The sequence below is a fragment of the Zingiber officinale genome, chromosome 3A (assembly GCF_018446385.1).
Source record: "Zingiber officinale cultivar Zhangliang chromosome 3A, Zo_v1.1, whole genome shotgun sequence".
NCBI lineage: Eukaryota > Viridiplantae > Streptophyta > Magnoliopsida > Zingiberales > Zingiberaceae > Zingiber > Zingiber officinale.
In genome coordinates, this window is record NC_055990.1 from 37,506,826 (window position 1) to 37,578,914 (window position 72,089).

The 72,089-nt window shown below is 38.3% G+C and overlaps 2 long non-coding RNA genes across 2 annotated transcripts; both read right to left on the minus strand.

Moving 5' to 3' along the window:
* Nucleotides 1-52,218: 52,218 nt before the first annotated feature.
* On the minus strand, nt 52,219-53,616 carry LOC122053673. The gene is made up of 4 exons (XR_006132294.1): nt 53,268-53,616; nt 53,037-53,173; nt 52,829-52,940; nt 52,219-52,281 (listed from the first exon to the last, which is right to left on the minus strand). It is a non-coding gene; the product is annotated as an uncharacterized LOC122053673 (long non-coding RNA).
* A 5,677-nt stretch (nt 53,617-59,293) lies between these two features.
* LOC122053674 lies at nt 59,294-60,691 on the minus strand. The gene is made up of 4 exons (XR_006132295.1): nt 60,343-60,691; nt 60,112-60,248; nt 59,904-60,015; nt 59,294-59,356 (listed from the first exon to the last, which is right to left on the minus strand). It is a non-coding gene; the product is annotated as an uncharacterized LOC122053674 (long non-coding RNA).
* Nucleotides 60,692-72,089: the final 11,398 nt, after the last annotated feature.

A 72,089-nucleotide genomic window follows, 5' to 3' on the forward strand; every position in this document is an offset into this window, starting at 1 on the left:
ATTAGTTTTGGTTAACTTAGTCTAAATTTGATACAATGGTATGCATATTTGTTTGGTACAATCTTGTTGATGGTGTTAAAGGGGGAGAAATGAGAAAATTTAAGTTAGAAACTTAATTCTCCATATTCGTGCAAAACTTGAAAATTAAGTGTTAGAGCATATGTTAAGAGGGAGCTTGGATTTATGCTTCAATATTTACATTTTGCTTTCAATTTTTTTAAGTATTATTTATGTCTAACTTAAACATATTATCACACATCAAAAAGGGTGAGATTGTAGGTGCAATGAGTTTGATCAGGTACGATCATGATTTTGATGTGTGTGTCAAAGAGTTTAAGTTAGACTTTCATATTGGTTTGATATGTGTGTTTGAGTCTTACAAGACTTGGTGAAACACACATGATCGGTGTGGTCAAGCTTGGGAAGCTCATCCTATGGCTCGAGCCCTTGAGATGGTGAAGGATGATGTGGAAGGCATCCGAGGGACCGCCGGAAGAGGAGCAATAGAGTGGAGTCAAGGAAAGTTGACTTCAAGGAAATTCGAAGGATGCATGGAGAGGAGCCGCTGGCTCGATTACATTTGAGGGACGAAGGCCAAGGAAAAGGGCATCAAGGGCGACTCTGGGGAGGATGAATGTGAGTGTGTAACTGGGACCAGTCGACTGATGTAAGTGGCAGTCCAGTCGACTAAGCAGTTGACTGGTCCAGTCACTGAACAGTCGACTGGGTGAACAGAAACATTCTGTTCGCTCACCCAATAGCTAGCAGTCGACGAGTACTTTTACTAGTCGACTGGTAAGTGGTCGTTGGTGACCGTTGGCATTCTGCGAAGTAGCCGTTGGCTACATCCAACGGTAGCACTAGTCGACTGATGGAAATGTCAGTCGACTGGTGCGCAAGAAATGAGTTGATGTGTGATCAACTCTTTCTTCTCAATATATAGGGAGCTTGGGGCATTGAAGGAGGTTACTGATCTTATTGCATACTCCTAGTCTTGGCCTCCAAGTTTTCAAAGCCTACACTCTTCTTCCTACTAATTCACAATCTTGTAAGGGAGAAGAGTTTCTTTGTGCGAGGTTTTGCTCCACCGAGAAGGAGCTCATTTAGCCGGAGATTGTCAATGACTAATCCACCAAAGGATTGAGGGTTTGTTCACCTCAAGGACAAACCGTGGAGTAAGAGTAAGTAATCCCCAAACCATGTTACATCGATCGTGTTAGGGTTTATTTTCTTATTTGCTTTTATTGTTTTAATTATATTCCTCTTGCGCAACTAATATTGTAGAAAGAAGAATGATTTGGGTTGTAAGTTATTTAACCACTTTCTAGCCGACTACTGATCTCCAAGAGTGTTTTGATCTTATTACCTCCAGTAGCACGTAACTTAATGTGTGAAGCAGCCCCTGGGGCTATGGTGCAATGGTAGGACATTCAGGTTGTCACCCAGGCACCCGTGGTTCGAGCTCCAACTATGGTAAATTTGTAAGAATTTTTCCTCCAAATGGGGCACACAACTAAAGGATGTTGGGCTTCTGAGCTATCCGCTACGAACACTTCCCGATTTATCCTGATGGTTAGTGGGAAACTTTTGTGGAGCCGGGCCGATCACTTTACGCTCGATGTTACCTAACCTGATTAATCATTTTTTTTAATGGGTAAATCAGCAATCCCAAGTTCCTACAACAACTAGAGAGAAGAAAAAAAAATACAGTAAAAATGTAAAATAAGCATATCTAATATAGAGAACTGCTAAATGTCAGACCTTGCATCTTTGTGCAGCATCCTGTGCTGCAAGCATGGCAGCATTGGAGATGACTCATCTTGGTCAGCCTTGAACTTTATACTACCTACATAAATGAAATATCAAAATCTTACAAAATTATTCAATAAAAAATTAACTATATAAATAAAGGGATACAGTCGATAAAATTTAGATGAACAAGATAAGAGAATAATTCAGTTGAATTTTGTAAATTGCTAATCCACTAATTATTCAAATTGGCAATGCTTATCAAATATCGATGACCAAATCAATTACTATTTACTATTGACCAAACAATTACATGAGTAAAAAAAATCCTATGGGCTAACTTTGAAACTACAACATCCATATTTTCTAGTACTGGTTCAAAGGATATGCACATGTAAATGTCAATTTAAGGATATGAAGAAAGTATAATTAATATATTAACATAAATAATTCAATGCTTCAACTGTTACACAATCTCTTTACCCGAGTATCAAACACAAGAAACTATTATCATCACTTCATAACATTCTAATACAATACGAGAACTCTAGAGAGAAAGAATAAAATTCTAGTAGCATATTAGACAAATAATCCAATGCCAATATGAATGTATCAGACACGCAAGCTCTGGCAACTAAAGTAGCAAGAAATAAAATGGATATTTGGTAAATTTTCATGTTAGAGTTGCAGTACCAGCGTGAACCATCTATAAGACCAGAGTGATCTGATTGACAACTAAGTTGAGTTTGTAGAGGTCGATTCTTGTAGGCCCCGGCCATAGTGAGAATATATGCATACAACCAAACAATAGCAACCACAATAAGCAGCGTGAAGAAAATACACGTCTCCTCGGAGCGGTGCGATGGTTAAGACATGGGGTGTTGTCACATGAGGTCTTGGGGTCAAAACTCGGCGTTACCGGGCATAACCTTCCTTATGTCTTAGCCATTTGCACTAATGGTTAGTAGTCACCCGTGATTTACCTCCTCCGTGTTGGCCTAGGGACGGGTTGGCGGGAATGCTGGGGGCGAGCGAATCGCCTTTTTGCCACGTGAAGAAAATACACGATCTAATTCAGTTTGGGGAAGAACATACACCATACTGCAATGAAAATTCAGTCATATATATGCAAAATTACCAGCGCGAAGAACACTAGGAGAATAATTGGTAGCCTGATAGAACTGAAAGGAAAAGCTAAGAACAAGCAAAGTATTATGATACATAAAACACAAACTCAAGCAAAAGGACAGCAAATGGAAAGTACTCACGGTGGGAAATCCAAAGTAGAGAAGGCCGAGAGCCAATAGGGTTACAATAGGAACCGCAAAAAGAAGACTTAGAAATTTAACTAATGAAGAGTAAGCATTTTAGATTTGACGATCCAATTCCAACCAATGTCTGAAAGAGTAAGCATGAATTTCCTTACAGCGAGAAGAGAGCTGCAAACCTGAAATCGTCAACAATACACTTGCAATAGCTACAACATTTGGTTTCGACCGCGCATTCACTAATTCCAGGATGATTGCCTTATGAAAGAGATTATATCCAGAAAGGGAAGACACCATTCCATTGTAAGTGATGACGTCGAGATCACATCTAGAATGCTTCATGTTCTTGAGAAGTTGCATGCTTTAATTTCAGCGAATCATCATTATCCAAAAGTAAAATATATTAAGCAGAATTGTTTATGCACAAAATTGACAAGTAAATGGAACCATATGCTTGTAAATAATTTTAATCTAATATATATTTACAACTACAACAAGTTTGATACCCCAACTATCTAGGAAAAGCTACATGGACTTTCCAACAATTTAATTTTTATAATACTGCATTAATAATAACGTGGTCATTTATTTCATCATAAACTATGCAATCTTTTTGTCTGCAATTACTCTACTATGTAGTTCTATTTTGGTCTTTATTTAACCTACATTTGTTTGATTTTAATTAATTTGGCTTATATAACTACAAAATATTGGTCTTTACTGAACATATGTTCATGCTATCTAAACTTAATTTCCTAGCTATGCACAAATATATATATATATATATATATATATATATACCCATCTGTGAAAGCAAACTCAAGATATATATATATATATATATATATATATATATATATATATAAAATCCATCATTTCACATATTGGAGAAGAAACATTATTCCATCAACCATAGCAAAGAGGTATACAATAGTTTTAAGAATGCTGCACGCAGCGCACCTTACAGCTAATTCTGGATCACATCGTTGAATTATCTTGCTCGATCCATGTTCTGGATCTACAATGTCTTTGATAGTGAACTGGTAAACCTGAAACATCCAATTAAAGAAGGAAATGCATCACCATAGTACATTAACGAATGGAAGAGATACGTTTACATTAAATCCCTACAAATTATCAAGCAGAAAAGACTACACAGCAAGCTCACTAAGCGTTCCACACCTGCAAGAGTCTCCATCAACTCTACAAATTGCTACCACACCTGCAAGAGTCTCCATCAACTCTACAAATTGCTCTAGCCTTTCGTCGTTCAGTAGCCGGCGACATTCTAATCTCAAAGCTTCCAGTGCCAATTCATGAAAGAGTGAGGCAGGGCAAAGCCCAAATCTTCTCACTTCACTAGCTAACTCAACAACCTCAGCAAGACAGTTGTAACGAAGGAGAGAAACAATCCCTTTTAAAAAGATAAAATCATCCGAATTGATCGGATCATCTCATTAAATCAAATCAAATCAAATTAAGATTCGAATTATTTTAATAATTCTGTTATAATTATTAGAATAATTTTTAAAATAATCCTATTATTAATTAATTAATTAATTAATCAAATATTTTTTAAATATTATATATTGTATTATGCTTAGGCCAAATAAAATAAATATTAATGAACAAATTATTTTGAGAATTATTATAATAATTATAATAGAATTATTAGAAAATTTTAATATTAATTTGATTTGATGATACTAATTTGATTTGATGGTTTAATTGGGTGGATGATTATCTGTTTTATCTATTTTATCCTTCTTTAGCCTTCGAAAGTCATCCTTGGATCGATGCGAGCGACAAATTGGACGAATCCAGCGGTAATGACGCTTTTACCCTTCTTTACCATTCGTAAGACATCCTTGGATTGATGCGAGCGACGAATTGGGTGAATCCAGCGGCAATGATGCCTTCAGCGATCATCGGGAAATCCTGCTCTTGGCCAACTTCGAGGTGAGGAGAGCATGGTGCTTGAGGAGGTGACAATCAAGGGCATTGGAGCCATTGTTGTGGCAATGGGTGGCGAGGCGGATGTCGGTGAGGAGGGGCTTCATGGAGGGGCGGTGCGGTGCCTTGCTGCTGCGAGGAAGGGAGGGCTTCTTGTTGGAAGTGACCGACGTGGGAGAGAGGACGGCGGCAAGTGAGGCCATCATCGTCGTAGTCGGCGGCAAGTGTAGCCTCCTCGACGCGATGTCGAGTGATGGCACGCCAGCTGCGTCCGGGCACCCGTACCAAGATAAGTTTATCCTTTCGGAACTGTTTTTAGCGTGGATAAAGTTTTATCCACATCTAGGTGCTAGAACCTGATCCACACGCCCAGAGCCACCATGTCAGTAAATGGTCAGATTCGACCAACGGACTATAAATAAAGCTCTGGTCTTAGTACTTTAGAACAACACTTGGAAACGAGTTCTATACTTCAATTTCTAGTTCTGTTCTTTACTGTTTTGAGCTTTCAACGTTGTAAGAGGCTACTCCGCATTTAGAAGAAGGAGATTTTAGTGAGCTACATTACCTTGGATTAACAATGCTCTGATTGCAAACTAAGTAAATATTCTTTCCTCTTTCTTTACTTTTATGCATTTAACTTTTTGCTTCTTAACAAATGTTTGCCTAACTTAGTCCAAAGATCGAGAAAGGGTATTCTTTTAATTTTTGACAATTCACCCCCCTCTTGCCGGCCGCCCGAGGATCTACAATTGGTATCAGAGCAAAGACGCTTCAAAAGAACTAACCGCCGACTGAAGTAAAGAAATCAATGGTTGGACCAAGCCTTAACCCGCCAAAATTCGAGGAAAAGTTCGCACACTGAAAACACCTAATGGAGGTATTCCTATAAACTGATTTGGAATTCTTTTAGTAATAAAGCATGGTTTTGTAATTCCTAAGGATCAACAAGGAGCAGAGAGAAAAAAATCCATGGAAAAAGAAGGAATAGAGTGATTTCATAGTAAATAGTAGAGTCAAATACCACTTGCTAAGTGTACTACCGCATCAAGAAGTCAACCTCATCGAAAGCTACTCCTCAACCAATGGACTCTGGGAAAATTTCCTGGAGCTCCATGAAGGCACATCCTAAGCGAAGCTTGCACGATGAGACATTCTTTAGAATTAACTAACAAACATCCGTCTAGAAAAAGGTGAGAAGGTAGCCCAACTACACACGAAGATCTAGGAGCTGATCACCGGACTGGTCAACCTCGGTAAAACAGTAACCAATTGAGACTTGGTCCACTACATGCTCAATGCCTTTCCCATAACCCTGGAATGGACTTCGATCATCACACCTACTACATCTTTAAGAACATGGAGGTAAGTACCTTAGAAGAACTTTTTTTGACTTTAGAATTGTAACGACCCAAATTTCCTCCTTTTGAGCCCCAAAAATAATTCAAAAATATTTAAAATGCTATAGAAAAATTCTAGAGATTTTTAGAAATTTTTAGAATATTTTTATATAATTTTTGGAGTTCGTTTGGTATTTTTACCAAGAGGAAGAAGTTTAAAAAAAAATGAAAAAAAAAATGTTGAAGCCAGGTTTTGAACCCAAGACCTCGGACTTAGCCCGAGTCTTAACCGAATCCAACTAGCCAACTGGTCTGCGACCTGTTTGTGAACATATATGGGATGAAATATATATAAGCAGTATTTAGGAACGTTTAAATAAATTGGAAATAAAAGTGCGCGGCTGAGGAATCAAAGCCGCGACCTGGGATTTGGTTAAAGTCGGGCTGACCAAGTGTGCTAGTGATCGTTTGTTATTAAAGAAGGAGAAAAATTCCATTTAAGCTATAGTTGGAAACGAAAATAACCTTGAGTATAAGATTTAAATCCTTTTCCTAAAACCTAAAAATTTCTCTCAAAATTCCACCTCTCGCGACGGCGCGCGGCGTTTCAGTTCGGGCGAAAACGAAGACGACGAAGCCGCAACTAGGGCTCGTCTCCGGCGGCCGACCAAGGACCTAATCCGAGAGGGTTCTCTACCATCGTGATCACCTTGTCGAGGAGAACAAGTGGAGGTGAAGGAGTTGTCGAGAGCTTGAGTCCTCCGCAAGCCCTAGAAGTATTGGAAGCCACCTTTTCAGGCTGCAAGTCCAAGAACACGAGGGGTAAGTTGCTACTCACCTGCAGTAGGATAGCTCTGAATCTCTTTGTCCCTCTTTTGTTTCCGATGCATGCATGAACTCTAGAAGTCTCTAAGAGTTTGTTAGGAGTTTCCTTAAATCGTTAGGGGAATTTATGGATTGATTCTTTTGTTGTAGCTAGAATCGTTCCTTCTCGTTATTGCTGGAGTTGTTTCTTCTTGATTCGGTTCTGTTCCTTACCGTTAGTGCTATGCAAGTGAATGAATTTGATCCTTCTCCTTGATCCGAACCCTAGCTTTTAGTTGGGGATTAGTTCCTTTTTATTTAGCTTCAGTTTTAGTTAGTTTTTAGTGCTACTCTAATATGTGTTCTAGATTCCTTGATTTAGCATTCCAATTTCGCCTTTAGTTTGATTGCAGTTTTATTGGTTGCTGTAAGATTGGGGGTTTTGTGTTCTTGCTGCTGTGAATTTCATTAAAGAATGAAAGGGGAATTGTTAGGTTTGATTTGTAGTTGTTCCTTGCTATTAGTTTCTTTATACATGAGGTTTTGATCTTACCGTATGGATTATAGTATCCCTGCTATAGGTTTTTCTGTTAAACCTGGACAAGAACAGTCATGAGGTGCTTAGTAGTTATAGATCTTGTGTTGGGTTATTTAATGAGCATGTACAGCTTTTATTTGTTATTAGTGAGCATGATTAGTCCTCTTTACCATTAGAATGACTTGAACAACATGTGTTTAAGTGGTTCATTTCATGTTAGCTTTGCAGATTTTAGTTCGTATGCAATTAATTGGACAAGAACAACCCTTAATCTAATTACAAAGTGATAGTTTCTTTGCTATTTAATAAATAGGATCAGCCCTGTTACAATAGCATTGCAATTTCAGCCCCTTCGTTATTTTGTAAGCATGATATTCTGTTGGGTATGTGCAGCATTGATTCCGTAATTCCTAGGTTTCTTTTGCTGTTAGATATACCTGAGCAGAATTTCTAGTTTCCTATTTGCCATTGGAATTACATGAACAGTTTTCCTTGTTTTCCTAGTAGACTTTATTCATGCACTGTAGTTGTAGAATTGAATAAGCATTTTATTGAGCTTAAGTGCAGATTTTTATAAGTTATAAGAAAGAGAGACCAAGGTCTTAAATTGATCCTAAATTCCAGAAGTTTAGGATTAAAAGCACACTAAGTGTTTGAATAAATGCCAAGGCATTTTGTTATAAGATAATTAAAGAATAACAAGTATAAGGAAGTTCTAGTTAAAAAGAAAATAAGTATTTTACTTTTTAATGGCATGTACCGGACACAAGATCCATTGGGTGGGCTCCTAGATCGCTCCTAGGCACAAGATCGCCTAGATGTACCTTAGTAGTTTCGGGATTAGCTACCTCGACTCACACTAAGGATGCGCGCAAATTGGTACAATGTCGGGCCTAAGAGAAGTTGATTATTATTTTGAAGTATATAAGTATAAGTTTTGAACAAATGAAATAAGTTTCATATAGTTCTAAAAATCAGCAAGTTTAGTTCTTTATTCTACCATGTTTATCTAGTAGATGAGTAGTTTTTCATGTTTACCTATTGGATGAGCAGCTTTCACATGTTTAGCTTTATTCCTAGCATGCAGTTTTATTCTTGTATAGCATGATTAGCTATTACAATTACATGAGTAGATTCCTTAGCTTTTCTTTGCTATTAGTTTGACATGAGCAGATATATTTATGCTTTACTTTCTTTTAGAGCATATAGTTTCTAGTTCATTCTGTATACATGCATATTCGTGTTTTTATGAGTTAGATAGCTCTTACTAAGCAAATTTTGCTTATAGACTGCACTTCCTCTTACTTCCTCTTACTGCATATTCGTGTGTGATGCGTGGACTGTGGGAGAGATCAGGGGAATTGAGTCACACTTTATGTTTTATGTCAATAGAGATTGATAAAGAGTTGTTTCTATTTTTCTGATGTTGCTATTGAGTCTATTCCGCATTGTTTGTTTGGTTGTTTCCACTGTTGGAGTTTTATTCATTTATCATTGCTAGATTATTTTTATTTAAGTTGTTGTGTCTTATTACTGCGTGGTTGTGATTAGTTTTTGTCACTTATTAAACTGCGTGGGTCTTTGATATATTTCCAGCCACCTGTGGGTATGTATACTATGAATGTATTGATGTTCATGGTCATCAGTACAGGGGAGATTCTGTCGAAATTTTTCGGTAGGGATTCCTCGTGATTTCGATCACACCGGTTAAGTAGAGTTAATAGTTAAGTAATAGCCACCTTAGAGAGTAGTAGAGTTGTAAGAAGGGTGGTCGTTACAGTTGGTATCAGAGCCAGGTTTCGATCCTGGGACTTGTGGGTTATGAGCCAGCTATGTGTAAATCTGGTAGTCCTCGCCATGCAGGATTTCGATATCATTTTGGGTATGGATTTCCTCAGCAAGTACAGTGCTTCAGTGGACTGCCGTAGAAGGAAAGTGATCTTTAGTCCAGAAGGTGAACCATCCTTTGAGTTCACAGGGGTGCCGAAGAGGAAGACCCAGAAGTTCCTTTCTTCTCTCACAGCTCACCAAATGTTAGCTAAAGGGTGTGCTGGTTTTCTTGCGCACATTGTGAGTACAGAAGAACAAGAAGGACCCAAGCAGGAGGAAGTTCGGGTAGTCTGTGAGTATCCAGAGATATTCCCAGAAGAGCTACCTGGACTACCTCCCAATAGAAAAGTAGAGTTTGAGATTGAACTGGTTCCTGGTACCGGTCCAATTTCAAAAGCTCCATACCGCATGTCTCCAGCAGAGCTAAAAGAGTTACAAGAGCAACTTCAGGAACTACTTGACAAAGGCTTCATCCGCCCTAGTCACTCACCTTGAGGAGCTCCTGTGTTGTTTGTCAAGAAGAAGGATGGATCTATGCAGATGTGCATAGATTATAGGGCTCTGAATCAAGTGACCATCAAGAACAAGTATCCACTGCCTAGAATCGACGACTTATTTGATCAGTTGAGAGGGGGAACAATGTTCTCCAAGATAGACCTGCGCTCTGGGTATCATTAGTTGAAAGTGAAGAAAAGTGACATACCCAGAATAGCTTTCAGGACTAGATACGGACACTACGAGTTCGTAGTCATGCCTTTTGGTGTGACTAATGCACCTGCAGTTTTCATGGACCTGATGAACAGAGTGTTCAGAGAATACCTTGACAAATTTGTCATTGTATTCATCGACGACATTCTAATCTACTCCAGAACCCCAGAGGAGCATGACACGCACTTGAGGATAGTACTGCAGACTCTTCAGCAAAAGTAGCTTTACGCTAAATTCTCAAAGTGCGAGTTCTTGTTAGATCAGGTGGCATTTCTAGGTCACATAATTTCTGAAGAAGGCATCCAAGTGGATCCAGCCAAAATAGAAGCGGTCAACAACTGGAGCAGACCCAAGAACGCCAGGTAGGTCAGAAGCTTCCTTGGTTTAGCTGGGTACTACAGGAAATTTGTGGAGGACTTTTCCAGGATAGCCTCTCCACTAACAGCCCTCACCAGAAAGAACAGGAAGTTTGAATAGTTAGATAAATGTGAGCAGAGTTTCCAAGAGCTCAAGAAGAGACTGACCAGTGCTCCTATTCTGACAGTTCCAGAAAGTGACAGGAGTTTTGACATCTACAGTGATACTTCCAAGATGGACTTAGGAGTTGTACTCATGCAGGAAGGAAAGGTGATAGCTTATGCTTCCAGACAACTCAAAGATTATGAAAAGAACTACCCCACTCATGATCTTGAGCTTGCAGCTATGGTCTTTGCACTGAAACTCTGGCGACATCATTTGTATGGAGTTCAATGTAGAATCTTCACAGACCATCAAAGTATTAAGTACTTCTTCACTCAGAAGGACTTAAACATAAGACAGCATAGGTGGCTAGAGTTGGTCAAAGATTATGACTGTGAAATCCTCTACCACCCAGGCAAAGCTAACAAAGTGGCAGATGCACTAAGCAAAAAATCCAGTGCATCCCTGATGTCTTTGTCATCATTAGCCCTACCACTGCAGAAGGAGTTGTCAGATTTTGGAATGAAAATTATTTATGGGTAACTCTCTGCATTGACCTTAGAGTCAACCCTGCTTGAGGATATACAGAGAAAGTAAAGTGAAGATCCAGATATCCAAAAGATCAAGCAAGGGATACAAGAAGAAGGAAATTCAGAGTTTCGAGTATCAGATAGTGGAATTCTTTATCAGGGGAGTCGCCTTTGTGTCCCCAATGATGAAGAGCTGAGAAAGAAAATTTTAGAAGAAGCTCATAGTACACCTTACTCCATGCATCCTGGTTCTACCAAGATGTATCAAGACGTAAAACAGAGATTCTGGTGGTCTGGCCTCAAAAGAGATGTAGCTAAATATGTCAGTACCTGCCTGACATGTCAGAGGGTCAAAGCAGAACACCAAAGACCAGGAGGAGTTCTACAGCCTCTTCCTATACCAGAGTGGAAGTGGGAAGACATATCCATGGACTTCATAACAGGTCTCCCAAGAACCACAAATGGATATGATGCGATATGGGTGATAGTGGACAGATTGACCAAATCTACTCATTTTCTAGCCATCAAGGTGTCCCACTCTATAGAGCAGTTGGCACAGCTGTATGTTAAAGAGGTGATCAGACTTCATAGAGTTCCTAAATCTATTATTTCTGATAGAGATGGACGCTTCACCTCTCACTTCTGGGAATGTGTTCAGACTGCACTAGGCACCAAACTCAAGTTCAGCACAGCCTTCCATCCTCAGACTGATGGACAGACAGAGCGAGTAAATCAGATTCTAAAAGATATGCTCAGAGCTTGTGCACTAGATTTCAAGGGAAGTTGGTGCAAGTATCTATGCTTAGCTGAGTTTGCCTATAACAATAGCTATCAGGCCACCATCAAGATGACACCTTATGAGGTGTTGTATGGTAGGAAGTGCAGATCACCCATTTGCTGGCAAGAAGCAGGTAAAAGAAGAGAAATGGAAGTAGAGCTGGGCATTTAGACTGAGATGATAGAAGAAACCACTCAGGCTATCCAGAAGATCAGACAGAGGATTGAGACTGCTCAGAGTAGACAAAAGAGTTATGCTGACACGCGCCATAGGCCACTTAAATTCCAAGTAGGGGATTTAGTCTTTCTCAAGATTGCTCCTATGAAGGGAGTGTTGTTATTTGGCAAGAAGGGCAAATTAAGTCCTCGCTATGTAGGACCTTGCCTGATGACAGAAAGGATTGGGAAAGTAGCTTACAAGCTGGACTTACCACAGGACATGTCGGCAATACATAATGTATTTCATGTCTCCATACTAAAGAAGTGTCTCCACGACCCTAGCCAAGTGATTCAGCCTCAGTCAGTGCAGATCCAAGAAGATCTTAGCTACGAGAGCAGACCTACACAGATAGTGGACAGAGCAGTCAAGAGACTAAAAAACAAAGAAGTGCCACTAGTGAAGGTCATCTGGCAGAACCAGAAGCACGAGGATGTCACTTGGGAGCGTGAGGACAGTATGAGACAGAAATATCCAGAACTATTCTAAGTTCGAGGACGAACTTTTTATAAGGTATGGGGAATTGTAACAACCCAATTTTCCCTATTTCAAGTTCTAAATATTCTTAAAAATATTTGGAAATGCTTTTAAAATATTCTAGAGATTTTTAGGAATTTTTAGAGTATTTTTATGCAATTTTTGGAGGTCGTTTGGTATTTTTACTAAACGAAGGAAGTTTCGACAAAAAAATGTTCAAGTCGAGTTTTGAACCGTGAACCTCAGGTTAAGCAGAGATTCGCTTAACCAACAGACCAGTCGCGAGTTTCTTAGTAAAACCCGAACCAAATAGTATTTAAGCTCTAGTTGGAACATTTAAAATAAATTGGAAAAAGGGGGCGTGATGGAGGCATCGAAGCCCAAACCTTTGATTCGGTTAAAAGCCGGCTGACCAACTAGACTAACGGTCGGTGCTAATTAAATAGGCAGCGACAAATATATAAGCAGTAGTTAGGAATGTTTAAAATAGATCGAAATAAAAGTGTGCGGCTAAGGGATCGAAGCCGAGACCTTTGACCCGAGCAAAACCTGCTTGACCAGCTGTGCTGGCGGGCGGTGTTAATTAAGGAAAGAGCGAATAATATTTAAGGTATAGTAATTAATAAAAATCTTAGTTATAAGAAAAGGTTTAAGTTTTTCCCGAACCCTAAAACTTTTCCTCACACGCGACACCGTTCTTCTCTCGGGCGAAAATCGCAACACGCACCTAAGCGACTCCGGCGGCCGACGAGCTCCCTCCTCCGCGGATTCTTCACAAGTCCGAGCTTCTCTCGGTAAGGAGAGCGCGCGGGTACAAGAAGAGGCCGAGAGTTGCAAGTTTCCAAACCCTAGAACCTTTTTCCTCCTTCAGTTGGGGGCTCATCCGAGCCCTAGGCCTTCCTCCAGTTGTAAGTTCTAAAAGCAAGGGTAATTTGCTACTCACCTGCAGTAGGATAGCTCCGAATCTCTTTGTCCCTCTTTTGTTCCGATGCATGCATGAACCCTAGAAGTCTCTAAGAGTTTGTTAGGAGTTTCCTTAAATCGTTAGGGGAATTTATGGATTGATTCTTTTGTTGTAGCTAGAATCGTTCCTTCTCGTTATTGCTGGAGTTGTTTCTTCTTGATTCGGTTCTGTTCCTTACCGTTAGTGCTATGCAAGTGAATGAATTTGATCCTTCTCCTTGATCCGAATCATAGCTTTTAGTTGGGGATTAGTTCCTTTTTGTTTAGCTTCAGTTTTAGTTAGTTTTTAGTGCTACTCTAATATGTGTTCCAGATTCCTTGATTTAGCATTCCAGTTTCGCCTTTAGTTTGATTGCAGTTTTATTGGTTGCTGTAAGATTGGGGTTTTGTGTTCTTGCTGCTGTGAATTTCATTAAAGAATGAAAGGGGAATTGTTAGGTTTGATTTGTAGTTATTCCCTGCTATTAGTTTCTTTATACATCAGGTTTTGATCTTACCGTATGGATTATAGTATCCCTGCTATAGGTTTTTCTGTTAAACCTGGACAAGAACAGTCATGAGGTGCTTAGTAGTTATAGATCTTGTCTTGGGTTATTTAATGAGCATGTACAACTATTATTTGTTATTAGTGAGCATGATTAGTCCTCTTTACCATTAGAATGACTTGAACAGCATGTGTTTAAGTGGTTCATTTCATGTTAGCTTTGCAGATTTTAGTTCGTATGCAATTAATTGGACAAGAACAACCCTTAATCTAATTACAAAGTGATAGTTTCTTTGCTATTTAATAAATAGGATCAACCCTGTTACAATAGCATTGCAATTTCAGCCCCTTCGTTATTTTGTAAGCATGATATTCTGTTGGGTATGTGCAGCATTGATTCCATTATTCCTAGGTTTCTTTTGCTGTTAGATATACCTGAGCAGACTTTCTAGTTTCCTATTTGCCATTGGAATTACATGAACAATTTTCCTTGTTTTTCTATTAGACTTTATTCATGCACTGTAGTTGTAGAATTGAATAAGCATTTTATTGAGCTTAAGTGCAGATTTTTATAAGTAAGTTATAAGAAAGAGAGACCAAGGTCTTAAATTGATCCTAAATTCCAAAAGTTTAGGATTAAAAGCACACTAAGTGTTTGAATAAATGCCAAGGCATTTTGTTATAAGAGAATTAAAGAATAACAAGTATAAGGAAGTTCTAGTTAAAAAGAAAATAAGTATTTTACTTTTTAATGGCATGTACCGGACACAAGGTCCATTGGGTGGGCTCCTAGATCGCCCCTAGGCACAAGATCGCCTAGAAGTACCTTAGTAGTTTCGGGATTAGCTACCTCGACTCATACTAAGGATGCGCGTAAATTGGTACAATGCCGGGCCCAAGAGAAGTTGATTATTATTTTGAAGTATATAAGTATAAGTTTTGAACAAATGAAATAAGTTTCATATAGTTCTAAAAATCAGCAAGTTTAGTTCTTTATTCTACCATGTTTATCTAGTAGATGAGTAGTTTTTCATGTTTACCTATTGGATGAGCAGCTTTCACATGTTTAGCTTTATTCCTAGCATGCAGTTTTATTCTTGTATAGCATGATTAGCTATTACAATTACATGAGTAGATTCCTTAGCTTTTCTTTTTTATTAGTTTGACATGAGCAGATATATTTATGCTTTACTTTCTTTTAGAGCATATAGTTTCTAGTTCATTCTGTATACATGCATATTCGTGTTTTTGTGAGTTAGATAGCGCTTACTAAGTAAATTTTGCTTATAGACTGCACTTCCTCTTACTGCAGATAAAGGAAAGGAAAAGATTTAGCAAGGAAGGCGACAAGGTGGTGCGGAGGGTGTGTGATGCGTGGACTGTGGGAGAGATCAGGGGAATTGAGTCACACTTTATGTTTTATGTCAATAGAGATTGATAAAGAGTTGTTTCTATTTTTCTGATGTTGCTATTGAGTCTATTCCGCATTGTTTGTTTGGTTGTTTCCACTGTTGGAGTTTTATTCATTTATCATTGCTAGATTAGTTTTATTTTAAGTTGTTGTGTCTTATTACTGCGTGGTTGTGATTAGTTTTTGTCACTTATTAAACTGCGTGGGTCTTTGATATATTTCCAGCCGTCTGTGGCTGTGTATACTGTGAATGTATTGATGTTCATGGTCCCCGGTACAAGGGAGACTTTGCCGAAATTTTTCGGTAGGGATTCCTCGTGGTTTCGATCACACCGGTTAAGTAGAGTTAATAGTTAAGTAATGGTCACCTTAGAGAGTAGTAGAGTTGTAAGAAGGGTGGTCGTTACAAGAATTGCATGAACCAAGATGTTTTGGGACAAGTAAATGTTGGATCGAGACCGCGCTAGAGGGGGGGGGGGTGAATAGCGCTCGCGGAAATTTCGTTCGTATCGGAATCGTAAAAAGCGTAAGAGTGAATGCAGCGGAAAAAAAACAGACACACAACGACGCAAGAGATTTTTACTTCGTTCGGAGGCTAAGGCGACTCCTACTCGAAGGCCCGCGATCCTTGATCGCTTCCGGTGGGCAACAACTATAAGCTCGACTATTACAAACTAAGTATTACAAGAAATGCGATAAAAGAAATCTATACTGACGACGAAAAGAGAAATCTTGGAGCTCTGGGTCGTCGGAGACTTGTAGCAGCACTTCCGGGAGTCTTTCGGAGCAGCACGTTGAAGAAAGAAGACTTGGAATTCGTTGGTTTGAGCTGCTGGTCGAACCCCCTTTATAAACAGTGTCCAAGGCGCCTTAAACAAGCTCCAAGGCGCCTTAAACGAGAGTTTTATCCCGATCTGCTCGCTGTGATAACCCTTTGACTGCCGCGACCTGAAGGCGCCTTCAACCTCTTCAAGGCACCTCCAATCTGTCTAAGGCGCCTTCAACCCATCCAAGGCGCCTTAAGCCCGCTCCTCGCGCCAGCTCAGGATTTTGAACCCGAGGCGCCTCCAAGCCCCATGGAGGCGCCTCGGACACTGTTCATCCGAGGCAAATCTTCGTTATTTTGTACCTGCAAGACATGTTTGTCCCAAACAACATCCTGCAACACAAAGTTAGCACAAAATAACAGTATGGATAATAAAGAATGTTTAAGACAGTCTCTGGACTATCCGGGTCTGACTTCGGATTTCTGACCGGAAACCCTAGGTCGACCCGACGCCTACTGTTCCCTCTACGGGGAACGCGTCCTCACCTACTCCACTCAGGAGATTTACCTGTTGCCAGTGTGATCCTCCAGATTGACTGGACTTTTGCTCAGCACTCGATACTTCCGGACTTTCTGCTGGACATCCGCTTCCCGGGTAGTCCAGTCTTTCACCTGGTTCGCGACACCAAGACTTTCCACCTAGGGTTACCACCCATAGGACTTTTTGCCTGAAGTCATCGACCTACCAAGACTTTCCGCATAGGGTTACCACCCCCTAGGGTTTATCCCTTTGCCTAACTGCGGCTAGGACTTTCCTGAAATCCTCAAGTAGACTTGTTAGAATACAAAACATCTTAACTTTGAATTCTATGTCATTATCAAAACACGAGTTCGATCGTCGGATGCTTCCCGCACCAACAATCTCCCCCTTTTTGATTATGGCAACTCAAATTCAAAGTTAAGTAAACAAACGAATAGATAACCATTTAACACAGGCAAATTTGCTAATTATAGGTGAACACATTAACCAAAGCAAATTTGCTAAACTATATGCTCCCCCTTAACTATTGCTCCCCTTAACTGATGCTCCCCTTTAATATTAATTTAAATTTGATTTGAATTTTGCTACTCTCCCCCTTTGCCATATATAAAAAAAAACAATAATAGACTTTTGAATAACTAGATACTTAACATTCATTTCTTATTTATAGCTAAGATGTATCTTTTTGATAGATTTTAAAGGCTAGGAGAAAAGTAATCTTTGATGGTAAAAAGAACTCTGCAGGAATTTACAATGTTGGATTTCAAAGTTAGCTAGGCTCAGCAAGGATTTGAACATTAAGATTGTAACTTATCTTAGATCTTTTAGACGTATTGAATTTGAAGACTTAGGTTAATAGTAAACTTAAGTTTGAACAACATTTAAATTTGGTTTAGGTTATTTATTCAAATTCAGTTGGTCTTTAAGTCCAAGCATGAGTTATAATCAGTAGATTAACTTACTAGGTATCAGAGCCCTAAAGATCAAAACTTGCTTAAGCAGAAAACTGAGTGTCCTTTTACCAGCTGTCTAACCTTTAGCTACTTGCTGACTGCCTATAGGGCAACAGCTTTCACATGGTTAGTCAAGTCAAGTTGATTTGGTCCAGTTAGGTTTGACTAGAGCTGGAAGACTCAACTTGATTAATGTATGTTGCGTATTTAACGCCCAGACTCATATCGATGCACAGATATAAGCATTCTTGAGTCCAGGCTGTACCCTATGCATCTCACGCCGTTTTATGTCTTTCAAACACAATCAAGGTAAACCTAGGTGTTTGTGAGATGCTCTGGCTTAATTCTAGGGGAACATGATTTCTAGGGAAAATTTAGGCTAATTCCAGAATTTTGAAAAATCTAGGAAATTGGGAATTTTATGATAGTAGAGTTCATATGGTGTTTTATTGTGAGATTTGTTAATTAAAATTCTGTTTTGAATATAATTTGCAGTATTTATCGCTTCAGCCCAAAATTGATGATTTAAGTGATATTCGTTTAACATAGTCCTGGCGGCTTCTTGTAATGTTCTATTTTTACGTTCCACTAGACCATTTTGTTGGGGGGTTCTAGGACATGAAAATTCATGTTGGTATCCATTTATTTTACAAAATTGGGTAAACCTATGATTTTCAAATTCCCCTCCGTGATCACTTCTTATTCTTTTAATTTTAATATCTTTTTCATTTTCCGTTAAATTGCAAAAATTACTAAATATTTCATAGGTTTTATCTTTTGTTTTTAGAAATTTTACCCATGTGTACCTAGAGTAGTCATCAATTATTACTAAGCAATATTGGTTCTTACTTAGTGATTTGGCTCCATGTGAATCAAATAGATCAAGGTGAAGGAGCTCAAGTATGGTGTTAGTTCTTTCTAGGTTGGTTGACTTGTGGGTTGACTTGGTTTGTTTTCCTTTTTGGCATGCATCACAGATTGAATTTTCAAAAAATTTTAATTTGGGCAAACCTCTAACTAGACCATTTTGACTCATTTTTGAAATGAGTCTAGTGTGAGTGTGACCCAGCCTTCTGTGCCACAGTTGGGTTTCCTCTTGTTGTGTCAGGAGATACTTTATTGAGGATATTGATAAGTCAATTGTGTAGATGTTATTCTTTCTAAGTCCTTTAAGTTTAATTTCCGGGTTTTCAATATTTTTAACTAAACATCCAGATTTATCAAAATTGACTAGGTATTCGCTGTCACACAATTGACTTATACTTAGTAAATTAAAGTTAAAATTTTCAACCAATAAAACATTTCGAATAATGAAATCGGAACTAAGTTCAATATTACCTTTTTCGATTACTTTCAGTTTACTGTCGTTGCCGAATGCAACTGATCCTAGACTCTTGTACTTGAGTTTGGTAAACTTCAACTTATCTCCAGTCATATGTCTGGAGCATCCACTATCCAACATCCATTAATCCAATTCCTACACATGAAGTAGTTGAATTGGTTTCTTTTTAATGGATTTAAAGATAGCGTGATTGAAGTAGACTCCTTAGATTTTCTATTTTACTCTATTGTATTCAAGGTAATTTAGCAAACACTTAAGCCTATGGTTATTAACATTTTGAAATTTAGTTTTTAAAATAATTTTTTAAAATTATTTTTGAAATAATTTTTGAAATTTAGTTTTTAAAATAATTTTTAAATTTAAGTTTAAAATAATTTTGAAAGTTAAGTTTTTAAAATAATTTTGAAAGTTAAGTTTTAAAAACCAATTTGAAATTTAAGTTTTTAAAATAATTTTGAAAGTTAAGTTTTTTAAAATAATTTTGAAATTTAAGTTTTTAAAATAATTTTTGAAATTTTAGTTTTTAAAATAATTTTGAAATTTAAGTTTTTTTTTAAATAATTTTAAAATTTAAGTTTTTAAAATAATTTTGCAATTTAAGTTTTTAAAATAATTTTTGAAATTTAGTTTTTAAAATAATTTTGAAATTTAAGTTTTTAAAATAATTTTTGAAATTTAAGTTTTTAAAATAATTTTTGAAATTTAGTTTTTAAAATAATTTTGAAATTTAAGTTTTTAAAATAATTTTGAAATTTAAGTTTTTAAAATAATTTTGAAATTTAAGTTTTTAAAATAATTTTGAAATTAAAGTTTTAAAATAATTTTTGAAATTTAAGTTTTTAAAATAATTTTGAAATTTAAGTTTTTAAAATAATTTTTGATATTTAAGTTTTTAAAATAATTTTTGAAATTTTAGTTTTTAAAATAATTTTGAAATTTAAGTTCTTAAAATAATTTTTGAAATTTAAGTTTAATTTTTGAAAAAATAATTTTGAAATTTAAGTTTTTTTTAAAAAATAATTTTGAAAGTTAAAATAATTGTTAATTAATTTAATTTTAATTTCTTAGTCATCTCACCCGATCTAGATTGTCAATCAGGGAATCCTATAATTGTTGTGAGATGAATTATTGTTAAATTTAAGGGTCTGGTTTAACTTTGTGTTAGATTCAGGTTTAGTTTTGGTTTCAACAAGTAAGCATTCTTTGGATAAACTTCTGGGCTATGGTGAGTCACACGGAGCTCATTAAAGTAACCATGCCTTCGAGGTTTTCCAAATAGTCCTACCCATTGAACTTAATACTAATCCTTAGTCTAACTAATTAGGATCCATTTAAGGGTAGCTTCGGTCAGTTCCACTTGGCCAAATGCACCAGGTCGAAGCCATATCTTCCTAGACATGCGATGCCCAAGTTTCCCTAACGTACTATCATCCAAAAATTTCACCGGTACTGTAGTTCAAGTTAAACTTAGCCCGTTTAAATTAGCCTTAATTACCCTGTCGAGTAATCTACTCTTGTTTTACCCATTTCGGGTAAATTAGGTTCAGTTACCCTGTCGGGTAGTTCAGTTGGAGGTGCCAGCTAGTTTGGATCCACCATCTATTTTTGAATTTTGAATTTATAATTTAATTTCGAATTTTTTTTAATTTAATTTTGAATTTGAATTTTGAATTTATAATTTATAATTTAATTTCAAATTTTTAATTTTGATTTTGGATTTATAATTTAATTTTGATTTTTGAATTTAGAATTTATAATTTAATTTCGAATTTTTAATTTTGATTTTGAATTTATAATTTAATTTCAAATTTTTAATTTTGATTTTGAATTTATAATTTAATTTTAAATTTTAAAGATCATCTTCCTTTTAGCTTTCCTTGGATCATAGCCTCGATCTGGTCTATCGAGGTAGTGTATTTGATCCTTCGGAACCCAGTATTGGCCAAGTCCAACTTGATTGATCAATTTAGACTTGGGGACCCATGCTTGGACTAATTTACTACTTTGTTTGTTTATTAAGGATAAATAAGATCTATATTTCTTTTTACTTTTATATCCCATCCCAGTTTTGTTGTAGACGACTCTTTGTGTCCCAAGAATTAGGTCCAAATTCTTGGATCCCAGAGAAAACCGCTCTAAAATATTTTTTAAATCTTTTACCTGATTTTTCAAACTAGAATTTTCTTCCTCAAGTTTTTGAACTTGAGTAGAATTTCCAGTTTGAACTTGATCAAGTAAAGAATTAGTGTTTGTCACTTCTTTAAGGACGGCTACTTCCTTTAGAAGTGATTTAATCCTAAGGTTTGATTTAGCTAGTTTGCGAAGTAGGTAATTAACTAAATTATTAAGCCTTGGAATACTTACAGTGGAGTCTGGCCCTTCTGAAACAGATGCGGATCCGTGGCTTTGCTCGGACTCGGCTTCTGACTCGCTCTCGATGATCTGGTCCCGGGCCATCAGTGCGAGTAGACTTATTTGATCAAGTTCATCGTCGTCGTCCTCCGAAGAAGATTCGTCCCAGGTTGCTTTCAGGGCCTTCTTTCTTCTTTGCTTTTTGGCCTCCTTTTGGTTGGGACAGTTAGCTTTGATATGCCCCGTAACAAGTGACTTCGAACTTTACCTTTGAGTTCAGTTGGGCCTCCCTGGATTGAATTGCCTTCTTCAGATCTTTCTTGTTGAAGCCCTTCTTCTTCTTGTAGAGCTTCTTCACAAGATTCACGAGTTCGCTGGTCAGTTCATCCTCTGAATCTTCTGAGTCGGGTTCATCTTCTGATTCCGATTCAATTTTTCACCGTACTCTTGGTTCCCGTGTTCGACTCGTACCTGCAACTAAAGCAATACCCTTCTCAGATGGCTGTGCATTAATTTGTTCATGAAGTTCAAATTCAGAAAATAACTCGTCTAGCTTTAAAGAAGATAAGTCTTTGGAGACCTTGTAGGCATCTACCATTGATGCCCACAATGTACTCCTTGGAAACGAATTTAATGCGTACCTTATGACATCCCGGTTTTCGACTCTCTGTCCAATTGCATGAAGAGAGTTGAGAATATCCTGGATGCGCGCGTGAAGCTGGCTCGCCGTCTCACCTTCCTGCATTTTTAAATTATACAATTTATTAAATAATAAATCTCTTTTACTTACTTTTGTGTCTGTGGTGCCCTCGTGGAGTTCAATCAGCTTTTCCCAGAGTTCCTTTGCGGTTGAAAAGAGACCGACTCTGTTGAGCTCCTCCTTGGTAAGACCGCACTGGATGATGCAGGTATCTTTGACGTCGGCTTCCACCTTTTTGATAAAGGCTGGCTCCCAGTTCTCACAGGATGTAGGCTTACCGTCTGTATCAGTTGGAAGTTGAAGTCCTGTCTTGACTATCATCCAGGTGTCGAACTGGATCTTCAGATATATCTCCATTCGCCCCTTCCAATATCTGAAGTCTTCTCCGGAAAATAGTGGGGGACGAACAGTGCTATATCCTTCTTGTTGAGTCATTTTAGACCTAAACAAACAAAAACAAAAAGATCTATTCCAAGACTGAGTCTTGGATTAGTGGTGCGGGAGGAAGAAGAAAAATAACGAGCTCAAGTGGTATTGACCAACTTTGAGCAACACTGATTAGAAAAGAATTTAGAACTTTAGCTAGTTAGCTAATTTCTAATTGACTCCGCAACAAAATACCTCGAAAAAAACTGCTTTGAATGGTGGTTGCACCAGTTCAAAACAATCCCGCTCTGATACCAATTGTTGGATCGAGACCGCGCTAGAGGGGGGGGGGGTGAATAGCGCTCGCGAAAATTTCGTTCGTATCGGAATCGTAAAAAGCGTAAGAGTTAATGCAGCGGAAAAAAAATAGACACACAACGACGCAAGAGATTTTTACTTCGTTCGGAGCCTAAGGCGACTCCTACTCGAAGGCCCGCAATCCTTGATCGCTTCCGGTGGGCAACAACTATAAGCTCGACTATTACAAACTAAGTATTACAAGAAATGCGATAAAAGAAATCTATACCGATGACGAAAAGAGAAATCTTGGAGCTCTGGGTCGTCGGAGACTTGTAGCAGCACTTCCGGGAGTCTTTCGGAGCAGCACGTTGAAGAAAGAAGACTTGGAATTCGTTGGTTTGAGCTGCTGGTCGAACCCCCTTTATAAACAGTGTCCAAGGCGCCTTAAACAAGCTCCAAGGCGCCTTAAACGAGAGTTTTATCCCGATCTGCTCGCTGTGATAACCCTTTGACTGCCGCGACCTGAAGGCGCCTTCAACCTCTTCAAGGCACCTCCAATCTGTCTAAGGCGCCTTCAACCCATCCAAGGCGCCTTAAGCCCGCTCCTCGCGCCAGCTCAGGATTTTGAACCCGAGGCGCCTCCAAGCCCCATGGAGGCGCCTCGGATACTGTTCATCCGAGGCAAATCTTCGTTATTTTGTACCTGCAAGACATGTTAGTCCCAAACAGCATCCTGCAACACAAAGTTAGCACAAAATAAGAGTATGGATAATAAAGAATGTTTAAGACAGTCTCCGGACTGTCCGGGTCTGACTTCGGATTTCCGACCGGAAACCCTAGGTCGACCCGACGCCTACTGTTCCCTCTACGGGGAACGCGTCCTCACCTACTTCACTCAGGAGATTTACCTGTTGCCAGTGCGATCCTCCAGATCGACTGGACTTTTTCTCAGCACTCGATACTTCCGGACTTTCTGCTGGACATCCGCTTCCCAGCTAGTCCAGTCTTTCATCTGGTTCGCGACACCAGGACTTTCCACCTAGGGTTACCACCCCCTAGGACTTTTTTCCTGAAGTCATCGACCTGCCAAGACTTTCCGCATAGGGTTACCACCCCCTATGACCTAGGGTTACCACCCCCTAGGGTTTATCCCTTTGCCTAACCGCGGCTAGGACTTTCCTGAAATTCTCAAGTAGACTTGTTAGAATACAAAACATCTTAACTTTGAATTCTCTGTCATTATCAAAACATGAGTTCGATCGTCGGATGCTTCCCGCACCAACAGTAAAGAGTCAAGCCAGAACCTGACACTAAGAGCCACCAAGAAGAACGAACCCAAGTCAGACTCAGATATTGATGTAGACCAAGAAACTTATATGTTAAGGAAATTTAAAAAGTTTTTTAAACCTAACAAATTTAGAGAAATGCAGACCAAAAAAAATCCAAGAAATAAGAGAAAGGTCCGATGCTACCATTGCTAAAAAGAAGGACATATAAAGGAAGGCTATCCAGAGCTCAAGAAGGAGAAAAACAAAGGGCCAAAGTTAAACGAGTATAAAAATCTCAAGGCCCCTTGGGATGAAAGTTCATCATCTGAGTCTGAAATAAAAGCATATGCTAGACTAGTACTGATGGTTAGTCACGAAGAACCAAACAACTCAGAAGCTAGCATCGATGAAGGGGGAGCGACAACAGTGCAATGCAGGGGGAGAATCTAACTTCAGATCCGACATAGTAATTGACGTATATCTCTTACCTCCTAATCAATTATATTTTGATATAAAACCTTGTCTAAGTCAATATGTAAATTAGAAACCAAAAATTAAAAATTAAAAAGGAGAATTTGGAAATAAAAATAATCTTAGTAAAATCATGTTTAATAGAGGATTTTGATAAATTAAAAATTGAAAATGATAATTTGAAATAATAAATAGAAAATTTCAAAAAATTTAAATGTTCTACTTCAAATTTTAGAAAACTTAATTGGTATTTCAAATATCAAAAAGGACAAATTAGAAAATTGTCAAGAAAATATATCCCTAGAAAGTACTTGATCAATCTAGTATGAATGAACCTATATTAGGTTCCGAAATCATACTTAGATTGAATTCTTTATACATGTTTCTAATTTTAATTTGTTTTAATATATTTTTTTGCATGTTTGAATTTGTCAAAAATTTTAAATAAATTGTTTTGTATGCGTTCTAATTGAAATTAATTCTTAATTTTTTTTCATGGAAAATGATGTTATTATCTATCTATAAGAAAATTTTTCAAATTTTTGACCGATGTATTATTTTATTAATAAATTTTTAAATAAAATTCATATCTTTAAATTTAAAATTTTGTTATAGAGTTATTTTTGAAAAAAAATTTTATGATAAAAAATCATGTTCTTTGTCCAAAGAAATTTTGCCAAAAAGATTTTGACCGTTATTTGATTTTCTATGAAGTATTTATCCAAATACTAATTTTTAATATTAAAAATTCTCAAACATTTATGTTTCAAAAATTTATTTTTTCTACAAAAATACTTGCTATTTTACATTCCTGGAAAATTTTTAAAGATTTTTCAAGCTTAGAAACTATTTTTTTAAAAAAAATTAATATATCTCTTTCTATAGAAAATAATTTACTGTTGCTTATATTAATTTCATATTTTTGTGAAAATTTTATCACTATTTTGGATTACAAAAATTTTTTAATTTTTTTAACAATTAAAAATAATTTTAAAATTATTTCTTCCAAAATTGATTTATAAATCACAAAAATTCAGATTTCTCAAATTTTTTCTAAGTGTTAGTAAAACATTTTGTAACCCTTAGTATTTTTTTATATACCCCCTATTTTTAATATGATCAAAATAAGAGAATTTTAGATTAAGTCTAGGGAGAGGTATATTTTAATTTATATATTTAATGCTTTAATTTGTAAATTCATTTACTTTAATGTTTTACTTTACCCTAACTTAACTTGAGTTGATCTACATCAAAAAGGGAGAGATTGCGAGTACCCCGTGATGATTTTGATGCGATCAACTAATTCAAGTTAGGTCCTATGTATATTTAATGCCTTTTGTCTAAGTGTGGAAAAACTTAAGAGCACAAGAAATCAAGCTAAAGATGCAGCTAGCGAGAAGGATCACACAGGAGAGAGTCGACGTGCTCGGTGCGTCCGAGGGACGAGGTGCTGCAGAAGAGTACGCTGGCAGACAAGAAGGAAGCACGCGGAATTTCTGAGGGACGAGAAACCAGGGCGGAATATTGCTCGAAGAGAAGGCTGGAAGATGGGTTCGGGTGAGTCCAATTCTGGATGGCTGAAATCACCCAAGTGAATGGAGCCGGAATGGAGGAGAAATCGGATAGTCAACTTGATGTTGACTATCCAAGCGCCTAGACCAAGTCCGAGCGCCCCGACTGTCCGGGCGCCCAAACCCCCTAGGCACCCCCAGGGGCGCCTCCTAGACGCAATGCTCACCGAGGGCACGTTAGCTGCGTCCGGACACCCGAACCAGAATAAGTTTATCCTTTGCAAACCGTTGTCAGTGTGGATAAAGTTTTATCCACGTCCAAGTACCCATACCTAATTCAGGAGCCCGGAGCTGCCACATCAACAAACGGTCAGATTTGACCAACAAACTATAAATAGAGCAATCAACAAACGGTCAGATTTGAACAACACATGGAAACGAATTCTATACTTTAATTTCTAGTTCTGTTCTTTACTGTTTTGAGCTTTCAACGTTGTAAGAGGCTACTCCACCTTTGAAAGAAAGAGATTTTAGTAAGCTACATTTGCCTTTGATTAGAATCCTCTGATTGTAAATCAAGTAAATATTCTTACATCTTTCTTTATTTTTATGCATTTAACTTTCTATTTCTTAACAAGTGTTTGTCTAACTTAGTCCAAAGATTGAGAAAGGGTATTCTTTTAATTTTAGGTAATTCACCCCTCTCTTGCCAGCCGCTCGGAGACCTACAGGTCGTGCCTCTGATTCTACTATGGAAATATGGCATGGCCACGCCAAATGGCACAACTGGATCATGATTATGCTCTGGAAGGTGGTACGACCATGTGTTTTCACACGGCTACCCCTTGTTGACTGCTGATGGAAGGCACAGTGGTGACTCAAGGCACAACCTACCCCTACTTTGCCACGAGAGAGGTCACACGACCATGCCATGGGGCACAACCATGTTGCTAGATTTTCACAATTTGCTTCAATGTGTGCGGTTGCTAGCATCTTGTCAATCAAAACATGCAAAGAGTATATCTTTGAACAAAAAGAATGGAAGTAACATATAATAATGAAATAGGTGCAATAAACATAGATTATATTCATGAAATACAAGTAGGTGTGCGTCAAAAAATGTATAAAAATGTATATAATCTACGTACATCAGAATGACAAGCTTATCGCTGATAATATTCATTTAGACCAAAAAGTTTTCAGAAGATATAGTAGGAAGAGAATATCAGCCAAATGCATCATGAAGATTGACCTCTAGAAGGCATTCAATTCTATGAACTAGGACCTTTTGTGGGATTCTTTGATGGGGTTGAATTTTCCATTACAGTTTGTGTCATAGATCATGGAGTGTATGACTACAACCTCATTCTCATTATCTATCAATGAAGGGACCTTTGGACACTTCAGAGGTATTAGAGGACTAAGGCAGGGAGATCCATTATCACCTTATCTTTTTAACGTATGTATTGAGATCTTTGGGAGGAAACTAAAGAGGTATACAACAAGAGCGAAATTCAATTATCATCCTCACTATGGTCATCTCAGACTAGCCCATCTTACCTATGTAGATGACCTTCTATTTAGCGAAGGTGATGTAGCTTTTATTGGTAGCTTGAAGGATTGTGTACTAGATTTTAGTGCAATGGCAGAACTTTAGGTTAACAGGCTAAAGTCAAATATCTTCTTGGCTAGAGTTGTAGACTTGAGATGTCAACAACTACTTACCATCATGAATTTTTAGGAGGAGGTCATGTCTTTTAGATATCCGAGAATTCCATTGGTGACAACATGAGTTCAACTCTCTAAATACATCCCACTACTTGACTCCCCCACTACTTGACTCCCTAGCTCGACAGATTAATGCTTGACCACAAAAGACTTTGTCTTACGCTGACAAGACACAAATGATCATGTTTGTTCTACAACGGGTTGAGTGCTTTTGGTTTTTGATTCTTCCTATCCTTATGGGCATTATTGATCTCATTTACAACATCTACAAGTCTTTTATGTGGGCATCAAAACACACACTAGTGTCATGGGAGGATACGTGCAACCTAAAGATGAGGGTAGATTAGGATTCTAGGACTTACGAGCTTGAAACCTTGCCCTTCTGGATAAGATGCTTTGGTGGATAAAGGCCAAGGAGGATGCCCTTTGGATCAAGTGGGTGCATGAAACCTATTTAAGGAGATTAGATGTATGGAATTGATAGACTCAGATTCCCTATTGGTCAAGTAGCTACTACAGATCTGAGATCTCATCCTTTCGCCTGTTGGGTCATCGGTGGATGCTACTTAAAGGATGACAGATTGTCTTGAGCAGGATGGTGGAGTGGTCTATTAGGACAGGTTGAGCTAGAGGGGACGTGAATAGCTCGCTTCAATTTCTTGATCTTCTTGGTTGTGTAGCGGAAACTTAGAAGTAATGTTAACTCCCTGTATTTACTTGGTATCCACCTTCTTGAGGTGACTAATCCAAGGATCCACACCACGGTCACAACATCCACTATGAAACTTCTCCTTCTCGGAATAGTGCCGGAGGTGGAGAAACCTTACACAATTTACAACTCTCTCTCTCAAATGAAATAGATCACAAGGAAGAAGAAGAGAAAAGATTACAGATTAGGTATAGCTTCTCCTTCTTTAAGTAGCTTGAGGATGTAGCAAGGATGAGAGCTTGAGCAGTTGAACTTGAGCACTTGTGAGTAATGGAATAGTTGTAAAATATGTCCTCAATCTTGTTTGAAGCCTTCTTCAACCCTTTGGAAATGACCCATTTTTCTTGTTATTTTGTGACTGGTAATTGTTGGTCCCGGTAGGTCGGCTAGAGGGGATGAATAGCCCTAAAACCAAAGTTAGAATTTTCTCTTTCTTGAATTTAGCAAGGAGACAAGTTAGTTAAGTATAAACAATTAGCATTAAAAGAAGTAACAACTTAAAGAAATAAGTAAGAGACACCAGAGATTACTTGGTTACAACTTAGGTGGTTATTAATCCAAGGCAAATGAAAGTACTAGAAAAATCTCCTTCATTGAAGGCCGAGAAGCTTCTTACACACTTTGAAAAGTTCAAAAAATAGCTAAAAATTGAATACAGAAGATTTTGTTCAAGTTGTGAATAATTCCTAGTTCCAAAGGGCCTTTTATAGCCTCTTGGGATCAGTTATCGTTGGTGGGAGGTGCCTCCAAGAGGGTCTAGGGTGCCTCCAAGTGGATTATTTACCGTCGGTATACTCTTCCACAACTTATCGTGCCTTAGATGTATCTAGCCCGTCGACTCACTTTTCCGTGCCATTCTTCTCATCCACTATGTCTTCCACTCGACTTTTTATGTTCCTAACCTCCTGCACACTTAGACACAAGGATTAAACACAACCAGACTTAACTTGACTTGGTTGACCATATTAAAGCTAATCTGGAGTACTTACAATCTCTCCCTTTTTGACGTGCATCAACCCAAGTTAAGTTAGGAAAAAAAATAAATAAAAAATGTATGAACATTTACTTGAAATAAAACCATTTAAGAACATTTATTTGAAATGTATTACAAGTAAGAAATTTGCAATAAACACACAAAAATAATGCAATTGTAACTTCCCCTTAACTTATCCCCCCCTCCCCCCCCAATAAAAAACTAGGGGTAGTAAGTGAAAAAAAAATTGGCAAAAATTTTCTAAAGTAGAATTAACTAGTGAACAAGTTAGAATAGTTTTCAGATTTTTTTTTTAAAATATTCAAATTTCGGGGGTTAAAACACCTAGTTTTGTCAAAAAATACTTTGAAAGTTAATTTTAAATGTCAAAAAATACTGAAAATTTTTCTTATGGTCGAGTAGAATAAATCAAATCATAGAAAAAAAATCATGAGGAATATATTTTTATTTTGATCAAAATAAATATTTTAAAACAGAAATGATTATTTTCAAATTTAAATGTTTAAAAATGGAGGTTTAATTAAAAAGCTCTTAATTATTTTTTTAATATTTAAAATACAACAGTAATCTGTAAAAAAATCAAAATTTCTAAATTTAATCACTGAAATAATTTTAAAATTAATTTTTTTGTTTTGAAAAATTCATAAAAAATTGGATAATCACTAAAAAATCTTGAAAAAAAATTTAATCTAACATAAAATGAATTTCATTATCACAAAAAATATTTGAGTAGAAATTATTAACAGTAGATATATGAAATAATTATTTTCCTAAACAATAACTAGAGTAAACTAATTTAGCATGTTTAAATATTAATTAAATCAAATTAAACATGATTTGGATACCCAATATAAGTTTCTACCCACTAGATTAACAAGATAAATTTTTGGAATAAATTTTTGAGTCACTTTTCTAATTTGTCCCATATGAAATCTAAAATACAAGTTTAGCCCTCTATTATTTCTGAATTTTGAAGTTGATAAAAAAATTCAAGTGTGCATCATTCTTTTTCAGTAATTCTATTCGCTCTTTTAATTTATCATTTTCAATTTTTAGTTTATCAAAATTCTCAAAAGGACATGATTTTGCTAGAGCAACTCTTAATTCTAAATTCTCCCTTTTTAATTTGATATTTTTAGTTTTAAGCTTACATAAGGATTTAGACATTAACTTAATACCTTCATATAATTGGCGAGGAGGTAGAAGACATACCTCACTTACTGTGTCGGATTCAAAGTTGGATGCTTCCCCTTCGCTGCTACTTTCCTCTGAAGTAACTCCCCCTTCATCGATGCTTTCCTCTTGGTAGTTGGTTGTAAGTGTGATTCCAACATAGGCCTTGACTTCAGATTTGAATGATGATGATTCACCCCACGTCACCTTAAGATTTGTTGGGTGGCAGCAGAGTGAGGAGCGAAGAGAGGGTGGGAGGCTAGGTTTGTTGGGTCACTTTGGAGCTAGAGGGGTGAATAGATTGTCACGCTTGTTCGCTTGCTTCATAGATGTTGATTTGTAGCGGATAGAATCGAAGCTAAACTCTCCAATACTAACACGTAGATATACTTAGGGGCTGCTTGTTTGGAGGGTTTGGAATGGGAATGGAATGAAACTTGGTGCTTGGTTTGGGGAAATGATAGTGGGCCCCACGGATTCATTCCTTAAAATATGGGGACGAGCCATTAATGAGTAATATGGGGAGTATGGGAATCATTCTCATTTCATTATTATATACAATCATTCCTATTACCTATCCCGTTCCCTTATCCGAAACAAGCAGCCCCTTAGTATTCACCTCAAGAAGAGATGACTAATTCAAGGATCCACACACCGAGCGCACTCTCCACTAAGAAAATAACTCCTTCTCAGAACAACCAAATGTGGAGAAACCTCGTACAAGACTCTCAATACAAACAAGAAGAAATACAAGAAAAACCTTACAAGATTTACAACAATGATGCTCTCTTCTTGTTTGGAAATGCCTCTTGATACTTGGAAATGCAGCAGCACTTTGCTCCAAGAACCTTCAAGAACCGGTGGTGAGACTTGGAGAGGAGAGTTGTTGCCTTTAAACCTTGCCATTGCTTTTACATTTGTGCTTCTAGAGCTCCTAATCGATTGGACATCCTCCCAATTGATTACCACGTCAGATCTGAGCGATCTCAGCCGTCCAAACCCTGCATCCTGCATAACAGTCATATCCTAATTGATTGACCAATCGATTGGGTGTAGCTAGATCGATCAGCTGATTGATCCAAAAGCTTCTGTGCTTTCATAAAAAGCCCCATAATTGATTGGCCAATCAATTCTTGCTTTTCCTTATGTCACTGCAAGAAATCAAGCTCTAATCGATCGACCGATCGATTGGAGTAGCCCGATCGATCGGCTGATCGATTGGGGAGCACACTGCTCTCCTACGCAATGACCTTCAATCGATCGACTAATCGATTAGCGTAGCCCCAATTGATCGGCTGATCGATTGGCATAGCCCCAATCGATCAGCAGATCGATTGGGCTCTGGTTCACTCGATTGGTTGATCAATTAACCAACCCTAACTTGACTAACATAAGTCTAGGGTCCCAAATCCAACATCCGGTCAACCGTGACCTGTTAGGACTCACCCGTGCCTAGTATCTGGTCAACCTTGACCTGCTGGGACTTTGTCACCAAGTGTCCGGTCAATCCTTTGACCCACTTGGACTTTTCTCTACATGCTGAGTGTCCGGTCAACCTTGACCCACTTGGACTTACCATCTCATGCCAAGTGTCTAGTCCTCCATGACCCACTTGGACTTCCAAACACTAAGTGTGCGGTCACCTTGGACCCACTTGGATTTCTACGTGCCTAGCTTCACTCACCAGGAGTTCTTTACTGCCTAGCTTCACTCACTAAGGCTTTCACCTGGCTTCATTCACCAAGATTTCTATCTGCCTAGCTTCACTCACTAGGTCTTTCACCTGGCTTCACTCATGAGGATTTCCATCTACCTAGCTTCACTCACTAGATCTTTCACATGTTTTCACTCACCAGGATTTTCCATCTTACTAACTTCACTCATTAGGACTTTCAATTTACCTGGCTTCACTCACCAAGACTTTTTAATTGCCTGACTTCAGTCACCAAGACTTTCCCACCAAGTGTCTAGTCAACACTGACCCACTTAGATTTTCATCTTCTGTCAACCTTCCCATTGAACTTCCCTTTCCTTACCTCCAATTAGGACTTCCCAGTCAAGTATCCGGTCAACCTTGACCTACTTGACTCTTCTTCACATTAAACTGGTCAACCTTGACCAATATCTCCAAATGGACGATTGCTCCTGTAATCTTCATACATTGTCAAAATAATCTTCATATATTGTCAAATATCGAAACCCAAACATCAAGACTCAATCTTAAGCCAACTCAAGCTTAGTCAACCTGGTCAACCTTGACCTAGGAAATTACACCAACAAGGTTTTCTAAAACCCTAAACTAATGAATAATGAAATTTTCTTATAAATATTTCCCTACTATATCGAATATAGGTTCTCTTGATGAGTTGGATTAAAAATTCCCATTCCGACCCAAATTTCTTAACCAAAATTTGGTCCAATAATCTCTTGGTTTGGTTCACAAACAAACCAATTTGGTTTAAACTAAACCAATTTGGTAAATTAATAAACCAAATAGGGTTTAACTCTTCCATAAGAGATGTGGCTCATCCGTAATTCTATTCAAACAAAATATCTTCCATATTTTCCCTTCGTCTAGTCTAACCAAACATCTTATCTCTTGATATAAAAATTGAATTCTCAAAATTATTTTATATCTTTTAGATACTCATAGTGTGTGTGACCCAATAGGATTCCAATTTATCTTGGTCATCCATAATTAACTATTTAATTATTGATTGATCATGAGTGACACCTAGTAGTACATCATGATCCCCAATTAATTCAAAAATCACTGTTGATTCCAGAACTAGTTTTGAACCCTTCAGCAGCTATAATGAGTCATATCTTATTCATTTCACTCATCTTATATCCACTTAGTTCACGAAATGGTCTATATATTTGTTGATGTGCATAGCTTATATATGTTTCTAGGCATTTTGTAATGCACATCTACTTATATTTCATGAATATAATTTATGTTTATTACACCCTATTTAATTATTATGTCATACTTTCATCCTATTTGTTCAGAGATCTACTCTTTACATGTTTTAATTGACAGGATGTCATTTAGAGTGAAAATGGAGTAAAAACGCACATTAAAGGAAATTATGAAAATACAACAACTTTGTCATGCCCTTTGGCATAGTTGTGTGCTCTCTCCCGAGATAAAATTAGAGCCGGCTGTGCTTGAAGGCACGGCCATGCCTCCCACCAGTAGCCAACAAGGGGTGGCTGTGTGAAAATATAAGGTCGTGTCCCCCTTCCATGGTCGAACCATGTTCTAGTCGTGCCAAATGAGAACTTCAGAGGTCAGCCGCACCGAATGGCACAGTCGTACCTCTCTACCCAAGGGGATCCATGTCACGGTCATTCCTCCAGGCACGGCAATGTGACGGAGAACATGAGGTGGCCGTGTGGAGTGGAGTTGGGGTCATATTGCACAAAAACAGGGTTGTGTTGAATCTGAGTAGATTTATTTTGAAACGGCTATAATTTTGTGTTCGTTTAGAGTTACGGGTTGTTCTTTATATCAAAATGTAGATAACTTTAAGATTTACAACTTTGCTTCAGGGTATAATTGAGAATAATTTTGTATAGCCATGCTAAAAGGCAGGGTCGTACCTCCCAGCCACAACCACGTCACATCCATCCACCCAAACTGCAAGCTAAACTTTATACCACCGTAACTTTCGATTTGATTAGATTTATGTGTTGTTATTTATATAAAAATATAGATAATTTTAAGGGCTACAACTTTGGTTTAGGGAATATGAGAAAACCATGTTTAAAGGGTGAAAAATCTATTTTGTCAGAGCCCTCAGATCTGGACAATTTTGAGGAGATATAAAAGAATCAAGAAACTCAATCTCTAAATCATCTAGGGTTTGGGACTTCATCCCTCTCCTTAGGGAAGGGTTCTACCCTTAGGAGGAAATTCTAGAGTTTTTATCTTCATCGATTCACATGATCCATCCACCTCCGGAGCAAGAAGTCCAACCTAGAAGACTAACGACGCATTGTTAAGCATTTCTCCTCTCCTGTCTTTATGATTTGAGTTGTAGAATGTTATTCTTCATGTCTCTAGTTTATTTCTTCCTTGCTATAGAATAGATTTCCAATTCTTAGGATGGAGGGAGTATTTGTGATGTGATGTTGTTGTATGAACTATGTATATATCATTTTCTTGTTCAATGAAGTGTTTATGTCATGTTCTATGTGTATTATGTCTTCTATGTATTTGATAAAATGTGTGAATGGTGTAAATATGTATATGTATATTGATTATTCATCCCATAGAGAAGATAATCTAGATTGTATGACCGGGGGCCCTAGTCACAAGGGTATCTCTTTAACCGGACATCTAGAGTATCACCTTGAAAGGAAAGACAATTCTCCATAAGGAAGCATCTAATTAGGCTTAATGGGTTATTTCTAATTTTATGTTAATAAGTGTCTTGTTTAATCTAGCGTTTATATGACTGGGGGACCTAATAACAATCCCTTTAATCGGACTTGCTAGGTTACCTCTTCTACTTAATGACATCAGATACCAATAAAGATAACACTCCGACATGACCGTCGTGGGGTAGTGTCAGTATTTAATTAGACTTCCTACATGTGCATCAGGATGGAGATAAAGAGATGAACAATGCATAAAAACATTAACTAGCATCATAATGAAACTGAACTCTTTGAATCATTCCCTCAATCACTCTTTCCCTCTCTCTACTCTCTCTTCCCTCTCTCTCTTCCCACTCTCTCTCTCTACCAACTCTCTCTCTTAATCTCTTGCCTTCAAGCTCTTAACTAACATTCGATTATCTAGATAATTCACTGTGCAAAGTTAACTAGTGCTTAATCAACAATTCTTGTGGGATTGATATTTTTATTACTTGATGACAACCGTCCACTTGCAGATTGTACAACATTTATCCCCACTAGATTGACTATGTCATACCTGGTCTAAATAATACTTTCTCATCCTGTGGATTCAAAGTACTTCTATATGTGTCTAAGAGTCTTATACTCTTAACATGTGACGTTTTGCAAAGACTTTAAGTAATAATCCTGAAAAGTGACCATAGGATACACATCTCCTCGCAAGGAGCAGTGAATCCTCTGTGGATTATCCAAACACCTTCGAGCACTTCGACTTATACTCAATCACCCTAGGTTCACATTTTCCAAGGAGATGCTTTGCTTAAGATGTCAAAGTATAAGCCTCCATGACCAAAGTGACTTAAATACCTCAAGTTGAAGGAAACTTGCACTTGAGCTACAGTAAATACTTCATAGACATATCCATATATGTAGAGAACCATATGAAGCCCTACAGAAAGTCACTCCAATGAACTAGTTACCATAACTAGTATCTACGTTTAACTCTCGATATCTCAATGTCTCCAGCTAGTGAGTAACAGCTGCTTGGTTAGACTAAGGAGTATAACCTATGTCAGCCTCACAGAATTGATGATGTCCGAATATATCAATTCATTGACAAGGGAATGTTTCAATACTTTCATAATTACACATATAGAGACTCTCACTAGTTGTCCACAAATACTCTCATGCTATGAATTGTATTGTGAATATCAGTAAATAAGTTTAAGATCATTCAAACTCATAAGTAAAGTATACTCAAATAGCGAATCTATATTTATCGAAATAAATAGAATAATCCATAAGGCGATTGCCTCAGGACATATCTCAAACATAACATGGCGGGCGCGAGGCGCACAGGTAGAGTTGAGCCGTGCACAATAGCGCATGGGCCGCAATCGCGATCAGATTTCAGCTAGATTCTAGCCGCGATTTGGCCGAGGTCTGGCAGGGCTCTAGCTGGGGGCGATCCACCGACGACTAGTGATGATTGACGACGAGCGAACGACGGTAATGTCAAGAGGAAAACCAAAAAGAAAATAAAAAACCATGAAAAAAAGTTGAAGATAAAAGAAAAAAAAATGTTGATTTAGGATTGCCATTGTGGCAATCACGAATATATATATGCAGACTCATCCGGACTAGACTCGGGGCGCCTGGACATAATCCAGGTGCCCATGTGTGAACTTGTCCAAGCGCCTGGAATGAATCCAGGTGGCTGGATTCTTCGGTGTATTTTTTTTTTATTTTGGGTATATTGTATATATTTAAGGTTTAAAATTTTAGGATTTAGAAGTTGGGTTATAATAGATTTAAACCAATAAGATTTTTCCTCTAGGGTTCATGCTTTACTTTTGGATTATAGTCTTTAAAATTAAAAATTTAATATACTCACGGGGTATATTATATGTATTTAAGATTTAAGATTTCAGGATTTAGGGGTTGTGTTATAATGGGTGTAACCTAATAAGATTTTTTTTTTGTAGGGTTAAGGCTTTCTTATTGGGTTATAGTATTTAAGATAAAAAAATCTAAGTATTCACATGATATAATATATGTATTTATAAGATTTTAATTTAAAATTTAAAGAATTTTTTATTTTTTAAAAAATAAAAATAGAAGAATCAAAGTACTGGGATAAATTTAGACACCTCGATCAAAAATAAATAAAAAAATGCATAACGTCTGGATTATTCCTAGACGCCTCAACTGATTTATTATGGACCATTCTGAAGGAGAACGGTCCACTCAATGTCATATTATTGTATTTTCTACACTTAACACACCTTTCTTCACCTACCATTATTTTAGTAATTAAACTTCCTTAATAACTAATTAGCTCAGCAAAGCCCACGGAGTGGCTCGGGTGGTCATGCCCGTGTCTTTATCCTGATTCATTTTTGGATCGGGATAAAAGGATTAATGAAAGATAATGATCATCATCTGTTAATAAATAAGGATAGGGATCCATTGTCCCCTACCAAATATAATAATGATTGGACCACGAATTAATCTAATTTTTATGGACAAAAAGATCCGCCCTCTTAAATAGAGCAGTTGCCCCATAGCGAATATTCTTGATTTTTTCTGACACATGCATTCACTTACACATTGAATCATCCACCTCACAAAATTAAAGTATGAAAGACAAAATTTTACATCATATATATATATATATATATATATATATATATATATATATATATATATATATATATATATATATATATATATTTATTTATTTATTTATTTATTTATTTATTCCTATTAAATTTTTAAAAACACAAATAAAGTGTCCGATTCGTTTTCATTAAAAGAAAAACATATTAATGACAGCGTGCATGGCACAGTCGTCGTGATCCAAACTAATCTCCCTCAATCTAAAAAAAAACTATTAAAATCTTCGATTTCAGTCAAATAAACAGAGACGAATGCAGCTCAATTTATCATGAGAAATCCAAATGTTGAGTCGAAATTCACCGGAAAAAGAGCGAAAATGCTAAGCTGAGAACCGTTTTACTTTGGGAAACAAAAAAAATTAATATGTTAATTCACTTATATATATATATATATAACACATGAGGTACTCTCAATTTGAGGTTTGAAGTTCAAATCTCAAGATACTTTAATGATAGAGATATTGGAGGTGAGTGTAGTTGTCTTTTGTCAACTTATATAAGCAGCGGTTGGCGTGGGCTATCTAACGCATCCAAAATCGTTTTTTTTTTAATCTCTCTCATCAGGATGTACAATAACTCTCTTCTCTCCTATATGTAAAATGATATTAATTCCTATAAACTAGCATAAAGGTAGTGCTAATTTATACAGACCGGTACCAAGGTGATGCTGGACCTTAGTGCTTGTTACAAACCAATACCAAATGGTGCACCAAGGCTATAAACCAACACCAAAGTAATGTTGATTTCTATAAATCAACGTCAATATGGTATTTATTTCTACAAATCAGCACCAAGTAATGTACCAAGGCTTCAAACCAACCAATGGAGAAATGAAGAATTATAAACTGTTGGTGTAATTGACCTCTAGGGTTTCGATATTTGACAATATACCTAAGTTTGGTCAATTTGACCAAGGGTTGATCCAAACAGGACTTGATGTTTGGAAGAGAGAAGTCTAGTCAGGACTAGATGACTAGCAAAGGTAAGTTCTACCCAAAGGATAGGCATGTGAGAAGTCGACTGAGTGACTAGTCCTAATTGGAAGTTAGGCAAAGTGGAAGTCCTGGTGAGTGAAGTTGGGTCCTAGTGAGTGAAGTTAGGTGATGGAAGTCTTGGTGAGTGAAGTCCGACCCTAGTGAGTGAAGCTAGGTGGTGAAAGTCCTGGTGAGTGTAGCCAGGCCTTAGTGAGTGAAACTAGGTGGTAGAAGTCCTGGTAAGTGAAGTCAGGCCTTAGTGAGTGAAGCTAGGTAGTGAAAGTCCTAGTGAGTGAATCCAGACCCTAGTGAGTAAAGTTAGGTGGTGGAAGTCCTGGTAAGTGAAACCAGACAATGAAAGTCCTAGTGAGTGAAGTTGGGCAACCCTAGGGGAGGTAACCCTAGGTTATATGTGACCGACTGGTTTCCGGTCGACCGGACCAACGAATCTTAAAATCTGTTAATACTGTCTTACTTTTCAGTTTTATATATTGTGCTAACTCAGTATTGCAAGAAAGTCTAGCTAGGATAACGGGCTGATCGGATAGCTGGCACGAAGTCTAGACTGATCAACGAGTTGATTGGATGTCTGGAAAAAGGTAAGTCACAGGAGGAGAGTGACTGTGAGGACGTGTCTCAGTTGAGGGATAGTAGGTGTTAGTCCAATTTAGGTTCATTTGGGATCCCTAAACTGAGACCTTGACTAGATTCTGGTCTCGATGAGACAGAGTCTAATTACTACTATTTATTATTTATGCTAACACTTTTCTTGCAGGATATTTGGACTAACACATTTTGCGTAGGGCAAGCAAGAAAGCAAGTCTGTCTTTGGGTGAACAGCGCCCGAAGGTGCCCTCCATGGCTATGGAAGACGCCTCAGTATTATTCATAGAAGGCACCTTCCATGGCTATGGAAGGCGCCCTCCGCAAGATGATTTTTGGAATCGATCGCAAATAAGTACCGATTTTCTCGAGATAGGATTTGCCTTATTGGAGGCGCCTTCCATGCTTATGGGAGACACCTTCCAAGCCCTTTATAAGGCAGTCTTGAGTAGGCACTTACACATCAAGTATATATGAGCTACTACACGTGCATTGAAACTTCTGATTGCTTCCGGTTCCTGCTGCGACTCTACTGTGAAGCTACCAAGCTCGACGATTGCTCCAAGGAATTCTGATCGCGCCTGGCATACAGACATCAACACAAAGTGCCTCATTTCAATTCTTAAAAAGTGTTGGTAATATCTAGTTTTATACTTAATTATTATAAAAGGACAAGTGCAGTGTGTTGCACTTGACCTAACTTCTCTTATACTCAATTCTCTCTTCTGGGGGTACCGAAAGAGGTTTTTAGTGGATTGTACATCGATAGGTCTACGGGACCTGGGCCTTGGAGTAGGAGTCGCCGAAGACTCCGAACCAAGTAAAAAACCACTTGTGTTCTTCTCGTGTTTTTTATCTTTTATTTCTTATTTTTCGCTGCGTACTCGTGTTTTCAAAAATTGAAAAAGAAGCATTTTGCAAATCACGTGATTCATCCCCCTTCACGATCCAACGTAAACTACCCAAAGTATATATATATATTTTTGATTGCTAATGCATTTTGTGAAGAAAGTTTAATTTCGTCGCTAAATTTAGCGATGAAATTTAATATCTATCACTTAGCGACGAAATTTAATATCAGTATCTAAATTTAGCAATGAAATTCAATATCTGTCACTAAATCTAGCGACATAATTAAATTTCCATTGTTAAATTTCTTAATATTTTAAAAAATAAATATTCAAAAAAACCCTGTAATAATATCACACAAAAATATTTTAGAAAATATTTTTTATAAGACAAATAGAACAACTATAAACTTATATCTTTTACTTCAACCCAAATTCATAAACTAACTCATTTTTCAAACAAGTAAATAGAGAAATGATAGGTATTAAAAATATATTAGAATGCAAATTATCAAAGGATACAAGTTGATGAGTAGAATCACATAACTTATGAGATTAAACAAGCACATCAAATAGATAGCTAAACTCTGAGTTGAAATCACATTAAATTCTAGACAAAAGGTAACCATGAAAGCAAGTTTAATGGTAACTCTAGAGTTAATCCTTAGGTTGTTGTGGATAACGATATTGTGAACTACATCAACAACAATGACCTCGAAGTATTTGTAGGTTGAACCCTATAAAACACTAGAGCACTAGTCAATTTGTTAGCAGTATAAAGTTTAATAACATAAAATGGAAAACAAATATCACCTCATTAATCCAAAATATTAGAGTGTAGCAAACACAAATAAATAACAAGTCTTGAAAGGTTGAGTGGCCAAAGTCAAGTTATGCAAATCCATTTGATATTTCTTCTTGAGTTTTGCAAAAGAAAATTATATTTGAAACAGATAGAAAATCAAAATCTAACAAAACACAAATATAGTATTAGGAACAAATAATTAGTCGATGCTCAGAGGTCTTCATGGTCGTTGATTGCTAGATAAAATGAAGCATATGGTATGCTAATTTTTCATAGTGTTTTGTGATTATGTGCCAAAAAGAGAAATGAAAGGAAATCAATGTGCAACTATAATATACAGAGTATATATTAAAATTTTGAATTTTTTTTTTAAAAAAAGAAATTAAAGGCATGGGAGAAGTGTGCCTTAAAGGCTCAGGAGCAAAACGAACGCACAGGGTTGCTCGGGCGACCGGATAGAAGGAGGCAGTCGCTTCTATGGGGGGAGCAGAATGTGAATGACCCCTCCCTCCTATCCAGTATTATACGTCCTCAACGTTGTATTTCCATATCACTCAAGGGGAGAAACCTGATCAGGGACGCCTGAGCCAAGGTGTTGGCTGCAAGAAGAGCACCAAAATCAGAATATGAAAACAAAGGTCAGTCAAAGTAGGTCAAGTCGTACCTAAGGAACATGATAGCTCTAAGGGGGTGCGACTCAGCCTGAATAGAAATAGTACACCCTCTGATAGTAGTTTGAGCAGGTTAAAGCGCCAGCATCCCAGTTATGTGAAGGCCTCTGTATCTGTTTGAAAATCCCCTAGAGATGGTGCTGGAGGTTAAGCCGAGAGCCACTGTGTAGGCCATTCTACAACTAGGGGAAAACTCAAAAAGAAATATTTTTCTTTCCACTCCGAGTCTAAGGATGGAAGAGAAACAAAAAATGTGGTTCAGGTGCGAGCCTAGAGATGAAAAAGGCCCTCATTGTGACGGTGATGGGTGAAGAACCAGTGGAATAAGCAGGGAGTCCAAGGTATGTCGCACACTTCATAGAGGAGGATGAACCCAGACAAGATCCTCATGGAATTAGGGGTAAGTTGGCCGAGAGGGATCCGTATGTAACAACTCACTTGGGAAACGAAAGGGTGAATGAGGAAGCGGAGGTCGGCAACAACTTGCTCCTTGAAAAAGGTTGTGTACCCTATTGGGGGTGAAGAAACCCGGTGGATCTCAGAAGGAATAATGATGTGAATGGACATAGGAATTTCATAGGTGAAGCAAAGATCGTCCAAGTCCACACCAGTAAAGTTCGAAACTCTAGGAACGTAGCTAGGTGCAGGGGAATCTATGGGATGATGCAAACATAAAACATAAGGGGCAGAGCACAGTCAGCACTGGAAATAAGAGGAAGGCTTACTCTTAAGGCAAAAGTTCAGTAAAGCTGAGGGGAAAGGATATTTATAGCTACCAAGGGGGGCATGGAGGGTCTCGTCATCAACACCCATCAAATGATTTGTATTCAAAGTAGCTGGCGTCGACCATACATATAAGAGCAATGCCAGCCATAGGATCATTCTAGAAAGCTGGGCCACGGGGGAATGTTCGAGAAAGCGAGGATGATAGACATGCTGGGGATAGAGGCTTGTTATGACCTCAGGAATAGGCGACACTATAGTGACTTCTTCTCGGGACTCTCAAGTACCTTGGCTCGCGACCAGGCGAATAGCTTGATTGGCAGAACTTGGTCGCGCGCCCTACAGTAGACTGGCCCGACAAAGTGACTGGTCGGCTCACCCAGTGACCGAATTTGGTTGAGATGTTAAACAAACTAGTCAGGTTGGATGCTCAGTCGAGTAACAAAAACCCGATCGGTCGCAGCCTCGACGCATACATGGAGGCTAAGTCAGCAAAACCACTACAAAAGGGATAAGCACTTAACAAATCATGCAGACATATCTAGTGAGAAATAGCATAGACTATAAGAAAAAACGCTAAACAAACTGTACAATTAGGCATTACAAAAATAGTCTGCCCACACACTGGTCCTAGACAAGGCTCAGATCAAAGGTAAAAGATAGGAAGTGCATATTAATCATCAAAAGATGGGAAGGCATCGTCAGGAAGCTCTCGTAGAAGGCGACCTCTATCCAAGAAATCCTCAAGAGGGGCTAACCGGAGGTATCCTTTCTCATGAAGCAGCAGCAGGGCTCCCACACCTCTGTAGCAGGCCATCCGATCGATGAGACTGCCTATCTTCACTCTAAATACACTAGAAGCAAGATAGGCGGCCTTATAAGCTTCCAAACGAGCAGCCTCACTGGCTTGATAATCTTTTAGCTCGTCCTTGGCCTTATCCGCATCAACTCAGACCAAGGCCAACTCTTGGTGTGTGGTGGCAGCTGTTGGCGCAGCGGCAGGGCTGGTGAGAGGTTACAACGTCTGAAAACTAAAATAAAACCTTTCTGTTCTTTCCAACCAAGATTAGTAGCAATATCATAATTAAAATAAACTGAAATGAACAACTAATTAAAAAGAAAAGAGACAAATGGATTTGACTTGGTTACAACCTAGGTGGTTGTTAATCCAAGGTGGTTGCAAAGCTCTACTAGAAATATCTCCTTCTCTGTAGGTGGAGAAGTCTCTTACACTCTTTTAAATGCTCAAAAACTCTCTAGGAAATTATTACAGTAGTTGTTCTCAAGTTGTTGTATCTTTCCTAAGTCCAGGGGTCCTTTTATAGCTCCTGGAAAATCTTATCTATTGCTTGAGCATGCCTCCAAGAGGCTTGGAAGGCGCCTCCAGCAAGGAAGCGGATAAAGCTTTATCTGCTGCCAAACGGTTACAAAGACTGGGTCAAGGGCGCCCTCAATAAGCATGGAGGGCGCCCTCTATACATCATGGAGGGCGCCCTCTATACATCATGGAGGGCGCCCTCTATATCATGGAGGGTGCCCTCTATACATCATGGAGGGCGCCCTCTATATCATGGAGGGCGCCCTCTATATCATGGAGGGCGCCCTCTACCTGCAGCGTATAAATAGCTCCATCTTTCCTTTGGATCTTTCGCTGCTCCGTTTGCTTGGGTGATTGCGGCCAACTAAAATAGGGTCCACACGAACCCAATTTCCGGCCTTCTCCTCGAGTAAGCTTCCGCTCTGGCTTCTCATCCCTCGAATGTCATGGAGGGCACCCTCTACCTACAGCGTATAAATAGTTCCAGCATTCCTTTATATTTTCCGCTGCTCTATTTGCTTGGGTGATTGCGGCCAACCAAAATAGGGCTCACCCGAACTCAATTTCCGGCCTTCTCCTCGAGCAAGCTTCCACTATGGCTTCTCATCCCTTGAACGTCGCGTATGTTCTTCTCATCCACCGGTGTACTCTTCCGCAGCCCTTTCGTCCCTCAGATGCACCGAGCTCGTCGGCTCCCTTCCCGTGCCATCCTTCTCGCTAGCTGTGTCTTTCACTCGACTTCCTGTGCTCCTAAGCTCCTGCACACTTAGGCATAGGGATCAAAAACCAAGCAGGACTTAACCCAACTTGGTTGATCACATCAAAACAACCACGGGATCAAACAATCTCTCCTTTTTTTATGTGCATCAACCCAAGTTCAAGTTAGGGTAATAATAGACAAGTAGTAATTGCAAGTAAAACATTTTAAGTATAAAGTTTGCAATAAAAGAAATTGCAACACTAATTATGATTTATCAAAGTTCATACCTATAAGATAGAGTTAGAAAAAAAAATCATCAAAATTCATATTTTTAATAAAAAAAAAACCTAACTCCTCCTACTTCCCCTAAACTTGTACCTATTTCTCCCCCTTTGATCACATCAAAAAATAAGGTAAAAATATGAGAATTTAATTTTTTTTTTAAAAAAAACTTTTAAAAAAAACAAGTAAATGAAATTTTAAAATAATTTATAGTTTATGGAGTTTTCCAAAATTTGACAAATATTGACAGTAATTATCTTAATTAATTTCACAAGCTTATCAGTTTGTCAATTAAATATCTAATTCAATAATCGGCTTTCAGGCTTTGGCGAGATACTAGACCTTCTTGATTATTGGATCATCAACCACTTCTAGACAAAGGCTTTTAAAGAATTTAAACATTTAATTTTTTCTGAAAGCCTTAGAAAAGTGTTTTAATCTAAGTAAGACTTTGGAACCCAATATAGGTTCTTTCATATTGGGTTAACTAAGAATTTGGGGGTTGCATATTCTCTGAAAATTTTTCTAAGTTGACCTTGGCAATGTCTAATATACCAATTTAATTTACCATAAATTCTAAGTTTTGATTTTTGAAAGTTATTTAAGCATGCATGGTCATTTTTTAATTTTCTGATTTCTATTTTTAATTTTTATTTTCTAATTTTAGATTATCATACAATTGTAGAGGACATGTTTTTGCTAAATTTAATTTCAATTCAGCATTTTCCTTTTCTAGTTTAACTAGATCTTTAGTAATACTTTTAATAAATTTAAAGGATTGCTTGGGAGATAGAGAATGTACCTCTCTTACCTCAATTTCTGATGCTCCCCCTTCATCGCTGATTTCTTCTAATGATCCTCTCCCTTCATCTATTCTCATCTCTGAGCTAGTCTCATCTTCTTCTTGATGGATTACTGTTAGGGCTAGTCCAGCGTATGCTTCAATTTCATATTCGGTGGATGACGAATCGACCCACGTGGCTTTGAGATTATGTTTGGATTAAGCTGGCTTTTTATTCTTTTCTTTGCCTTTATTCTTCAGTTTCGGACAGTCATCTTTGATGTGCCCTTCTTCGTTGCAATTGTAACATCGGATCTTCCTTTTGTTTTGGCAATCCCTCTTTGTCTGCGATTTAAATTTATTAGACTTAATAAATTTATTGAATTTTCTTACCATTAGGGATGCTTCATGATTCTTTGGAGTCTGAATCGTTGGTTCTTGCTTTTAGGGCAACGTTCTGACTTGGTTCTTTCCTTTGTCCTGCGCACCAAGATTCGTGTAATTCAAAAGTAGAGAAAAGACTTTCTAAAGTACTTACCTCGAGATCCTTGGATATATAGTAGGAGTCTACTATAGTTGTCCATTCAGGTGTTCTTGGGAGCGCATTTAAGGCATACCTTTGTGTGTCCCGATTTGTTACCGTTTCTTCGAGGGTTGTTAGTCTGATGATTAGCTCCTTGATTCTTCCGTGTAGTTGTTCTACTGACTCTCCTTCTTCCATCTGGAGGTTTGTTGGTTGATTCCAGAGCACGTCCCGTCTTGTAAACTTTGTTTCGGAAATTCCTTCATGCAGTTCCAGGAACTTCTCCTAAAGTTCCTTTGCTGAGTCATAGCTGCCGATTCGATTGACTTCCAGGGGCGGAAGAACGTTGAGTAGATGAAATTATTCTTTACCATTCGCCACGAAGTCAACTTGATCCTTCTTCGTCTACTGATATTCTTCTTTGTCTTTTGAAACTGTAAAACCATATTTCATTGTTAAAAGAATTTTGAAATCTGTTTTGAAGAATAACTCCATTCGGTGTTTCCATTGTGCGAAGTCTCCCTCGAGCTTTGGTGGATGAATGCTTGTACCAACCATCATCTTGATCTTGATGCTTCAATCGGCGGTTAGTCCTTCTGAGGCAGTTGGGCTCTGATACCACTTGTTGGCGCAGCGACGGGGCCGGTGAGAGGGTGCAGCGTCTGAAAATAAAAATAAAACCTTTCCATTCTTTCCAACCAAGATTAGTAGCAATATCACAATTAAAATAAACTGAAATGAACAACTAATTAAAAAGAAAAGAGACAAATAAATTTGACTTGGTTACAACCTAGATGGTTGTTAATCCAAGGCGGTTACAAAGCTTTAGTAGAAATATCTCCTTCTCTATAGGCGGAGAAGCCTCTTACACTCTTTGAAAAGCTTAGAAAATCTCTAGGAAATGATTACGGTAGTTTTTCTTAAGTTGTTGTATCATTCCTAGGTTCAGGGTGTTGGGGCAATTTCCCTAGGTCAAGGTTGACCAGTTTGATTAAGCTTGAGTTGAGTCAAGCTTGAGTCAGGATTTGAGTTTTGATGTTTGACAATATAAGGAGATTGCTGGAGCAATCATCCGGTTATGGAGATGGTCAAAGGGTTGACCAGGTTGATGAGAATACAAGTCAAGCAGGTCAGGGTTGACAGGAGACTTGACTGGGAAAGTCCTAGTTGGATGTTAGGCATTTGAAAAGTCCTGGTGAGGAGCCAGGTAACGGGAAAGTCCTAGTGAGGAGCTAGGCAAGGGAAAGTCCTGGTGAGGAGCCAGTCAACGGGAAAGTCCTAGTGAGGAGCTAGGCAAGAGAAAGTCCTAGTGAGGATCCAGGCAAGTGGATGTTGGTGCGGTTAGCACTAACGGTCTAACTCAGGTTTTGATGAATGACAAATCAGGTTAAGTTAGGTTTGTTGTTGTCTGAGACTTTTATCAAGTGTGCAGGAAAAGTCCAGCTAGGTCGACGGGCTGACCGGATAGCTGGCGAGAAGTCCAAGCGGGTCGACGGGCTGACCGGACGCTTGGCGAGAAGTCCAGCTAGGTCGACGGGCTGACCGGATAGCTGGCGAGAAGTCCAGCTAGGTCGACGGGCTGACCGGATAGCTGGCGAGAAGTCCAAGCGGGTCGACGGGCTGACCGGACGCTTGGCGAGAAGTCCAGACGGGTCGACGGGCTGACCGGACGTCTGGCAGGTAAGTGAGGTAAGTCACTGGAGGGGAGTGACTGTGAGGACGCGTTCCCGGGAAGGGGACATTAGGCGTCGATCCGGCTTAGATCCATTTCGGATATCTAAGTCGAGATCGTGACTAGATTCCGGTCTCGGAAAGACGGAATCTAAGTCATACTTTTTCTCATCTATAAAACTGTGCTAACATTCTTTTGCTGCAGGGTACATTTGCCTCGGACTAACCTTTTCTTGCAGGAGAAGGACTTTCCGGAGAAGAGGGGTCCGGGCGCCCGGAGGGGATCCGGGCGCCCGGAGGTCCGGGCGCCCGGAAGGGATCCGGGCGCCCGGAAGGCAAATTTCATCCAGCCGAGTCGTCGCCACGTGGAGCATCATGGTTTGTGCAGCTACGTCACATTCCAGGCGCCCGGAAGGGATCCAGGCGCCCGGGACAGCATATAAAAGAAGCCTCAGGCAGAAGCTTCAGGATCAATCATCTACTGAGAACTTTCGACTGCTGGTCCCGCTGCTCTACGTTCCTGCGACGCTAACAAAGCTCCGACAAAGTGCTTCTTCGTTTTTGGTTAATTTTCTTGTCGGTATTACTTTGTTTCATTAAGCATTTCCTGTATTCATTTTGTAATTATTATCGAATTGCTAGTGATTGCCCAACGAAAGTGGTCAAGGACCACGGGCCTTCGAGTAGGAGTCGTCACAGTCTCGAACGAGTAAAAACAACCGTGTCTACTTTACTTTTCCGCTGCGCTAATACTCTATATTTTGAATCGATATTCACCCCCTCTATCGAACCTATCGGTCTTACAAGTGGTATCAGAGTAGTCGCCTCGATTTGGTGCAACCACCAATCGAGCAGGGTGAAATATTTTCTAACTCCAAACTGATATTATTATCGTTTTGGAAGATTTTTTTCGTTACACTTAGAGTTTCTATTTTTTCCCGCACTACTAATCCAAGACGAAGTCTTGGAATTTTTTCTAGTTAATTTAGTGTGTGCAAGATAAGATGTCTCAACAAGAAGGCTTCAGCACAGTTCGTCCTCCCCTATTCAACGGGGATGATTTTTCATACTGGAAGAGAAGAATGGAGGTCTACATGAAGACAGACTACGACCAATGGATGAGCGTCACAAAGGCTTATAAAATTCCAGTAGACAACTCCGGGAAAATAATAGACCCTGAAGAATGGACAAATGATTTAAAGAAAAAGGCATCAATTGAAAACAAAGCCATCAACACTCTACACTGCGGACTAACACGAGAAGAACTGAACCGGGTCGGACCGCATGAAAACGCTAAGGAGCTCTGGGATAAACTGATCGAGCTGCACGAAGGAACAAGCGACGCGAAGGTAACAAAAAGAGATTTGCTGTTAAATAAAATTTTTAATATAAAAATGCAGGAAGGAGAAACGGCAAGTCAGCTCCACGCGAGGATCAAAGATATCCTCAACGGTCTCCACGCGATAGGACACCAAATGGAGAACCGAGACTTAATAAGGTACGCGTTAAATGCTTTTCCACGAAATAATTTGTGGGCATCAATTGTAGATGCCTACAAAATTTCAAAAAATTTATCTAAATTAAAATTGGATGAACTCTTTTGTGAATTAGAACTTCATGAGCAAACTAACGCCGGGGTCGAGAAAGGTGTAGCTTTAATTGCAGGTTCCTCTAAAGAAAAGAAAAACAAACCCGAATCTGAAGAAGACTCCGATCAAGACTCTGAAGACGAAGAACACCTGGTGAACCTGGTAAGGAAAATGTTCACCAGGAAAAAGAGAAACTTCAGCAAACAGGATCTTCAGAAGATCAGTTCGCCAGCCGACTCAAGAAATGTCACATGTTTCGGATGTAACAAAAAGGGGCACTACAAGAACGAATGCCCAAGATTGAAACTTGACAAACCAAAGTCAACAAAGAAGAAAGCCCTCAAAGCAACATGGGACGATTCCTCCTCAGACGAATCGGAGGGAGAAAGGCAAAAGCACCAAAGTCACCTCGCGCTGATGGCTCGCGAAGCTGAAACGGAAGACGAATCAGAGGAATCGGAAGACGGGTCCGAACCCGAATCGAGCCACGAGTCCGCACTCGTTTCCGAAGGTTCCGAAGAGGTATACCGAAACTTAAATCATAAATTCTTTAGAATTATCTCGTGTTTAAATAAAAAATTAGTTAAATTGGAAAATGAAAATAAATCGCTTCTTGAGGAAAATCAAAACCTCGAGGAACAATTAAAAAATTCGAATTCAACTCAAGACCGAACACTTGAGGAGGAGAATTTATCATTAAAAAGTGAAATTAATAAGTTAAAAGAATTGTTGGAAAAATTCACAACAAGATCTAAAAATTTAGATTTAATTCTAAATAACCAAAAGGCATGCTATAATAAAACCGGGCTTGGATATAAGTCAAAATCAAACAAAACCTTTAAATCATTATTAACCCAACACAAAGCAACTAAACAAGCTTGGGTCCCGAAAGCGTGCTTAACCACGCAAGTAGGACTTAATCAATTCTATATACCTAAAGATAAAATACATTATATAAACTTGAATAAATCAGATCAAAAACTAAAAAATAAATTTAACTTAAAATCAAAATTCAAAACTCAACAAAATTTAGACTATCACCAAGTTGATTATAACTATAAAAAGAATCGACACAAACCCAAAATCTAAATTAATGGCCAATAATTCAGGGGGAGGCTCCAGAATAGCTGGTGTCACGCCCCCAAAGGAGTCCCTGCCAGACAAAAATCCGACAGCATCTCCCCTGTACCGGTGACAATATGAACCATCACTACAAACCAAATATACATCAGCCACATGCGGCTGGAATATTTATATACACAACCACGCAGTTATAATAACAGCTCATACGGCTGGAATGAAACAATCACAACCACGCAGTTATATATAAGACAGCCCACAGGGCTGTACAAAACAAACCAACACAGCGGAAAACGAAGAAAACGGAAAGCCCAATACAACACAATCAACACACTGCTAGCCGGCTAGGCTTTATACAACAACCACAACAACACATACATCAACACACCAAATACAACAAATATCGAATGCAAATAAAGATATACCAAAACCCGAAACGATCGTCGGATGTGACGTAGGACCCGGCAGACAGGATACCCCGAGCGACACTCCAACCATCTACCTGAAAACATAAATATATACATGCGGTGGTGAGTATAGGTAACTCAGCGGGTAATAGAAAAGATAGTGCATGGTCTATACATAAAACATGGAGATCACAAGTATACAGTCTCAGTAGGGAATAAGAACATGATCATACTATCATAATCAATGCAGCTAAACATACCTGACATAATAACCTGACATAAACTGTACAAACCACAACTAACATAATGACAGATACATACCCACTCTGGTACAATGATCAGTAAACTCACCGGATCTGCAACAGATATACCCGTGACACCTGTGCAATATAAGTACGACTGCATATACATGTAAAATAAATGACATGTATGCAGCATGGCAACCAAGTGCAACAATCATATCTCAAACAAGTGCAACAACGACAATCACATGCAACTAGTAACTACTAGGCATGTATGCAAATGCAGATGCACCGCGCATCAAATGCAAGAATAATAACTGCGTATACATGCTCCATGGTCACCCCCGCCACCTCTCCGAACACCACGACCCCTGTATGGCCGAGAGGCTTGGGTCTGTGACGACTGTACTACCCTCCAGCCCACTATATAGTGGTCGAGGCGGACAGTCCGCTAGTAGCTATCTAGCTACATAGCATCAGGGTCCCTGACTGCTCACAACGCCGGATCTCACTAAACCTCGTGACCGGGTGGCACGACAGAACCAGCTCTAGCTACCACTACCCATGAGTGGCCGAGTGTGCGGCGCTAAACCAAACCAACTGATGACTCTCTCACCACAAGGGAGACAATGGTCATCAGATGCAATGAATGATGAACATGATATATATATATAATCATCATCCATGCAACAACCCCAAACCTCATAAATACCTCCAACATGAGTATAATCGTCATGATACCTCCACGTATCCCACCAAACATATGTACACACTACACATGTATAATCAACCAAAAATCTTCAATAATCCCACCAGACACATGTACACAAAAGATAAGTACAATCAACATGTATCCTCCAATAACAATACAACAGACATGTGTATATACTCTAAACATACAATCAACACAACTCCTCCAAAAGTACATGACAAATACGTATGTACACACCACATGTAAATGTACGGTCAACAAGATAACTCCTATGACACATACCCATCTAAGTATAGTCCACATCATATACCCAATCAGCATGGGAATACCAACAACCCGACAATCCCTACAAGACATACTCTACACGTGTAATCACAACAGAGTAGATATCAAGAGTAGAGACTGTATACGAATTAAATAGATCATCACAAGGGTCAAGCATAAGTATCATGCAGGAAAAACAGCAACCGATCATGATATAAGGTAAAGTAGCCTAATTCATCCAATAATAACCATGCACTAAGTTTCAAAGAAACTATAAAGAGGTTAAGGAAGAAATACCCGCCTTAGATATAGATCGTGCCAAATATAGCCCCCACGTCGAGATGCTTGCCTCGAATCAAAATCCTGCATAGATTAATATATATTTTATTTAGCTAAACTCATATGAATTAAATAGCTAAATACAATTCCTAACCCAATAGGATCACCTACTCAAATAAGCTCTCTAATCAATCCCCCAAAACAACACATCTTAAATCCAACTCACATAATTCATCATCAATCAAACACTAATCCAACTCATCATAAATCCTTCCAATCATAAACTAAACATCCCACACCTAATAATCAATCTAATGATCTCAATGACAAACATGAAATCATGATATTCATCCACCCTACATAATCCATCATTTAATCCAACACATACCAATAACAATCATATTTAACTCTACCCAATGACCCAAATCCAATACAACTTGAATTTAAATTTCTACAACCCATCTCTACTAATCCAAACCAATGTAGAAATGAAATCACCTCTAGAAGTAAAACTTTTAACCTTAATCCACAATAATTCGTCCAAACCAACTTATCAAACCCATAATCAACTCAACCTACATCACCCTAATCATCTCAAACATAGACATGTAATAAATCTTCAAAAACTCACCTAAAACCGGATGAAATTTTGTTGACCCACAGTTGAAGAGCTGGAATTGTAGGCTGCTGGAAACTCCTGACCGAAACCCTAGTAAACATGCTGCCCCCTTCAATCCAACCTCCTAATCCATAATGAACACTCCACCTCATCTCATTGGATCGGATCAAGTGAAGAGTTCAAACAATGGAAATCAAAGATCACAACACCCTAATCTTACCTCTTCCTCACAGCCCCCCTTCTGTTGATCCTTTGCCAAGATCATTTCCACTAGCAACCAGATGAGTCGCTGGACCAAAGCACAACACCAGACACAGCTCCGTGCAACCCCAATTGATCGGAGTCGAAGGTTGAAACCTAGGGCACAGGTCCGAAAAAGAAAGGGTCAATACAGAGAAGAAACCTATCCTAGCTAAACCTTGAATCCACCAAAGATCCGACGATGCCTTACCTCTAAGATCACTCCTCGGTGGCGTCGCTCGATCCAAATCCAACGAGAAGGGAGACGCGGAACGCTCTGTGAACAACTCGTGGAGGAAGAACGAAGGGTCGATAGGCTAGAGATGACACGGATCGAGTACCTGTCGTGCCCTAGCCGCCTCGCTGTCGACACTCGGCCGCATAACTCACCGGACAGAACCCCTCGGCCGAAGAAGATCTAGGCTCCGCCGTGCTCCAGCAAGCTCCGGCGAACGAGGATGATCGCCAAAGGAGAAGCTCTGCTCCCGTCGCCTCCAATTCGCCCGCGAGAGAGAGAGAAGGCAGAGAGGGGAGATCGGGGAAGAGAGGAGGAAGGCTCGGGTTCGGGCGTTTGGGAAATAAAAAGAAAACAAAATGGAATTTATAATATAAACAATTCCTCACTTAAACGGGTATCCCAAACAGGCTTTATCCGTACCCGTAATTAATCCCCTCAAAACTCGTCTTACGAGCTCCGAAAAATTCCCAGAAAATTTCTAAAAATTCTGGAAAAATCCAATAAGAATTTTCGTCCAATAATATTTATTATTTAATTTTACGATATCTTACATTCTCCCCCACTAATAAAAATTTGGTCCCCAAATTTACTGGTCAACTCAGGGATCCTCATCTAAGGGTAACCACCAGGCAATATACTCATATACCACTCCATCTAAGTATCATCAACAAATCACCAACCGTGATGATCCAACTACCCCTAAAATCCATAATCCACTATCCTCAGATCCTCCAACATCTGTATAGGGCGGTCAAACTATCCATCAGTCTGAGGGTAAAAATCTATACTAAAGCGATGCACCTAACCCAAAGTCTGCTGCAACCCTAGTCAAAAGCCATGATGTGAAATTGCGGATCTCCATCTGATACAACGCTCAAAATATGTCAGTCGTCAACCAATCAATGATACCCAACGCATCATATCCTCTCCATGTCCTAGGCAATCCCACAACAAAATCCATCATATTATGCTCCCAATTCCACTCCACTATCTGCATCAACAAAGATAATCCTGCTAGTCTCTAATATTCAGCCTCCACGTGTTGTCACACTAAACATCAAGCTACAAAATCCACGATGTCTTCCTTCATGAAAATCCACTAATAAGAACACTCCAAATCTCCATACATCGGGTACCACCCCGATGTATCACAAATCCAAATCAATGTGTTTCCTACAGTAACTTCTTCCGGATAAGAAGTGACGCGAAAACACACATAATCTTCCACGAAAATAAAGAATCTCATTCTCATTACACGAGAATTCTCACTACTAGCACCAGACTACTCCGCTCATGCTACATCGGAACTGCACCGACTCCCAGATACGATACATCTGTGTAGAGTACAAATCCGTCTACACAAGAAAGTACAACTAAGACAGTGCAGTTAACACTTCTCGTTTCAACTCCCAAAACTGATCTCGTAAGCATCCGTCCAGGAAAGTTCTATTCCCTTCCTAGACCGTCCAGTCGACGATATAACAATGCTAGAGAAAACCCTCAACCAATCTCCGATAATATCCAGCCAGACCACGAAAGGAACAGCGAATCTCTATCTCCTGTGGATCCACTGATATCCCTCTACCAGAGACGATTTGTCCCAAAAACTCGTAAAAGACAATCACAATACGTACTACTAACTTCACATATAGATGTTTCCGTCGAAACATCTCTAGATCTATGCGAAGATAGTGTACGTGATCCACCTCGGATCGTGAATAGATCACAACATCGCCAATAAAGACAATGAAAACTGATCCAAACCCTAAAAATACCAAGTACATCAAGTCCATAAAAACATCAAGGCACGGTATGCCTAAATGGTAACACCAAAGACTCGTAATGTACGTACAACAAATAGTCTCAACCGTAAGATCCTCGACAATAAGTCTGTAATCTATCACTAACTACAAATCACCAAATCCATAACTATCACACAAGTGTTACTCCTCATGTCTCTATCAGCATCCAACATAACTAATAGATTATCAAGTCATATATCTACTAACAAATCATCAAAAGACAACCTATCACCACACCTGATCTCTCAATATCCACCAATCAAAAATCATCCTCAACATCAATCAATCATACCAGATAGTCTCCTAAACAAAGATAGAGTAAAGGAAAGCATCCAACCGTCAACACCTACTACCAACAACTAAATGTATCCCAAAAGTCTGTCAAATCTCATCATCTCATCCTTTCTGATAATCAAATATCCATAGTAAAGGAATGTCAATCCAAAGTCACAGGGTCATACAACCTTCTGACTAAGAGTCTATCCATCTAGAAAGTATCTCCACAACTCTTATAATCATCCCATATATGCCCCTCGACAAATATCGATAAAAAGTCAAACCCTCTAATATGAGATATAGACTACAAGATCTGGTAAAAAGATCACGTGGTCAGGGTCTTGAGCCACCTGATAGAGACAATGTTAGCTGAGTCATCTAACCATTGTCTTGTACCCCATCATACTGTGATTGCTCCATCTGAGGTCCAGTAACCTCCAGTATCGAGCAATGAACACAAAAATAGAGGAGCACTATAACTAACTAGCTGATCAAAATATCCGTCAATCAACGCTCTACCATTCGAAGATCATCATCTGAAATTATACCTAGTTACGATCGGACCTCCTAGGTATTACTCAACTAATACCACTTCCTCCGCACCATTGCGGGGTATATACCACTAAGTACATCATGGATATCTAATCATATCCAATAGTTCCATGAGTCAGGATCTCCCATGGAACAACGTTAGACGAGTCTACTAGTCATCACCTTAAAATCCATCGTGCTGATGAAAGAAGTAGAGAACTACTCTCTCTCCAAACACCTCAAAGAAATCACTAAGTGACGACCTGATCTCCAAAAACATTCTCTGCTTCTTCCTTCACGTGGTACCGGGTCACGTAAAGGTTAAGCAGCTAACTTCAACTCTCCTACCCCAGTACAAATCATATATCCAAATGTACTCTCCAACTCATACACCCTAATAATGGATGTATCTCATAAGTGTTAAGCAGGTAGCTTTACATCTTTCCACACCGTACGGTATCCTATCTGAATGTACCTTCTAAGTCACCCAATCAGGTACAGACAATCCATAGTCAAAGTCCCCATGAAATAGGATGCATCGATCCTCTATAGACTGACTAAGCCGAAAATGGTATACGACTAATTCAATCTTCTCTACAATGGTACAAGTCATAATATCTAACCAAGTATGAAACATCCCAAAGATAGGAATCTCCAAAAATAGAATAAGTCAGTCCCCTACTGATCGGACTAACAAACTAAATCGATCAACTACTATCTGATCTAACAAGAGTAAATCAATCATCCACTGCTGAAACTAAAGTAAATCGATACCCAACTACAAAAGTCAACTAAGGTAAATCAGTCCTCAGTCCTCTACAGACATGACCAAAAAGAATCTAAAATAATCCTCTGCTGACCGAACTAACAGGAGCACAAGGTTGACTAAAATAAGTCAAGGCCCAACTATACCAGTCAACCAAGTAAATCAATCATAGACTGACTGAACACACAGGAGTAAACTGATACCCTACCAACAGAGTCAATATGAGTATATAGATATCATCCACTACCCAACTAATAATAACAAAGACAGATATGTGACTCTAACTCTCAACCAACTAGTACTAACAGACACTAAAACTACTGGTAGTATGATATAGCAAATCCCTTGAGACTGTAATCCTTGATCTCCATTAGGTCAACCGTGATCAGTGATTGACCCAACACATGCAATGCATGCTACAAACAAATAGGCATGTACTAACCAAAGAGTACTAACACATGTCATAACTAACTATCATGGGCAACAATACATACACCAACAGAAATGTATGCTAACAATATGCAAACATACCTCCTATAGCCCGGGAGATGTCCTGCTGCTGCCTGGTCCCAAAAACCAGAAAAGTCACATCAAGAGAAACCAAAACACGAAATCCAAAAACACGAATAACAGGCATCGTACCTGCTCTGATACCAGAAATTGGTATCAAATAAATCCCGAAAAACCAAAACGCATAGCAAGTATCGTAACCTGGCTCTGATACCACTAAATTGTCACGCCCCCAAAGGAGTCCCTGCCAGACAAAAATCCGACAGCATCTCCCCTGTACAGGTGACAATATGAACCATCACTACAAACCAAATATACATCAGCCACATGCGGCTGGAATATTTATATACACAACCACGCAGTTATAATAACAGCTCATACGGCTGGAATGAAACAATCACAACCACGCAGTTATATATAAGACAGCCCACAGGGCTGTACAAAACAAACCAACACAGCGGAAAACGAAGAAAACGGAAAGCCCAATACAACACAATCAACACACTGCTAGCCGGCTAGGCTTTATACAACAACCACAACAACACATACATCAACACACCAAATACAACAAATATCGAATGCAAATAAAGATATACCAAAACCCGAAACGATCGTCGGATGTGACGTAGGACCCGGCAGACAGGATACCCCGAGCGACACTCCAACCATCTACCTGAAAACATAAATATATACATGCGGTGGTGAGTATAGGTAACTCAGCGGGTAATAGAAAAGATAGTGCATGGTCTATACATAAAACATGGAGATCACAAGTATACAGTCTCAGTAGGGAATAAGAACATGATCATACTATCATAATCAATGCAGCTAAACATACCTGACATAATAACCTGACATAAACTGTACAAACCACAACTAACATAATGACAGATACATACCCAATCTGGAATCGACACATGGTACAATGATCAGTAAACTCACCGGATCTGCAACAGATATACCCGTGACACCTGTGCAATATAAGTACGACTGCATATACATGTAAAATAAATGACATGTATGCAGCATGGCAACCAAGTGCAACAATCATATCTCAAACAAGTGCAACAACGACAATCACATGCAACTAGTAACTACTAGGCATGTATGCAAATGCAGATGCACCGCGCATCAAATGCAAGAATAATAACTGCGTATGCATGCTCCATGGTCACCCCCGCCACCTCTCCGAACACCACGACCCCTGTATGGCCGAGAGGCTTGGGTCTGTGACGACTGTACTACCCTCCAGCCCACTATATAGTGGTCGAGGCGGACAGTCCGCTAGTATCTAGCTACATAGCATCGGGGTCCCTGACTGCTCACAACGCCGGATCTCACTAAACCTCGTGACCGGGTGCCACGACAGGACTAGCAGCAACTGCTCCAACTACCACTACCCATGAGTGGCCGAGGGTGCGGTGCTAAACCAAACCAACTGATGACTCTCTCACCACAAGGGAGACAATGGTCATCAGATGCAATGAATGATGAACATGATATATATATATAATCATCATCCATGCAACAACCCCAAACCTCATAAATACCTCCAACATGAGTATAATCGTCATGATACCTCCACGTATCCCACCAAACATATGTACACACTACACATGTATAATCAACCAAAAATCTTCAATAATCCCACCAGACACATGTACACAAAAGATAAGTACAATCAACATGTATCCTCCAATAACAATACAACAGACATGTGTATATACTCTAAACATACAATCAACACAACTCCTCCAAAAGTACATGACAAATACGTATGTACACACCACACGTAAATGTACGGTCAACAAGATAACTCCTATGACACATACCCATCTATGTATAGTCCACATCATATACCCAATCAGCATGGGAATACCAACAACCCGACAATCCCTACAAGACATACTCTACACGTGTAATCACAACAGAGTAGATATCAAGAGTAGAGACTGTATATGAATTAAATAGATCATCACAAGGGTCAAGCATAAGTATCATGCAGGAAAAACAGCAACCGATCATGATATAAGGTAAAGTAGCCTAATTCATCCAATAATAACCATGCACTAAGTTTCAAAGAAACTATAAAGAGGTTAAGGAAGAAATACCCGCCTTAGATATAGATCGTGCCAAATATAGCCCCCACGTCGAGATGCTTGCCTCGAATCAAAATCCTGCATAGATTAATATATATTTTATTTAGCTAAACTCATATGAATTAAATAGCTAAATACAATTCCTAACCCAATAGGATCACCTACTCAAATAAGCTCTCTAATCAATCCCCCAAATCAACACATCTTAAATCCAACTCACATAATTCATCATCAATCAAACACTAATCCAACTCATCATAAATCCTTCCAATCATAAACTAAACATCCCACACCTAATAATCAATCTAATGATCTCAATGACAAACATGAAATCATGATATTCATCCACCCTACATAATCCATCATTTAATCCAACACATACCAATAACAATCATATTTAACTCTACCCAATGACCCAAATCCAATACAACTTGAATTTAAATTTCTACAACCCATCTCTACTAATCCAAACCAATGTAGAAATGAAATCACCTCTAGAAGTAAAACTTTTAACCTTAATCCACAATAATTCGTCCAAACCAACTTATCAAACCCATAATCAACTCAACCTACATCACCCTAATCATCTCAAACATAGACATGTAATAAATCTTCAAAAACTCACCTAAAACCGGATGAAATTTTGTTGACCCACAGTTGAAGAGCTGGAATTGTAGGCTGCTGGAAACTCCTGACCGAAACCCTAGTAAACATGCTGCCCCCTTCAATCCAACCTCCTAATCCACAATGAACACTCCACCTCATCTCATTGGATCGGATCAAGTGAAGAGTTCAAACAATGGAAATCAAAGATCACAACACCCTAATCTTACCTCTTCCTCACAGCCCCCCTTCTGTTGATCCTTTGCCAAGATCATTTCCACTAGCAACCAGATGAGTCGCTGGACCAAAGCACAACACCAGACACAGCTCCGTGCAACCCCAATTGATCGGAGTCGAAGGTTGAAACCTAGGGCACAGGTCCGAAAAAGAAAGGGTCAATACAGAGAAGAAACCTATCCTAGCTAAACCTTGAATCCACCAAAGATCCGACGATGCCTTACCTCTAAGATCACTCCTCGGTGGCGTCGCTCGATCCAAATCCAACGAGAAGGGAGACGCGGAACGCTCTGTGAACAACTCGTGGAGGAAGAACGAAGGGTCGATAGGCTAGAGATGACACGGATCGAGTACCTGTCGTGCCCTAGCCGCCTCGCTGTCGACACTCGGCCGCATAACTCACCGGACAGAACCCCTCGGCCGAAGAAGATCTAGGCTCCGCCGTGCTCCAGCAAGCTCCGGCGAACGAGGATGATCGCCAAAGGAGAAGCTCTGCTCCCGTCGCCTCCAATTCGCCCGCGAGAGAGAGAGAAGGCAGAGAGGGGAGATCGGGGAAGAGAGGAGGAAGGCTCGGGTTCGGGCGTTTGGGAAATAAAAAGAAAACAAAATGGAATTTATAATATAAACAATTCCTCACTTAAACGGGTATCCCAAACAGGCTTTATCCGTACCCGTAATTAATCCCCTCAAAACTCGTCTTACGAGCTCCGAAAAATTCCCAGAAAATTTCTAAAAATTCTGGAAAAATCCAATAAGAATTTTCGTCCAATAATATTTATTATTTAATTTTACGATATCTTACAGCTGGCACCTCCAAAACTAACATACCCGACAGGGTAACCCAAAACAAACTAACCCGACAGGGTAATCAGGATTAGTTAAAAAGAGACCGAGGTTAACTTGACTCATGGTACTGGTGAAGTTTTTGGATGATAGTACGTTAGGGAAGCTTGGGCATCGCATGTCTAGAAAGATATGGCTTCGATCTGGTGCATTTGGCCAAGTGGAACTGACCGAAGCTACCCTTAAACGAATCCTAACCAGTTAGACCAAGATTTAGTACTAAGTTCCGTGGATAGGACTATTCGGAAAACTTCGAAAGGTTGGTTACTTCTAATGATGTCCCTGTGACTCACCAAGCTTAGAAGTTTATCCGAAGAATGCCTATTTGTGGAAACCAAAACTAAATCTGAATCTAACACAAGTTAAACCAAAAGTCTGTAATCAAACCAATTTCATCTCACAAAATCATAAGATTCCCTGATTGATAATATAGATCGGGTGAGATGAATTAGGCTTATTTTAATTTTAAACTTAAAAATTAATTTCAAAAATTTTAATTTTAAAACTTAAAAATTATTTTCAAAATTTTAAACTTAAAAATTAATTTCAAAAATTTTAATTTTAAAACTTAAAAATTATTTTCAAAATTTTAAACTTAAAAATTAATTTCAAAAATTTTAATTTTAAAACTTAAAAATTATTTTCAAAATTTTAAACTTAAAAATTAATTTCAAAAATTTTAATTTTAAAACTTAAAAATTATTTTCAAAATTCTTAAACTTAAAAATTAATTTCAAAAATTTTAATTTTAAAACTTAAAAATTATTTTCAAAATTCTTAAACTTAAAAATTAATTTCAAAAATTTTAATTTTAAAACTTAAAAATTATTTTCAAAATTCTTAAACTTAAAAATTATTTTCAAAATTTTAAACTTAAAAATTATTTTCAAAATTTTAAACTTAAAAATTAATTTCAAAAATTTTAATTTTAAAACTTAAAAATTATTTTCAAAATTCTTAAACTTAAAAATTAATTTCAAAAATTTTAATTTTAAAACTTAAAAATTATTTTAATTTTAAACTTAAAAATTAATTTCAAAAATTTTAATTTTAAAACTTAAAAATTATTTTCAAAATTTTTAAACTTAAAAATTAATTTCAAAAATTTTAATTTTAAAACTTAAAAATTATTTTCAAAATTCTTAAACTTAAAAATTATTTTCAAAATTGATAAACTAACATAAATCCTACTTGTTGTAGGAAACCAAGTGGATTTTGGACAGTGGTTGCTCCAAATATATGACTGGAGATCACACCAAGTTCACTCAATTAACCTACAAAAGCCTAGGAACAGTTGCCTTTGGAAACAACGGTAAACTCAAGGTAATTGGTATAGGTAATATTGAATTAAACATAGATTTCATAATTTCAAATGTTCTACTTGTTGAAAATTTTAAATACAATATTCTGAGTATAAGTCAATTGTGTGACACTAGGTATAAGGTAAAATTTCTATCCACAGAATGTTTAATCAAACATCTAGATAATCCAACTATAAGCCTAAAAGGCTTTAGGAAAGACAATATCTATGCCATCAACTTAACCACTTCTTCAGTCAAGTGTTATTTAACGCAAAAAGAAGAAACCTGGTTATGGCACAGAAGAATGTCACACACCCATTTCAGAAACATAAGTAAATTAAACGGTCTAGTTAGAGGCTTACCGAAATTACCTAACTTAGATTCAACAATATGTAATGCTTGTCAACAAGGCAAACAAACAAAATCTACCCACAAACCAATTAATGAATCCCAAACCAACTCAGTCCTAGAGCTTTTACACTTAGATTTATTTGACTCCCACGGGGTCAAATCAATAAATGGAAGTCTGTACTGTTTAGTTATAATAGACGACTATTCTAGGTTCACTTGGGTCAAATTCTTAAAACATAAAGATGAAACCTTTGAAATTTTTACGAATTTCTGCAAACAAATTGAAAATGAAAAAGGCATAAAAATTAAAAGAATCAGAAGTGATAATGGAGGAGAATTCAAAAATCATAATTTTGATAAATTTTGCCTTGAAAATGGCTACCATCATGAATTTTCTTGCCCTAAAACTCCTCAACAAAATGGAATTGTAGAAAGAAAAAATAGAACCTTACTTGAAGCATCTAGAACTATGCTAAATGAATACAACTTACCTAAATATTTTTGGGCAGAAGCTGTGAGCACAGCATGCTATGTACAAAACCGAATAACACTAAACAAAAACCACAATAAAACATTTTTTGAAATATTTTACAACAAGCGACCTAATATAAAATACTTTAGGGTATTTGGTTGCCCAGCCTTCATCCTAAATACTAGAGAACACTTAGGCAAATTCACTTCCAAAATAGAAAATGAAAATTTTCTAGGTTACTCTCTAAATAGCAGGGGCTACAGAATTTATAATAAAGTCACTTTAAGAATTGAAGAAACCACCAATGTAAAATTCAAAGAATCCAATCAAAACCTAGAACAAGCCCAACTACAACCAGTTGACTCTGTTCACGAACATATCAATTCCGAGGGAACAAACCAAACCCAAATTCATGAAGAAGAAGAACAACTACAAGAAAGTCAACCGCCTAGAACCATAAGAGTCAACCCAAACCATCCTACCAATCAAATAATTGGTGACCCAGACCTGAGGGTTCAAACTAGGTCATCTTTCAGAAACCTAAGTCAAATCTCGTTAATCTCAAATATTGAACCCAAAACTGTAGCTGAATCTCTACTTGACCCAGACTGGATCATAGCTATGCAAGAAGAATTAGCTCAATTTGAGCGCAATGAAGTTTGGGACCTAGTACCTCCACCTACCGATAAGAAAATAATAGAAACCAAATGGGTATTTCGAAACAAATTAAGTGAAACTGGAGAAATTACTAGGAATAAGGCCAGGTTAGTTGCCAAAGGGTTCAGTCAAGTTGAAGGTCTTGACTACGATGAAACTTATGCCCCGGTAGCTAGACTAGAGTCCATTAGAATGTTACTAAGCTATGCAGCCCATAAAGGATTCAAACTATACCAAATGGATGTCAAGTCTGCATTTCTTAATGGATTGATAAAAGAAGAAGTATATGTAGGTCAGCCGCCAGGTTATGAAAGCCTAGAACACCCTAATTATGTCTACAAATTAAAAAAGGCATTATACGGACTTAAACAGGCACCTAGGGCATGGTATGAAAGACTAACCTCTTACTTAACCTCTAAAGGGTTCAATCAAGGTCAAATTGACCCAACACTATTTGTGAAATCAATAAAAGAAGATATTTTTATAGCTCAAATTTATGTAGATGATATCATCTTTGGTTCAACCAATTCAGAATTTTTAGACGAATTTACAAACCTAATGGAACACGAATTCGAAATGAGTCTGGTAGGAAAATTAACTTATTTTCTAGGGTTACAAGTCAAACAAACAAATGAAGGAAATTATATTTATCAACAAAAATATACTAAGGACTTACTTAGAAAATTTGGAATGGAAAATACTAAAGAAATAAAAACACCTATGGCCGTAAACACAATCCTAGATGAGGATCCTAATGGAAAATCAGTAGACTTAAAACATTATCGGAGCGCGATAGGTAGTCTACTTTACTTAACTGCAAGCAGACCTGACATTTTATTTGCGGTTAGTATGTGTGCTCGATACCAAACCTGTGCTAAAGAATCTCATTTGACTCAAGTCAAAAGAATCTTTAGATACCTAAAGGGAACCACAAATGTAGGTATTTGGTATCCTAGGACCAACAACTTTGAATTAATAGGATATTCTGATTCAGATTATGCTGGATGCAAATTAGACCGCAAAAGCACAAGTGGTGGATGCCAACTACTTGGTCCATCCCTTGTCAGCTGGTTTAGTAGAAAGCAACACTGTGTTGCACTATCTACAACTGAGTCAGAATACATAGCTATAGGCGAGTGTGTTGCACAAATATTATGGATGATGCATACTCTAAAAGATTTCAACTTAAATATCACAAATGTAAAAGTATTAATTGATAATATAAGTTCGATTAACTTAACCAAGAATCCTGTGCATCATTCAAGAACCAAACATATTGAAGTTAGGCATCACTTCATCAGGGATCATGTTACTAAAGGTGATATTGAACTCAAGTACATTGAGTCTAAATCAAATTTAGCTGACATTTTTACAAAACCACTCCCTGAAAGTGAATTTAGCAACTTACGACGACAATTAGGGATGTGCTCAATAGACTAGGAAATTTCAAAAATCCTTTCAAAAAATGATTTTATCAACTTATAGGCTAAACTTGTGTGCTTTCAAAATTTCCATTTTTAGACTTTCAAAAACAGTTTTGGCCTTAGACTAGGTTTACATCCTTAGAAAGCATGTACCCATAGGTTGAGTTCTTGATCATCTCACCAACACCCTAGGATTACCTTGCTTGTGTTTGACAAACATAGAAAGGGGTGAGATGCATAGGCCATCTGTCTGGACTTAAGATGCTTATTTCAGTGCATCAGTATAAGTCTGGACGTTAAATACAAATCAAATATTAATCAGATTAAAAGTTCATCAAGTCAAACACTGACTGATTACAATTAACTTAATCTGACTAACCTAGTGAAAACTACTGTCTTCTGATAGTTAGTTAGTACCTAATTGGTTAGACAGCTGGTTGAAGATAGGTATCAAATTCAGGGGGAGAAATATAACTATTTAGTTTTCCAAATTGAGTTTTAAACTTAATTTTGAAAATCAAAGTTTAATAATCTGTTTAAAATTGTGAAAATTTTAAACTCACAAAATTTGTTTAACCTTTCGAGTATTTTAAACCATGATTTTGAATCTAATATTTTTAAACTTTGAAAAATTTGATTTTGAAAAACATATTTTTTACGTTTACCAATACACCCTTGAAAACTAAAAGTAAAGATTTAAACTTAATCTTACTTAATTTGAAAGATAAATTGAGCTTTCTCAATATTAGTTTCCTTGATTTTGAAAATTAAATCTTAAACACCTAGTGTTGAAAAATAAATTTCAATTAGTTTTGAAAAATAGACCTTTCAAACTTAGTTTTGGAATTTCGGTTTTGAAAACTTATGTTTAAGTAGCATTTCAAAGTTAATCTGATCTTTTCTTGGATTTAAAAACTCAGTTATTTTTCAAAGTCTTATTGTTTTCAGTAATTCTCACTATGTTTGTTTACCCTCGGTTTTTGATGTATGCCAAAGGGGGAGGGTTAGGTTGGTTAAGTTAGAGCAACTTAATGCAAACTTAAAAAAAAACTAACTTAAACCTTAAAAATCATTCTTGCATTTTTCATCCTAAAGTTTGTCATTCGTTCGGAGGATTGTTGGTGCGGTTAGCACTAACGGTCTAACTCAGGTTTTGATGAATGACAAATCAGGTTAAGTTAGGTTTGTTGTTGTCTGAGACTTTTATCAAGTGTGCAGGAAAAGTCCAGCTAGGTCGACGGGCTGACCGGATAGCTGGCGAGAAGTCCAAGCGGGTCGACGGGCTGACCGGACGCTTGGCGAGAAGTCCAGCTAGGTCGACGGGCTGACCGGATAGCTGGCGAGAAGTCCAGCTAGGTCGACGGGCTGACCGGATAGCTGGCGAGAAGTCCAAGCGGGTCGACGGGCTGACCGGACGCTTGGCGAGAAGTCCAGACGGGTCGACGGGCTGACCGGACGTCTGGCAGGTAAGTGAGGTAAGTCACTGGAGGGGAGTGACTGTGAGGACGCGTTCCCGGGAAGGGGACATTAGGCGTCGATCCGGCTTAGATCCATTTCGGATATCTAAGTCGAGATCGTGACTAGATTCCGGTCTCGGAAAGACGGAATCTAAGTCATACTTTGCTCATCTATAAAACTGTGCTAACATTCTTTTGCTGCAGGGTACATTTGCCTCGGACTAACCTTTTCTTGCAGGAGAAGGACTTTCTGGAGAAGAGGGGTCCGAGCGCCCGGAGGGGATCCAGGCGCCCGGAAGGGATCTGGGCGCCCGGAAGGCGAATTCTATCCAGCCGAGTCGTTGCCATGTGGAGCATCATGGTTTGTGCAGCTACGTCACATTCCAGGCGCCCGGAAGGGATCCAGGCACCTGGAACAGCATATAAAAGAAGCCTCAGGCAGAAGCTTCAGAATCAATCATCTACTGAGAACTTTCGACTGCTGGTCCCGCTGCTCTACGTTCCTGCGACGCTAACAAAGCTCCGACAAAGTGCTTCTTCGTTTTTGGTTAATTTTCTTGTCGGTATTACTTTGTTTCATTAAGCATTTCCTGTATTCATTTTGTAATTATTATCGAATTGCTAGTGATTGCCCAACGAAAGTGGTCAAGGACCACGGGCCTTCGAGTAGGAGTCGTCACAGGCTCCGAACGAAGTAAAAAACAACTGTGTCTACTTTACTTTTCCGCTGCGCTAATACTCTATATTTTCGAATCGATATTCACCCCCCCCCCTCTATCGAACCTATCGGTCTTACAGTGGAAAGTCCTGGTGAGGAACCAGGCAGTTGGAAAGTCGAAGTGTGATCTTGACAAAGGGTGAAAGTCCAAGCATGTGGTCTTGGCAAGGTAAGTCCTGGTATGACTTGGCAAGGAAGACCCGACAATTAGGATGAGGCCGAAGGAAGCTCCTGAAGGCAAGGCGTGAAGGATGGGGAGATATTCGAGGTGTTGGTTAGTCCTAGGAAAATCGTGCTGGTTCCACTATACAAAATTTTTTGTACAAGTGTCGAACCTTTCCTTAAATAACCTATTGTGTTCTTTAGAAGTTAAATTAGGAATCGCAGACGGAACTTAACATCATTGATTCCAAATTTAACTTATCTATTCTTAATGGTTTAGATTTGAATCGCAAGCGGAACTTAACACTATTGATTCAAATCCAACTATGTTATTAATTTCATTAAATATTAATTTCCAAAATTGGCTTCCAGGACTGCATGGCGAGGTACATGGCCTTCTTGGATATGGGAGCAACCACCACCACCTAGACAAAGACTTTTAAGGAAAGCTAATATTTAATTTCCTTAAATAACTCTAGGTTAACCAAAAAGAACAATCGAATCACAAATTTGAAAAACAAAGAAAACACAAACTCGAAAAACTAATTCGAAAATCTAGATCTAATGCCTTTTGTGTTTAGAATTCTTACAAAAAGAAATAACTAGCATGATGCGGAAAACAATTGCTAATTATACCTTCTCTTTGTAAACTAATGACCTTGAGATCTTCTGTCGTATTCCTCGCCTCACCTTGGACGTCTTGTGGGCGACGATCCTCCAAGATGAACATCACCCAAAAGCTTTCTTCCTCTTCCTCTAAAATCCGGCCACCACCACCACCAAGGAGAAGAGAGCAAAGGGAAAGGGAGAAGAGAGAGGGTCGGCCACCAAGAGATCCTCCAAGCAAGAGAATAAGAGTTGTTTTTCATGAAGCCTCCTCACCCCTTCTTTAATATTAGTTGCCCAAGGCAAATAAAGGAAGAATTTTTACAAAAATTAAAATCTTCCTCTAGTTTTTCCTTTTTCCTTTTAATTTTCCTTTTCTTTCCTCTTGATTGAATCAATCACCAAATCAATTTGGATGATGATTTTATTATTTTTTTTGTTTTGGCCGGCCACCTTACTTGGGCACCAAGCAAGGGTGGCCGGACCCCATAAGAGGAAAGGAATATTATTTTTTATAAAATTTTACAAGAATAAAAACTCTTATAAAATTTTACAAACTCTCTTTCCTAAAGTAGGAGTTAAAAAAGGAAAGTTCTAAAAATTAAAACCATGTTTTAAAATTTAAAACTTTTCTTATAAAATTTCCTTTTTTAACATGGTGATAGAAAATTTAAATTTTAAAACTCCTCTTCCTTTTTTTTCTAAACCATGAGGATGATTAAAAAAGGAAAGTTTTAAAATCTTTTAAACTTTCTTTTAAAACATGTGGTCTAATCCAAATAAGGAAAGTTTTTAAAATTAAAATCTCTTTTTTAAAACTTATAGTTTTCTACAAAGAAAAGATTTTAAAAATTTAAAACAACCCTCCTTGTTTGATTAATGTGGCCGACCCCTACTAGTTTGTTCATCAAACAATAGGGTCGGCCCCCATGGAAGAGGATGTGGTCGGCCCTTGCTTGGTCACCAAGCATTGGACCGGCCCCCTTCTTGGACACCAAGATGGGCTTATATTTGGATGGACTTAAGGCTTTAATGAGGCTACGACAGAGACCTAGAGGAGAAATTGATTTTGGCCTTCCGATGAGCTTGAGTTTCCCGTGCTCGCCCCGAACACACAACTCAAGTTCATCGATAATAACTCATTCCACTAGAGAGTTATTATCGCACTACCACACCAATCCCAAATTACATTATGGACTCCTTCTTATCATGAGTGTGTTAGTCTCTCTGTGTTTAAGATAACAAATGTCCACTAATTAAGTAAGTTACTGACAACTCACTTAATTAATATCTAGCTCCAAGAGTAATATCACTTAACTTCATTGTCATGTCGGACTAAGTCCACCTGCAGGGTTTAACATGACAATCCTTATGAGCTCCTCTTGGGGACATTCTCAACCTAGATAACTAGGACATAGATTCCTTCTATAATCAACAACACACACTATAAGTAATATCATTTCCTAACTTATCGGGCTTATTGACTTATCGAGTTAAATCTCACCCATTGATAAGTCAAAGAAATAAATACTAAATATACGTGTTTGTTATTATATTAGGATTAAGAGCACACACTTCCATAATAACTAAGGTCTAGTTCTTTTATAAAGTCAGTACAAAAAGAACTTACCTAAAATGGTCCTACTTGTTGGGTTTTTCGGGCCGCGAAAACCGCTTTTTCGCGTCACAGAAACCCCGAAACCCCCTAGCCATTGGATCCGTGCGAAGAAAAATTTCCGAAAATATGAGTACGAGTTTCAAATGACGATCTACAGTAGATCTACAAAGGAAAAACATTTTATACCTTCGATGCGTGCCCTTCGCAATCCCGCAAGTCCAAGGTACGCCGGATCTCGAAGTTGTCAACGTAGACAACTCTCTAGTGATACCCACACGAACAAGATGTGTTCTCTAACACTCAAGGATGGAGAAGAGAGCACCCCAAGTGTGCTAGCACTCTCTAGGGCTCTCGGGCAGGATTGGAAGAAGAAGAAAAGAAAAGAAGAGAACACACTCCTCTAAAATCTCTATGTGACTTTCACTAACCTTTCTTCTTGGATTAGATTCACTCTCCTTTCTTCTCCCTTGCTTGAAACCCACGACCAAGAGAAGAGAAGGAGCAAGAAGAGAGCTTAGGAGGAGGAAGATCACTTGAATGAGAGTTACACTTGCAAAATGAAACTCTTTTCATCTAATTAAGTGGTTTGTAACCTCCATGGGATACCAAGAGTCACAACTCTTGGTAACTCCCATGAGGTGGCACTTCACTTAAGTAACCATGATGATGTGGAGCATCATCATTGGTCCACTTAATGCTAACTCACCAATGAGGTGGAATAAAGTCAAGTCAAACTTGACTCTTCATCTTCCTCTCAAGTCAAGTCAAACTTGACTTAATCTCTCTCATGGTTGATCTAATCCAACCATTTAATTCAAGCCAATTTAATATAATGAATCTAATTCATTTAATTAAATTGATTCAATGAGTCATAATCTAAATTAGACTCATTGAACACATGAATCAACTTGAGTCCAACTCAATTATCCCAATTAGGATTACTCTTAATCCAATTTGATTCATCAAATGAATCTAATCCTCTTGGTTCATCATATGAACCTAATCTCCATCCACTTGTTCTTTGTGTGTGACCCAATAGGTTCTTGTAACGTTGGCAATGCCCCTAAACTCATTTAGAAACATAAGTAATGAGCGGTATCTAGCAATACATCATTACTACCCAAGTTACAAGAATGTTGAGATCCAACATCACCTTATGACTACTAATTGTGACTCCTCACAATATATGACAAGTGTCCTTCTATCCTAGACATCTAGATTGATCAATGTGAGACATAGACCGTGGCATCCTCTAATCAATCTAAATCTTGAACTCCAAGTAGACTCACTCAATCAAATGAGCTCAATATCTCATATTGACTCATTTGGGCATGGCCATGCACTTCGTGGTCTCACTCTATCAAGAATACCGATGTCTCTCCCATCATATAGGAGGGATAGATCCCATCTACATCACTCACATCCCTCCGCATAATTTGTTACATACCCAGTAATCGCCTTTATAGTCCACCCAGTTACGGGCGACATTTGACGAAACCAAAGTACATAACTTCTTATGTAGGGAACCATGGTGACTTCAGGTCTAAGGACCAATAGTCATACTAATAGTCACATGAGAAAGTATATGACACTCATAAAACGATCCATGATACTTTCTCATGGCGGGTCATTCAGTATACATTCTCCAATGCATACCCATGTGTCAACTTGATATCTCTATATCCATGACTTGTTAGATCAAGTCATTGAGTTGACCTACATGCTAGTCTTATTGCATTAACATTGTCCCTGAATATTAATACTCGACTAGGAATGATTAAGAGTAGTGATCCCTATATCATCTCACTATCGGTTCAACTAACCGATTGATATAGGTGATAACCGTCTACTCAAGGACGTTATTATACTTAGTTTATTTGGCACCAATACAAGTAAGTATAATAACCAAAAACCAAATGCCTTTATTTATATAAGAATATGATACAATAAGTCCATAATACAATCATCAAATGATTGGTTCTAGGGCTCTAGCTAACAATCTCCCACTAGCACTAGTGCCAATCAGTGTAGGCTCTAAGCCCCAATGACCTAGTGTGACCATCATGCTTCCTCTGTGCCAAAGCCTTGGTCAAGGGATCTGCGATGTTAGTCTCTGTAGGTACTCTGCAAATCTTCACATCTCCTCTCTCGATGATCTCTCGAATGAGATGGAAGCGCCGTAGTATGTGTTTGGTCCACTGGTGTGAGCGAGGTTCCTTCGCCTGTGCTATAGCTCCATTGTTGTCACAATAGAGCTCAATAGGGTCAGCAATGCTGGGAACCACCCCAAGTTCAGTGATGAACTTACGAATCCAAACTGCCTCTGATGCAGCAATATACTCGGCCTCTGTCGTAGAATCAG